At 42.7% G+C, this 72089-nt stretch overlaps 1 long non-coding RNA gene across 1 annotated transcript; it reads right to left on the bottom strand.

Annotated features, from left to right (window-relative positions):
• Nucleotides 1-50514: 50514 nt before the first annotated feature.
• On the bottom strand, nucleotides 50515-69161 carry LOC141048666 (uncharacterized). Its single transcript, XR_012220105.1, has 3 exons — nucleotides 68931-69161; nucleotides 51503-51586; nucleotides 50515-50709 (listed from the first exon to the last, which is right to left on the bottom strand). It is a non-coding gene; the product is annotated as an uncharacterized lncRNA (long non-coding RNA).
• Nucleotides 69162-72089: the final 2928 nt, after the last annotated feature.

Below are 72089 nucleotides of genomic sequence, written 5' to 3'. Positions count from 1 at the left end.
CCTCCAGGAGCCATCCTCCTTCTTAAGGAGCCCCCCACATCCTCCAGGAGCCCACCTCCTCCTCCAGGAGCCCACCTCCACGAGCCATCCTCCTCCTTCAGGAGCCCCCCACCTCCTCCAGGAGCTCACCTCCTCCAGTAGCCCACCTCCTCCTCCTCCATGAGCACACCTCCTCCTCCAGAAGCTCTCCTCCTCCAGGAGCCCCCAGTTTCCATCAGGACGGTTGTGTGGAATGTTAGTACTGAAGAATCAGAGCCATTATCTCCAATCCTCACACTTTTTAAGACCTCGGCTTGCTCTTAGTGATCGGGAGCATTCCTGTTTAACTTCAGAGGATAAAAATTTGCACTGCAATAATATTACTCATAACAGAGTACTAGTTACAATGTATCAGTCTGCGAGCTGTTCCATGAATTTAGCGGTTTATTCCCCCAAAAAACAAGGCAAACTCCTATCCATAAATTAGGACATAGCGTTCTAATCTCTAGGATTTGACTGTTGGGACCCCCAGCAGTCCTAGATCTGAGCTTTGGAATCCAGGGAATATGACCCTACAGGCCTGTCTTGACTAGAGCATAGGTATACGAGACTTCTGGAAGTATCAGGGCGCAGCGCTCAGCTGTTTTATAAGTCCCATTCGCAGTGGATGGAGCAGAGGTTGAGCACCTCTGCTGCACTCCAGATGTCTTCATTATATAGTGACTGTTTAGATAATACTGGAAATGCTGGGTAAAGGGAATCTGTTACGAAATTTTTGCTACCTAATCTGAGAGCAGCATAATGTAGGGGCAGAGGCCCTGATTCCATCAATGTGTCATTTACTGGGATGCCTGCCATAGCATTCATAAAATCACTGTTTTATTAGCAGGAGATTATCACTAGAGGACTAAAGCTGCTGCCATGTAGATAAACCACGCCCCCATCACTGATTGGCTGCTTCCTGTGTAGGCAGCAAGGTACCAATCAGTGGTGTGGGCGGGGTTATACACAGCTCAACATTCAGAGAACTGCTAGATCTGCAGCAGTAATAATTGTTTTTAATCAATCATGGAGAGACCAGTAAGGTAAGTGATACATCACTGGAATCAGGGGCTCTGCCCCGACTTTATGCTGCACTTAGATGGGGGAGCAAAAATCTGCTGACAGATTCCGTTTAACAACATAACCCAGGAGAATATTATAGAATGTGAATGTATTATTTTGATTTAATGTGTCACGATGCATCAGTTATGCATTTGACATTCATGCCTTCCCAGTGCAGGCGGGTATATATTTGTATGTAGCAGGCACATATTGCTGCTGACACATCCACCACAGAATTGTAGCTGACAACCTCTGCACAATATGTTCCAATTTAACAGTTAAAAGCCATTATTGTGGTGCCCTCCATTCGGCGAGCAGCTGCGAATCCACAGCAAATTTATTTTCCATATAGAAAATTGGGGAAATGTGATTCAGAATGAGTTTAGGCAAATTCTCCAGGATCAGTGACCACAGTAACCTCGTGGGGGGGTGGAGAGAAAAAGCTCAGAACTGCCTGGTAATAATGGTCGCCCTTTCCCAGCGGGAATCAATAGTTAGATGATAAGGGTGAGCAGTGAGACCTGGTATAAGGGGGAGGTAAGTGGTTCATGTAAGAAGGGGTTATCTGGCCACTTACAAAAGTTACTGCCAGTCCAAAAATTATCCCTTAGCACCTCATCCCCCATAACAGGGCACATTCAGCTCAGATAAGCATGCATGCTACTCCACTAAGGAGATAAGGGGCTGCCAGGTGAGAAAAAGGGAACAAGGATCAGTCAGCCCTGTGATATTAAAAAGGATTTCAGTAAATTATCCTTACTCCTTGTATAATGAAAATGTTTGCAAGTTGTAACATTACTTTCCAGATCTCTGCTTGCAGTCAGTAAATGAGGGTATAATTTACACCTAAGGGCTGGAAGGCTGCCCTGACTTAATTCCAGATTTTAAGGCTCATTCAGACATCCGTGCAAAGCATGGATTGGCTGCAGGTCTCCCGACCAAAGCGTGACAGCCTCATAGAAATACATGAAGCTGTCACTCTGCGATCAGGAGACGTGCGGCCAGTCTGTGCATTGCGGTCTGAGATCGGACAATTTGCACGGACGTCTGCATGAGCCCTTACATTTCTCACGGCTGAGGGTTCGTAACAATGTATTCCAATCTAGACAATCCTCTGTGAGCTAAACAGATCAGTAGCATAAACCTCTCTCCTCTGCTGAAAATGGGTTACAATGTTGCATGCATGTAGAGGCCAGGCTGTTTAGCTCACAGAGGATTGTCTAGATTGGAATCACATGTAACAAGCCCTCAACTGTAAGAGGCATTAATAGGAGCCTGTCACCAGGTATTCGTTGCCCCATCTAAGAGCAGAATGTTGGAGCAGAGACCCTGATTCCAGCGTCACCTACTGGCCAGCTTGCTACAGTTTTATTAATATCACTGTTTTCTCTTCTGAATATCTAGCAGAGCTCAGATACTGAGCTCTTTATAACCCCACCCACACCCCTGATTGGCAGCTTTCCATGTGCACTGTGCATAGGCAGAAAGCTGGCAATCAGTGGTAGGGGTGGGGTTATGAAGATCTCATGAATATAGAGGATTATATGGCATCAGTTTTACTAGTCCTCTAGTGTTAATCTCCTGCTAATAAAGCTGTGATTTTATCAAAACCTCAGCAGGCAGACAAGTAAGTGACACATCACTGGAATCAGGTTCTCTGTCCCTATATTATGTTTCTCTCAGATATAGTACTAAAAATCTGGTGACAGATTCCCTTTCAATTGTAAGCCATCCCTTATCTATAAAAACAGAATAATTTACTGATCACTGGGGTCCATTCGATATGACACCCTGTAATCCCAAGAATGGGGGGGGGCAAAAACCATAAGAACAGGGCTATGTGGAGCCCCTTAATTGCAGTGGAAGTTTGGATACTTGATCTCCATTCCATTCAATGTCTATGCAAAAGCTGAATACATCCGAACCCCCCGAAAAATGTTCCTGCTCAGTGACGGCAAGCACAGATCTGAAAAGTTGTGAAATTGCGTTACAAAGTGCTGTATATGAGATACGTACACATTTATCCTAATGGACAGAAAAATGGAAAACGAGATGCGAGATGCATACAAATGTATTTTTGTATGTTACGAGGCTGAGATTATATGAGCACATTCACTCATCACTAACGTCTAATCCGTGCTCGCTCGGGTGTTATCCGAGCAACTGGGTGCGCTGGTATATTATGTACGATTGCATGATTTGCGGCTCTTAGACAGCCTGAACACATGTGGGGGTTGCCTATTTGTTTGGAAATACCCACATGTGTTCAGGCTGTCTAGCAGCCGCAAATCATGCAACCGCAGGGACTCGAACATAATATATGAGACTGAAATCATGAGGAAAGAGCAGTGATTTGGATCTCAAGTAAAGAGATGTCCAGGAATTGTCGAATCAGCAATTGTGAGAGACATAAGTTATTACATGTCTTGAATTGATAGAACCAGCAGTGATGAGGGACAGATGTCATGAGATGCCTAGAACATGAGGAGCCAGCAGTGATCTCAGACCTGGGTAATGACATGGCTGAAACATGAGGAACCAGCAATGATGTACTGAATTTATGATATGCCGAAAACATAAGGAACCAGCAATGAGTAATGAGATGGCAAGGATATGTGACTTCAGCAATTATGAGAGACATAATTATCAATGTCTAGAACTGGTGGAACCAACTCTGATGAGGGACAGAAGTCATGAGATGCCTAGAACCAAAGGAATCAGAAAAAATAAGGGACAGAAGTCGAAAGATCCTTAGAACATCAATAGCCTTTAGTAATGATGGACAGAAGTAATGAAATGTGTAGAACATGAGGAACCAGCAGTGATGTGAGACGTGGATCATGAGTTTCCCTTGACCTGAGGAACCAGCAGTGATGTGAGACGTGGGTCATGAAATGCCTTGGAGCTGAGGAACCAGCAGTGATGTGAGACGTGGGTCATGAGGTGCCTTGAACCTGAGGAACCAGCAGTGATGTGAGTCATGTGTAATGAGATGCCTTGGACCTGAGGAACCAGCAGTGATGTGAGAGGTGGGTCATGAGATGCCTAAAACATGAGGAACCAGCAGTGATGTGAGACGTGGATCATGAGTTTCCCTTGACCTGAGGAACCAGCAGTGATGTGAGACGTGGGTCATGAAATGCCTTGGAGCTGAGGAACCAGCAGTGATGTGAGACGTGGATCATGAGGTGCCTTGGACCTGAGGAAGCAGCAGTGATGTGAGTCATGTGTAATGAGATGCTTTGGACCCAAGGAACCAGCAGTGATGTGAGAGGTGGGTCATGAGATGCCTAAAACATGAGGAACCAGCAGTGATGTGAGACTTGGGTAATGAGATGCCCTGCCCCTGAGGAACCAGCAGTAATAGGAGACGTGAGTCATGAGATGTTGGCATATGCAGCAGAAATCAACTTATTGTTTATGTAAAGGAGGACTTTACACTAGCCTGACAGCGGATGGCGATAGTGTGACGTTAAATGTTTGCTGTATTGTGGGGAGGGAAGCTCTCTTGTTGATGTTACTTTTACTTTCGCTTTTGACTGTATTATGCCAGCAGCACGGGCTGTGTGCTTCTGAATTCTTATCTCATGTTTACCCAAAAGAAGTAAATGCTGTTTACTCAAGATAACTTGCTCAGTGAAGTGCTCCTGTGTACAGGTGGATTCTCAAAAGATAACCTGTAGCAGAGTGTATGGGCCCAGAACAGGTGATAGTCCCAGACACCCAGGACAGAGACACCCAGAAGATAACTCCAAGCAATTAATCCAGACACTGGAGAAGCAGATAAGCTCTGTTAACAGAAGGAGATAAAACCCAGTGAAGGGAAACTGAAAAAAAAAAAATCGAGATACAGAGGAACAAAGGAATTTATGTTCTAGGAACTGGATGACCGCACACTGGAGATAATTACAGAGAATCACCACACACAGGATATACAGGAACTCTAAAGATGAAAGAAGAATATCTTCATAAAACAAGTAAAATTATACAAAAATGATGTGCAGCACTGAGCTGAAACAGTAGCTAAGCTGAACAGTGAAAATGATCAGTTATGGAAATTCAAAGTAGAGATGTTTTTATCTAAGATGATTTATGGGAAGTAATTACTACAGATAGACCTGATGAAGATAATCAGACATGGGATAGAAAGAATAGAGAAGCTAGAGCCACCATGAGCTTATTAGTGGATGTTGCTCAATTAATATTAATACACATAAGGCCTCTTTCACACATCCGTCACCATCAGTCAAAATCCGCCGTTTTGCAAAAAAAACGGATCCGCCATTTTTCTTGGCGGATCCGTTTTTCTTCCCATTGACTTGCATTATCGGCGGATCTTGATGGATGGTCATCCGTAGGATCCGTTTTTTAACGGATCCATCAAAATTTTGGCGTCCGCTGACATGACTGGACGGACACTAAAACGTTTTTTTTGCTGGCCAGATCCACATTTGCCCGGAAGAGAAGAAAAGAACAGACAAATGATTCTTCTACTGAAAAAGACAGTGGAAACGCTCTTAAAGCTACAGAATTTAAAAAACCTATAATAAAGAGACAAGAGAATGTTTCAGATGTAAGAAAAAAGGTCATTTAAAGAAAGACTGTACCATATGGAAAGCAGAACAACAAAAATTACAACATAGAGAGCATACACAGAAAGTGAAAAACGCAATTTCCGATTCATGTGAGAATCATTGGAATGGCACATTTAAAGTAACAGTCAAGAAATCATCACTAGGTTGGTTTATTGATTCAGGAGCAACGAGTCATATGACAAGTGACAAGAATTTCTTCACTGATCTTGATTTAGATAAGAAAGATGCCATTTATCTTGCAGATGGAAGCAAAATAACCGCAGAAGGTATAGGACAAGGTATGCTAAACTGTTCAAACAAGTTCGGACAAGATTCGAAGATTCTTGTACAGAATGTGTTGTATGTTCCAAAATTCAAAGGCGGATTGTTATCTGTGAAGTGTTTAACAGCTAAAGGACTCACTGTAAAATTCAGACAATGAGTGTGCAAATATAGCAAGAAACAAGGTGATAACCAATGTCAAGGCAGATGAACAATTATATCATCTTGACACACCAAAGGAACAGATGTAAGTATGTGCACATGATCACAAGAACTGTATTCACGTGTGGCATAGACGTCTAGGACACAGACACCCTGACAGTATAAGGGAACTACAAAGAAAAGAATTGACAAAAGATCTAAAGATATCAGATTGCTCAATTACCGTAAGATGTGAATTTTGTATAAAATCTAAAGCCACAAGAATATTCCAAAAGAAAGTGATATGAAAAGCAAAAGACCACTTGATTTGGTGCATACTGACGGATGTGGACCCATGCAAGTGACTACATCAGGAGGAAATAGATACATGATGACTTTCTTAGATGACTACGCAAGATACATGTCAAAAACACCACACTGAACGTGTTCACTGAGCCAGTGCGCCTGTCCTGAGTAAAGCGAACTGTGCTCAAAGATACCTGTGGAGCGGGCAGCAGCCGAGTAGGTGTGTACTTCAGAACAGCAGGACCTGAAGCACGTGACTGCTGGGGGCATGGCCTAAACTCCAGAGAGCTAGGAGCTGCAAGAGAACTCCTAGCAGGGTAACTGCGAGACAAAGTTACCAGGGGGCATAGACAGGGAGGATAGTCAGGATGTAGCCAATGAGTCATACACAGAGATAGCTGCAAGGTACAAGAGGGTCCAGCAGAGAGTAGTCAGATCACAGGCAATGAGTCATACACAGGGAGGGTAGCGCAGTACAGAATCAACAGGCAAACTCAACAACGGGAAACAGAACCGGGCAGAACCATATAAACAAGCTATAACAACGAACAGGCACAGGCACACAGAGGTCAGCACACTCAGCCAAAGGCAAAAGTATAACTGACAGGGATTGGAGCTTCCCAGGGGTTTAAGAAGCTCTCCCAGAACCATAGAGAGGCCAAAATCATTAACCCCAGGTGTGCAGGTCAAAGCCAGCACTGAGCTCCAGACATTAACCCCTGACGTGCAGCTCAAAAACCTACACTGGGATCATGACAATACACAGTCACATACTTAATTAAGAACAAAAGTGAAGTTTTTGATAAACTTGTAGTCTATGTAACAAGGTGGAGTAACAAATTTCAAAGGAAGCCAATTGTCATCAGAAGTGATAATGGAGGTGAATTTACAGGTCACAAAATAGAAAACTACTTAAGACAGAATGGTATAGAACACCAGAAAACTATTCCGTACACACCTGAACAAAATGGAGTAGCAGAAAGGAAAAACATAACTCTGACAGAAATGATGAGATGTATGCTGACAGATTCCAAACTACCAGAGAAATATTGGGGTGAGGCAGCACTGACCGCTCCATATCTACAGAACAGACTTTTTTCCAGAAAACTGAAGAAAACTCCATATGAACTGTGGCAAGGTATGAAACCAAGTGTCAATCATTTAAAAGTTTTTGGATGTAAAGTTTTTATATTCATTCCAACAGAAAAACATTCCAAACTTCAAAACAGATCCATGGAGGGAAAATTGCAAGGAATACAGAAACCTAGATCCCAAAACAGACAGAGTCACGGTGAGTAACCGTGTGACATTCATTGAGGATCTAAATGAAGACACTATGATTTCAATTGAAACAAAAAATGAGAAAAACAGCAGTGACATAGCTGAAGAAGTATCTGATGAGAAAGTAGTTGAAATTGATGAAGAACAGAATACTGAAAATGAAGAAATACAAGTACAACCAAGACGTTCAATGAGAGAGAACAAAGGTAAACCACCAAAACGTCTCTCATGCAAGACAAGCACAAGTAAAATTTATGAACCTACCTCTTGGGAAGACATATCTAAACTCCCTAAAGAAGAAGCTAATAAATTGATAGAAGCAACAGAAACAGAAATTAAATCCATGCATTACTCAAATACATGGACACTCACAGATTTACCAGAAGGAAGAAAAGCCATAGGATGTAAATGGATTTTTAAAGTAAAATACCAAATAATAATAATAAATTTTATTTCTATAGCGCCGACATATTCAGCAACACGTTACATTTCAGAGGGGACTTGTACAGACAATAGACATTGCAGCATAACAATAATCACATATATCATAACAGATACCAAGAGGAATGAGGGCCCTGCTCGCAAGCTTACAATCTATGAGGAAAAAAAGGGAGACACAAAAGGTGGGTGGTAACAGTTGCCTTGATTGTATGGACTAGCCATAATGTTAAGTGTGTAACAGTACAGACGCAGAGGGCTAATGGATGCATAAAGCATGTGGGAACATGATGCGGGGAACCTGGTTATGGTAAAAACTTTTGGCTGTGCCACATAGGGATAGATTAGGTTAATGTGTTGAGGCTGTAGGCCAGTCTGAATAAATGAGTTTTCAGGGCACACTTAAAATTGTGGGGATTGGGGACTAATCGTATTGACCTGGGAAGTGCATTCCAAAGAATTGGTGCAGCACATGTATTGTCTTGGAGACGGGAGTGGGAGGTTATGATTATTGAGGATGAGGATTATTGAGGTGTGCCATACCAAACAGATGGAACATCTGAAAGATACCGAGCAAGACTCGTAGCTAAAGGGTATTCTCAAAAATATGGAGAAGACTATGATGCGACATTTGCTCCAGTTGTCAAACATACTACAATAAGAACTTTACTTACAGTTGCAGCAATGAAACAGATGGAAGTGATACATCTGGATGTAAAGACAGCTTTTTTTTAATGGAGATTTAACAGAAGACATTTACATGGAACAACCTCCAGGATTCAAAAAATGAAAGAAGCCCAAACAAAGTTTGCAAACTACAGAAAAGCATAAAGAGTGGAATGACAAAATCACAGAAGTGCTTACAAATGAAAAATTTAAAAGAAGCAAAGCTGATCCATGCTTGTACACTAAAAGGCTGATGAATAGATGGACTTATGTGCGCATATATGTAGACGACATTTTGATTTGTTCTGAACAAGAAAGGGATAAAGAGAACATTCTAAAAGTCCTGAAGCAACATTTTGAAATCAAAGATTTGGGAAATGTGAAGTATAATTTCTTGAAGGATTATCCTACTGAAGAAATGACAGCAGACATCTTCACAAAGGCGTTGAATGCTGATAAGCACCAGAGACTAATAAAAAAGTTGGGTTTGACTGAATAAGTCCTTACTGTTGAGAAAGGGTGTTGGCATATGCAACAGAAATGGACTTATTGTTTAAGTAAAGGAGGACTTTACACTAGCCTGACAGCAGATGGCAATAGTGCGAAGTTAAATGTTTGTTGTATTGTGGGGAGGGAAGCTCTCTTGTTGATGTTACTTTTACTTTCGCTTTTGACTGTATTATACCAGCAGCACGGGCTGTGTGCTTCTGAATTCTTATTGTTTACCCAAAAGAAGTAAATGCTGTTTACTCAAGATAACTTGCTCAGTGAAGTGCTCCTGTGTACTGGTGGATTCTCAAAAGATACACTCTGCTACATGAGATGCCTGAGACCTGAGTACCCAGCAGTGATCTGAGACGTGGGTCATGAGATGCTTGGACCTGAGGAACCATCAGTGATATAATATGTGGGTCATGAGATGCCTAGAACATGAGGACCCAGCAGTGATGTGAGACGTGGGTCATGAGATGACTAAGACCTGAGGAACCAGCAGTGTTGTGAGACTTGGGCAGTGATGAGGCACAGAAACTATGAAATGCTTAGAAACCCTGAGGAAATGCAGTGATTAGGGACAGTAGAACTAAAATGTCAATACCCTGCGGAGCCTGCAGTGATAAGGGAGAGAGGCCGTGAATGATATTGCCATTCTCGGCTACCAGCTTTATTCTCCATGTCACTTTGCATTCGGCTGCAGATCTACTTTGCATTTCATTGTGATTCACTCGTTGCCTCCTCTATTAATTCCAGACCTCCAGGTCGTTGGAGTGAGGAAGGAACAAAAATTGCAATTATCATCGTTTGCGTTTCATAATTGCAGATAAATAGGCGAGGTGTACAGATTAATAAATAGGTCCTGCAGCCCCTTACCATTATCGCACCTCTACTGAAATGACATTGATCACAGGACTGATAAGTGCAGGAAAGCGGCACCAAGAATGGAAAGATGCAAAATCACCCAAGTAGTGGGGAGACCTGAGAGGGGATGATAGAAATTGTCTATTGGGAAGTCTCATACTAATAAAGTCCAGGGAAAGAGAGAGTCGCAGCAAAGTCCTATTTCTCTGGTGTATCCTCTGTAAGGCTGGTTTCACATTTGCGTTTTTTAGCGCTGGAAAAAAACGCATATGTGCGCATGCGTTTTTTCCCCTATATTTAACATGGGTGCGCATACCTGCGCGCTTGTAAGCGCATGTATGCGATTTTCATGCGCTGCGTTTTTTTGGGGTGTGCGTTTGTATTTTCCAGACGCAGCATGTTGCATTTTTTGGCCCTGCAAAAAAGCGCATGCGCACATATGCGCACGTTTTGCTCTAAAAATGGCCATTATAGCCTATGGATGCGCATATGTGCGCACTGGCATGCTCATGTATGTGTTTTTTTGCATATGCGTTTTTTTTTTTTTTTAACCATGGAATTTAGGGGTTTGGGTTAGAGTTAGGGTTAGTTAAGGGGGTTTAGGGTTAGGGTTAGGGTCAGGGTCAGGGTCAGGGTTGGGGTTTGGGTCAGGGTTAAGTATGGTTTGGTTAAAGGTTAGGGTCAGGGTTAGGGTCAGGATTAGGGTTAAGTATGGTTTTGTTAAGGGTTAGGGTCAGGGTTAGGGTCAGGGTTAGGGTTAAGTATGGTTTTGTTAAGGATTAGGGTCAGGGTTAGGGTCAGGATTAGGGTTAAGTATGGTTTTGTTAAGGGTTAGGGTCAGGGTTAGGGTCAGGATTAGGGTTAAGTATGGTTTTGTTAAGGGTTAGGGTCAGGGTTAGGGTTAGGGTTAGGGTCAGGGTTAGGGTTAGGGTTAGGGTCAGGGTTAGGGTTAGGGTTAGGGTTAGGGTCAGGGTTAGGGTTAGGGTCAGGGTTAGGGTTAGGGTTAGGGTCAGGGTTAGGGTTAGGGTTAGTTAGGGTTTAGGGTTTGGGTTAGGGTTAAGTATGATTTGGTTAAGGGTTAGGGTCAGGGTTAGGGTTAGGGTCAGGGTTAGGGTTAGGGTTAGGGTCAGGGTTAGGGTTAGTAAAGTCATGGTTTGGGTAGTGTGAGGGGCCACCTAAAAATGTTGGAAAAAAACGCAAACGCGGTAAAAACGCACTAAAAACGCATACAAACGCATAAAAACGCTGTGTTTTTTTCATGCATGCTCATAAAAATGCTTGAAAAAAACGCAGCAGTTGTATGCTTTTGTATGCGTTTTTTCAATGCGTTTTTTTGCGGGAAAAACGCGCTGCAAAAAAAAGCAAGTGTGAAACTAGCCTAAGTCAGAACAAAACATGCCACAGAATTATGAATGCAGCTCCGAATGTGCTCCGAGTATTAGATGATGGCGCACTTATAAAGCTTTTCAACATTACATATAGATTTAACCTTTGAAATAGGACTTCATGCACCTACCCTTATCTTTCATCTATCTCTTCTCTGGTGCTCTATTTGCACTGGATTTATGGAGGTAATTTCTGACAAAGACACAAGGAACGATGCAGCAGAGATGTGACCTTCGCAATGGAAATGACTGCACATAACCATTCTTAATATCAGACAAAAAATAGCCAAAAAACAGACACAAAGAAAAATAACGTCTTTAGTAAAAGTTACAGACAGGGAGGACGTCCAGCTGCCAGTCAGACAGAAACGTGGACTGAACCACACATTTAATGCCTCGTACGTGTCCCCGAGGCTCAGGATTGTATGAAGCTTCTCTCCATCATCATCATAATAAGTGTCTGCCATGTCCAACCTCCCACTGGGACAAGTAAGCTTTATCCTGCGCCTTGCTACAAATGAAATATAGAAAGCGCTCTGCTGCAGGAGAAGAGGTGATTGCACTCAGCAGGACTCAGCCTTCTGTATGGATCCTGATGGGCTTCTGATGTTGGAAATCTTTCATAGACAAATCCTTAACCCGACGTTACTTCCATTACTGAAAGAAAGTCACCTTGATTACAACGACACTGACGCAGCTGACATGTCACCAGGTGCCAAAAAGTCACTGCATCCCCCTATGTACAATTATATAACTACTATAATACTGCCCCATGTACAAGAATATAACTACTATAATACTGCCCCTATGTACAAGAATATAACTACTATAATACTGCCCCATGTACAAGAATATAACTACTATAATACTGCCCCTATGTACAATGTACAAGAATATAACTACTATAATACTGCTCCTATATGCAAGAATATAACTACTATAATACTGCTCCTATATGCAAGAATATAACTACTATAATACTGCCCCTATATACAAGAATATAACTACTGTAATACTGCTCCTATATGCAAGAATATAACTACTATAATACTGCCCCTATATACAAGAATATAACTACTATAATACTGCTCCTATGTACAAGAATATAACTACTATAATACTGCCCCCTATGTACAAGAATATAACTACTATAATACTGCCCCTATGTACAAGAATATAACTACTATCACACTGCCCCTATGTACAAGAATATAAATACTATAATACTGCTCCTATGTACAGGAATATAACTACTATAATACTGCTCCTATGTACTAGAATATAACTACTATAATACTGCTCCTATGTACTAGAATATAACTACTATAATACTGCTCCTATGTACTAGAATATAACTACTATAATACTGATCCTATGTACAAGAATATAACTACTATAATACTGCCCCTATGTACAAGAATATAACTACTATAATACTGCTCCTATGTACAGAAATATAACTACTATAATACTGCTCCTATATACAAGAATATAACTACTATAATACTATAATACTGCCTCCTATGTACAAGAATATAACTACTATAATGCTGCCCCCTATGTACAAGAATATAACTACTATAATACCGCCCCTATGTACAAGAATATAACTACTATAATACTGCTCCTATGTACAAGAATATAACTACTATAATGCTGCCCCATGTACAAGAATATAACTACTATAATACTGCCCCTATGTACAAGAATATAACTACTATAATACTGCCCCTATGTACAAGAATATAACTACTATAATACTGCTCCTATGTACAAGAATATAACTACTATAATACTGCTCCTATGTACAAGAATATAACTACTATAATGCTGCCCCTATGTACAAGAATATAACTACTATAATACTGCCCCAAGTACAAGAATATAACTACTATAATACTGCCTCCTAGCTGTGAGGTTGTGTGTCAGTGGTTCTCCTGATGTCTGGAGCAAGCCCAGGGAGTGGCCACCCTGGGCGGGGAAGCTCCCCTGACAAGGCCCAGGCTTCCCGGCCTACACTGGGACTAGCCTCTCAGGCTTCTACTAATGGGAATGTTAATCCCAAAGCCACTATGAGTCCAGTGAATGCAGCGAGTCAAAGCTGCAGCAGTTCTATGAAGAAAGAAACAGTTGTGAGTAAAGTTTTGGGAGGAAAACTTTCTCCAGTTCCAGCAAAGAAGCCAGAAGGAAAAGTGTTGGTGAGTGATGGAAACCAGCTGAATGTGAAGTCTTGTAGCTCCCCAGTCAGTAAGCAGCTCCTGCCAGGTGCACAGGTGAGATCGGCCCCAGCTGTACAGATCACCTCTGCTGCTTCCAGGCAGAGACGGACGTCTTTGGAAAGGCAGACAATGCAGGAGAACCTACAGCAGCATGGCAGTATGGCGCGGTCAGGACGCACACGGTCACAGTCAGGTGGCAGCGATAAACCTGCTGCGGAGCCTGCATCCAGCCAAGGGGCCACAAAACCATCTGTGGTGGACCCGCACAAGACAGGATTCAAAACCCCTGTACCCGTGGTCAATACTAATCCTGTGGGGCCGGCGCGTGCACCCGAGCTGCAGCTAGCGGATGAGATACCAGGACTTGTCCGAAAACTGGGTGAGTTACAGCAGCAAAAAAAAGCGCTGCAAATGGAGGTAGACTTCATCTATAGTCTAAAGACCACTAATCCTGCCAGTAATGACGCCTATGACCTGAGACTGAACACACTGGGTGTACAGCTGGCGAGTGTTGTGCAGGACACTGAATCTGTGCTGGAGAGCATGGGGCCCCTGGCAGAGACCTACAGGAACCGCGAGCGGTTCGCCTCCTATAAGCAGGCCTGTGCTGTAGAGGCCAGGACCCCTGATGTTCAGGACGGGACCCCCCAGCAGCGGACTCGGCCAGTGTTACAGGCTGCCCGCTTCTGCTTCCAGGAGGGAAAACAGCAGCAGCAGGCAGCTCAGTGTGAACAGGAGCATACACTGCAGACTCCAGCAGAGGCACCACAGGTCCCAGAGTGCCCCACACAGGAGCAGGACAGTATTTCTGAGACTGTTTGTGCTGATGAGACAGCCGAGTGTGAACAGGAGCATACACTGCAGACTCCAGCAGAGGCACCACAGGTCCCAGAATGCCCCACACAGGAGCAGGACAGTGTTTGTGAGACTGTTTGTGCTGATGAGGCCGAGGCTGAGGCTGAAGCACAGACTGTGGCTGGTGATGCTGTGCCCATGGGGTCGGGGGTTGGAGGGGTTTCATATTCTGTATTGGACGTCGCACTGTCTGATGATAGTGATGCTGCTCATGATAATGTGCATGATATGTGTGATTATCCCCCTTTGCCATCCAGTCCACAAGGTGTGACAGCCCCCCCTGCTGCAGGCCCTCTCCCTGTCAGTCAGCCCAGTGTGACCCGGCAGGTGCCCCCCAGGAATGCCTGGAGCCGCGGCGCCCCATCCTTCACTTCCAGCGCCAGGTACACCGGCCAGACATTCAAGCGCATTAATGTGGTGCGGTTTAAATACATAGGTGCCAAGGAGGATCTGCCACAACGCAGGTATGTGGTGAGAGAGCTGCTCTGCGGCCAGATGGGGTTTGTGGCAAATGAGATACTGGCAGTGTCTAATCTTCAGGACAGGCAGGGCTACGAGGTCAGCTTCAAGCTCATGTCTGACCTGGACAGATTCTGGGCCAATTACCCCAAGTTCAGAGATGCTGAGGGCTGGAATAAGTTTGTGTTGGTTCCTATCTCCAGGCCAGACACTGTCACAGTGAATATCACCTTCTGGAATGAGGCCGTTCCTCCACAGGACATCGAGGTGTGGCTCCGGAGACACTGTGACCTCGTCTCTGGACTCACCAAGGTCAGAGATGAGGATGGTATCTGGACAATGGGGTGGCGGGTCTTGGTAAAATTGCGGCAATGTAATAACATCACTGCCCACTTACCCAACTCCTTCTTCATTGGGAGGGAGAAGGGAAGGTGTTATTATCCCGGGCAACCCAGAAAGTGCTTCAAATGTGGTGGGAAAGGTCATCTGGCTAACGCCTGTACTGTGGTGAAGTGCAGTCTGTGTGGGGCAATCGGCCATGTCGCTGCAGACTGCCGGGACGTCAGGTGCAACCTCTGTGGTAAGATGGGCCACCCTCACAGGGACTGTCCAGACGCCTGGCACAACATCTGCAGAGTCTTCCCTGATGAGTTAGTGATGGCAGGGGCAGAGGCTCAGGAGGATGAGGATGTGGTGGCAGGGACACATGAGGAGGAGTGTTTAATGTCAGGAGAGATGTTGACCAGCTCAGATGCCCACCAGGAGTCCACTCAGGCAGCACCAGAGAAGCAGGGTGCAGAGGGGAACATGGAGGTCGTCCATCAGGTCCAGCAGCCTCAGATAGCCCCCCCTTCAGCATCGCTGTCTGTATCTGATGACTGGAACATTAATAATAATAAAAGGAAGAAAAAGAACACATCCTCCCGTAAACCTGAGGCAGAATATGACACTGGTCAGAGTGCTAGTAAGAAGGTTCAGAATTCTGCAGGAGTGATGGTCGTGTCCAACAAGTATGGAGTTTTATCTGACTCCAATGGTGACGATTATGAGGAAGAGTTGAGGAAAGTTGATGCTGAGTGTGACAGGGACATAGAGGACCATCCCCCACCAAAGCGGAAGCCCTTATCTGTAGACCCTCAGGTAGAGTCTGACATGGACACCAGTGGTGGACAGAACATCTCTGACTCATGATGATGGCTATTACTCTGCTCTTTCTATATTGTGTTGTGATGGCGGGGTTCTCATTGACAGTGACCTCGAGCAATGTGAATAGCATTAAGCTGAGGAGAACTAGACACACGGTGTATGAACATCTCAAATATCTGGACACAGATGTCATCTTCCTGCAGGAGACACGACTGACATCTCTGGGGCTTATGAGAGAGGCTGAGAGGGAATGGCGGTCCGGTCCTTCTTTCTGGTCACTGGCTGTGGAGCCTTACGCCGGGGTCGCTGTCCTGTTTAACACCAATGATGTGACTGTGCATAGGATGACGGAGGTGGTCATGGGAAGATGTCTGGTCCTGGAAGTCACTGTCCATGGGAGGCGACTCCGGCTTATTAACATCTATGGGCCACAGACAGTGACGGACAGGATCCAGCTGTTTAATGACGTCAAGCCTTACCTCTTCACTTCTCTTCCAGTGGTGATGGCGGGGGACTTTAATGCCATAATGACATCAGGTGACAGCTCCTCGGGCAGGGCAGTGACCAGGGACGGTAAGGTCCTACATAACGTTATAATGCAGGCAGGACTGACCGACGTTTTCACACAGGGTGGGCGACAGCCAAAATTCACGTATTCATGTTCCAACAGGAGCAGTAGGATAGATTTTGCTTTTGTCAGTCCTACTGAGGCTGTCGGCGCCCTGAGTGAGAAGGTCGTCCCTTACTCTGATCACCTCGCCTTGTGCTTCTCTTTGGGTTCCTCTAACCGTCCGGACATTGGTAGAGGGTTGTGGAAGCTCAATTCCAGTCTCCTGGATGATGCCTATGTTCAGAGCCGTGTTCACTCCCTTATCCAGCTTCATCTAGACAGGGTTGACTTCTATGACAACATGACCGACTGGTGGGAGGACGTCAAGGAGGATATCAGATCCCTCTTAAAGAGACTGTCAGTTAATAAAGGGAGGAATAAGTACAGCCAGTACCTAAAGCTGCGCAAAGAATTGGAGTCACTGTATTCGGCGGGCGGGGATGACAAAGTGAAGATCGACCGGCTGAAATCTGAGATAAAGCAGTATCAGTATAGCAGGTATACCTCCCTGGTTCTTGAACGGGATTATGGGTCCTTAGGGGCCCCTGATCCCTTTGAGAATTGCAGGGAGAGGGTGGCCAAAAAAATGGTCACGGGTCTCATTGACTCCCAGGGTGTATTGCAGGATTCACGGGAGGGTATCCTGGAGGTGGTGAGATCTTACTATGCTGACTTGTTTCAGAGGAAAGTTTTGGATAAAGATAAGATGGCTCAATTCTTGGAGGCAACTCCAGCGCCTGATACTAATGATCTGGACTTTTCTCCTTTGACAGCAGAATTAACGGTGGAAGAAGTTAAGGAGGCTATTGATAAGTTACATCTGAAGAAGGCACCAGGTCCAGATGGTATAACAGCAGAATTTTATAAGAAATTCAGAGACCTCCTGGCTCCAATTCTCGTGGATGTGTATAGAAATTGTCTAGAAAATCACCTGATGCCTCCATCCATGAGAGTGTCCTCGTTAATTCTGCTGTCTAAAGGTAAAGAGCCGAGTGACATCAAGAACTGGAGGCCGATTGCCCTCTTGAATGTGGACAGGAAGATTCTAGCAAAGATCCTATTTTCTAGATTAGTCTGTTTGTCCCCGGCACTGTTGGCAGGCTCTCAGTTTGGCACAGTAAAAGGGCGGAACATCTCTGGAGCAGTCATCTCGATACGAGAGATGTTTGAGAGATGTAAAGCTCTGCGGTGTGGGAGATATGTTGTTAGTCTGGACCAGGCTAAAGCCTTTGACAGGGTTGATCATGACTATCTGTGGGCCACTTTGTCAAAGTACGGTATTCCGGGACAATTTGTGGATTGGGTGAAGACGTTGTACAGAGAGGCGGTGAGCTTTCCTCTGATTAATGGTTGGCAGGGTGACACTTTTGGAGTTGGGGCGGGGGTGAGACAGGGTTGCCCAATGAGTCCGCTCCTGTATGTTTTTGCCCTAGACCCGTTTCTGAGGTCACTGCAGGAGTGCGATTTTCAGGGGGTGCCGGTCCCCCACTGCCCGCCTCTGAATGTTGTTGCCTATGCGGACGATGTGACGCTGGTGATCTCCAATCCTCGTGAGGTGCAGATGTTATCTGCGTCCATCAGAAGCTACTCAGAGGCCTCCGGGTCTCTGGTCAACCTTGAAAAGAGTCAAGCTCTGTGGACATTAGATACTGAGCCCAGCTTTGATCTGCCGCAGTTTTCCAAAGCCTCCACCCATATTAAGATCCTAGGGGTTAAATTTGGGAGGGATGATAATGCCACGCTAAATTGGGAGGAGAAATTGGAAACCGGAAATGCAAAGGTTCAGCGATGGAAGAACTGGAGGCTGACCTACAGAGAAAGGGTCACAATGTTGAAGACTTACCTGGTCCCCGTTTTCTTGTATGTCTCTGTCATTTTCCCTTTACCAGAATCTTTCTCAGCGAGGCTCTTCAGCCTGTTCTTCCAGCTCTTGTGGGGGAATAGGATGAACCTGATAAAGAGGGGAATAACATACCTACGGCGGAGAGAGGGTGGGCTGGATATGTTGAATCCAAGGGTTTTCTTTGACTCCTTGTTTCTAAAGGTGAATTTTGGGAACATGGACTCAAACAGTAGCTCCCTGTGGGTAAATAGTATCAGGTACTGGATATTGCCTTTTGCAGAATCTTGGGTGCGAGGCGGCAGTCTCAAGAGGAGGAGATGGACAGGTGACCACCTCCCCCAGTATCTGGACTATGGTCTGAAGTGTGTTAGGAGGTGGGGACTGGAGAGGTCTTACATTGAGAGCAGTACGAGAAGAGACCTGTATGCTCGTGTATGTAGGACTTTCTTCTACTCTCCACTGGCCCTGAGAGATTGTGTCACCACCACCCTGCAGGAAAGCCTTAGGTTCCTAAACGGGAAACGGCTTCCTCCTAAACTGTTTGATGTCACTTGGCTTTCACTGCATAGTCGGCTCTTTGTCAGAGGGAACCTGAAACATCTGTGTGTCTCTGATCGGAATTGTCCCCTTGGTTGTCAGCAGGAGGAAACTATGGAGCACTTTATATGTGATTGCTGGGGAGGGAGGAAGATCTGGGAGGAAGTGTCAGATAATCTAAAAATCCCCAGACTGCGGACCCTAAAGTATCCTGACATAATCTATGGTGTCCCCTCCACTGTTAGTAACATCAACAGAGAGACAATGTACATTATAATCAGTGTCATCAAATACTATCACTGGCACATGAGAACCCGGGTGTCACTGCACAATGAGCCGTTCGATCACACCGCTGCCGCCAATCAGGTTATGTCAGAACTCCGGTGGATAAAATCACTAGAAGTTGGAAGGAGTCCAAGAAACATAACGTTATGGAGAAACGTAAAATTCAGTTAGAAAATATGATAATGTTTTTTTTTTTGTGTGTGTTTTTTTTTTTTTTTTTTTTTTGTTTTTTTTTCCCTCTAACTTTCTTTTTCCATCCCCAGGTGTGGACACTTTAATTTATTGATGAATATGATCTGATTATTAGTGCTGTGTATATATTACCTAAGTGGTTTGTGTTTTGTAATACTGGATGATTTTTGTTTTATTATAATTGTATTTATGTTTGGGTTTTATAATAAAAATTGCCCCAAGTACAAGAATATAACTACTATAATACTGCCCCTATGTACAAGAATATAACTACTATAATACTGCTCCCTATGTACAAGAATATAACTACTATAACACTGCCCCATGTACAAGAATATAACTACTATAATACTGCTCCTATATGCAAGAATATAACTACTATAATACTGCTCCTATATGCAAGAATATAACTACTATAATACTGCTCCTATGTACAAGAATATAACTGTGAAGAACGGTCCCACCGCTGCCACCAATATGTGTTGAACGCAAGCAGGAGACATGCCGTTGCCACCAAATTGTGATGAACGGCGCGGCCAGTGCCACCAAAACGTCATGATCCCACCACCGACACGGGTTTGTCAGCGGATGGAGGGACGTGACGCACTGCCGGCACACGGCTATCACAGGCACAGTAGGGGCTTATCTTAGTTATCTCACCACCGGCACCACGTGACAAAAATACAGAAAGCTAATCTTGCTCTAACAATTTACCGCAGGGGGGTATTTTGGATGCCCCACCACTGCTAACAACCTTCCAAGAACTGCGGGGATTTATGTATATCCCACTTTCTCAGTTCCTCTTTGGAACTCACAGCTCTCCGGTGCCCCCTTACCCTCAGGTCAGTCAGGGAACTGCACCTAGGATAATTAGTCGCCGGACGGGCTGCTTGTTTTACACGGGCCACTAGACTACTACAGTAAGGGAATTATCAATGCTGTGGCCGCAACCCCTCATTCAGCATGTAAGACCCTTCGTACTGCCAGCTAGCCTAGCCAGCCGTGCACACCACGCTGCCACCAGCCACGCTTTACTTAATCAAAGAGTTAATTAAGAGGGTCCGTGACAAACCCCAAATTAGTAGCGATTATCTAAAAAAGGCACATAGTTCGTTTCTTAGAGCATGGAGACAAACTCATAGATTTTTTATCATTTATTCCCAAAATGTGGGCAGTAATTACATAGACAAAAGTTGCTATAAAGTTGAGACATTACATATGTACAAATACAAATATAAAACAAAGTGGATGAAAGAACAGAAAGTAACACTCACATGTGCGTAGTTGGTATTAGACAGACCATGTGGCTGGGGGGAGGGGCGCTTAACCAAACGTCCCCACTCATTGGCACATCTCTCTGGCAGGAGGACTCCAGCTGAACTGACTGGAATTTGGTAGGGAATAACTATAGCCTAGGGTCTGTGACCTCACGAAATGGGCAGTCTGGAGAGTTCCAACCTCCCTCTCTCCAAGTTAGGATTTGGCTACAAAACTTAGAATAACTATATCTAAACGAGAAAAGCCCATACCAACACACATAGGACATCATTGTTTGTGATTTACGGAATAGAATCCGAAGACACCAAGCATGCCATACTTAGGACACTCCGTTTGGGAGCAATCCATATCTCAGATTCTGGCGGTGATAGAACTTTGCAAGAGCCACCGTAGGGAAGCCGGGTCTGCGCAGATCACAGAAATGTCCGTTTCGTTTTTCTGTCGCGATCGGAGCCCATGCTAGCCTAATTTAATATCTCATTAATATCTCTATATTTATTTCAGACACATGTCCCAGAAAATAAAGGACTTACTTTAGGTGTGCAGGGAGGGGGGTTGAGAAGAATTCTACATTGAGGCTTCAGGTTTCACAGAGCTGCACGCAGGAAGACACAGGTGTGTGAAGTTGTGGGGGAAGAGGGGGATTGCAGCTACACGACAGGCTCGCCTCCTCAGTGTGTAGCAATGGGAGATTTCTAGAAGGTTCTAGAAATATCATACTTTAACATACAGATCTTACAGACATTTTACATTACAATAACTACTATAAAACTGCTCTTATATGCAAGAATATAACTACTATAATACTGCTCCTATATGCAAGAATATAACAATAATACTGCTCCTATGTACAAGAATATTACGATAATACTGCCACTAAGTACAAGAATATTCCTACTATGATACTGCTCCTATGTACAAGAATATAACTACTATAATACTGCTCCTATATGCAAGAATATAACTACTATAATACTGCTCCTATGTACAAGAATATTACGATAATACTGCCACTAAGTACAAGAATATTCCTACTATGATACTGCTCCTATGTACAAGAATATAACTACTATAATACTGCCCCTTTTTTTACAAGAATATAACTACTATAATACTGCCCCCTATGTACAAGAATATAACTACTATAATACTGCTCCCTATGTACAAGAATATAACTACTATAATACTGCCCCTCTGTACAAGAATATAACTACTATAATACTGTCCCCTATGTACAAGAATATAACTACTATAATACTGCCCCTATGTACAAGAATATAACTACTATAATACTGCTCCTATATGCAAGAATGTAACTACTATAATACTGCTCCTATGTACAAGAATATAACTACTAGAATACTGCCCCTATGTACAAGAATATTCCTACTATGATAATGCTCCTATGTACAAGAATATAACTACTATAATACTGTCCCCTATGTACAAGAATATAACTATTATAATACTGCTCCTATATGCAAGAATATAGCTACTATAATACTGCTCCTATGTACAAGAATATAACTACTATAATACTGCCCCTATGTACAAGAATATTCCTACTATAATACTGCTCCTATGTACAAGAATATAACTACTATATTACTGCTCCTATATGCAAGAATATAACTACTATAATACTACTCCTATGTACAAGAATATAGCTACTATAATACAGCTCCTATTTGCAAGAATATAACTACTATAATACTGCTCCTATATGCAAGAATATAACTACTATAATACTGCTCTTATGTACAAGAATATAACTACTATAATACTGCCCCTATGTACAAGAATATAACTACTATAATACTGCCCCTATGTACAAGAATATTCCTACTATAACACTGCTCCTATGTACAAGAATATAACTACTATAATACTGCCCCTATGTACAAGAATATTCCTACTATAACACTGCTCCTATGTACAAGAATATTCCTATTATAACACTGCTCCTATGTACAAGAATATAACTACTATAATACTGCTCCTATGTACAAGAATATTCCTACTATAACACTGCTCCTATGTACAAGAATATAACTACTATAATACTGCTCCTATAAGCAAGAATATAACTACTATAATACTGCTCCTATGTACAAGAATATTACGATAATACTGCCACTAAGTACAAGAATATTCCTACTATGATACTGCTCCTATGTACAAGAATATAACTACTATAATACTGCCCCTTTTTTTACAAGAATATAACTACTATAATACTGCCCCCTATGTACAAGAATATAACTACTATAATGCTGCCCCTCTGTACAAGAATATAACTACTATAATACTGTCCCCTATGTACAAGAATATAACTACTATAATACTGCCCCTATGTACAAGAATATAACTACTATAATACTGCTCCTATATGCAAGAATGTAACTACTATAATACTGCTCCTATGTACAAGAATATAACTACTAGAATACTGCCCCTATGTACAAGAATATTCCTACTATGATAATGCTCCTATGTACAAGAATATAACTACTATAATACTGCTCCTATGTACAAGAATATAACTATTATAATACTGCTCCTATATGCAAGAATATAGCTACTATAATACTGCTCCTATGTACAAGAATATAACTACTATAATACTGCCCCTATGTACAAGAATATTCCTACTATAATACTGCTCCTATGTACAAGAATATAACTACTATATTACTGCTCCTATATGCAAGAATATAACTACTATAATACTACTCCTATGTACAAGAATATAGCTACTATAATATAGCTCCTATTTGCAAGAATATAACTACTGTAATACTGCTCCTATATGCAAGAATATAACTACTATAATACTGCTCTTATGTACAAGAATATAACTACTATAATACTGCCCCTATGTACAAGAATATAACTACTATAATACTGCCCCTATGTACAAGAATATTCCTACTATAACACTGCTCCTATGTACAAGAATATAACTACTATAATACTGCTCCTATGTACAAGAATATAACTACTATAATACTGCCCCTATGTACAAGAATATTCCTACTATAACACTTCTCCTATGTACAAGAATATTCCTACTATAACACTGCTCCTATGTACAAGAATATAACTACTATAATACTGCTCCTATGTACAAGAATATAACTACTATAATACTGCCCCTATGTACAAGAATATAACTACTATAATACTGCCCCTATGTACAAGAATATTCCTACTATAACACTGCTCCTATGTACAAGAATATAACTACTATAATACTGCCCCTATGTACAAGAATATTCCTACTATAACACTGCTCCTATGTACAAGAATATTCCTATTATAACACTGCTCCTATGTACAAGAATATAACTACTATAATACTGCTCCTATGTACAAGAATATTCCTACTATAACACTGCTCCTATGTACAAGAATATAACTACTATAATACTGCTCCTATAAGCAAGAATATAACTACTATAATACTGCTCCTATGTACAAGAATATTACGATAATACTGCCACTAAGTACAAGAATATTCCTACTATGATACTGCTCCTATGTACAAGAATATAACTACTATAATACTGCCCCTTTTTTTACAAGAATATAACTACTATAATACTGCCCCCTATGTACAAGAATATAACTACTATAATGCTGCCCCTCTGTACAAGAATATAACTACTATAATACTGTCCCCTATGTACAAGAATATAACTACTATAATACTGCCCCTATGTACAAGAATATAACTACTATAATACTGCTCCTATATGCAAGAATGTAACTACTATAATACTGCTCCTATGTACAAGAATATAACTACTAGAATACTGCCCCTATGTACAAGAATATTCCTACTATGATAATGCTCCTATGTACAAGAATATAACTACTATAATACTGCTCCTATGTACAAGAATATAACTATTATAATACTGCTCCTATGTACAAGAATATAACTACTATAATACTGCCCCTATGTACAAGAATATTCCTACTATAATACTGCTCCTATGTACAAGAATATAACTACTATATTACTGCTCCTATATGCAAGAATATAACTACTATAATACTACTCCTATGTACAAGAATATAGCTACTATAATATAGCTCCTATTTGCAAGAATATAACTACTATAATACTGCTCCTATATGCAAGAATATAACTACTATAATACTGCTCTTATGTACAAGAATATAACTACTATAATACTGCCCCTATGTACAAGAATATAACTACTATAATACTGCCCCTATGTACAAGAATATTCCTACTATAACACTGCTCCTATGTACAAGAATATAACTACTATAATACTGCTCCTATGTACAAGAATATAACTACTATAATACTGCCCCTATGTACAAGAATATTCCTACTATAACACTTCTCCTATGTACAAGAATATTCCTACTATAACACTGCTCCTATGTACAAGAATATAACTACTATAATACTGCTCCTATGTACAAGAATATAACTACTATAATACTGCCCCTATGTACAAGAATATTCCTACTATAACACTGCCCCTATGTACAAGAATATTCCTACTATAACACTGCTCCTATGTACAAGAATATAACTACTATAATACTGCTCCTATGTACAAGAATATAACTACTATAATACTGTCCCCTATGTACAAGAATATAACTACTATAACACTGCCCCTATGTACAAGAATATTCCTACTATAACACTGCTCCTATGTACAAGAATATAACTACTATAATACTGCTCCTATGTACAAGAATATAACTACTATAATACTGTCCCCTATGTACAAGAATATAACTACTATAACACTGCCCCTATGTACAAGAATATTCCTACTATAACACTGCTCCTATGTACAAGAATATAACTACTATAATACTGCTCCCTATGTACAAGAATATAACTACTATAATACTGTCCCCTATGTACAAGAATATAACTACTATAATACTGCCCCCTATGTACAAGAATCTAATATTGTCCTGTGTGATACTGTCTGCTGAGTGGTGTATCTAATCCTGTCCTGTGTGATACTGTCTGCTGAGCTGTGTATCTAATCCTATCCTGTGTGATACTGTCTGCTGAGCGGTGTATCTAATCCTATCCTGTGTGATACTGTCTGCTGAGCGGTGTATCTAATCCCATCCTGTGTGATACTGTCTGCTGAGCTGTGTATCTAATCCCATCCTGTGTAATACAGCTTTCTGAGCCATTATATGTAATGTTATATGTGACACTCTTTGCTGAGCTGCTGTATCTAATCCTACGTGTGATCCATGTTCCCGAGCCGCGGTACCATACTGGGGGTTATTGTCCTGTACTTCACGCTGCCGGAGACCTGCGCCTTTCTCTGTGCTGCGGTTTGCTGGGTGAAGGCTCCGGGGAGCGGCGTCCCTGCTCTCTGAGACGTTCATGGTATACAACGCGAGTAATTAGAAAATTCGCTTCCAGTCATTTGTTCCTACAAATCTCTGCAGGATTTAGAGGGTTTTGTATTACATTTGCGCTCGGCGGCTGCATACAAACCCTGAGGACTGCGAGAACAGACACAAAGAGAAACCCCTAAACATTTCATTACAGCTGGGGGAGAGGGTAGTTCTTAACCCTTTCCAGACTCACAGGGGGGTAATAAGATGAGAGAGGCCGATAATTTTTACTGCCGGTTCTCGATTACTAATATCACTACTTATAACTCCCCTTTTGGACACATTTGAATTTTTCCATCTGGGGGATTCTCAGGGAGTCTGTAGGATACAATAAGTTTCCCCAACAATAACCCCTACTTTTTTTTGATGATTTTTGCAGTATATTTTTATTTTTTTGCCATGAAAAATAGATGCTGATGACAGATCTTATTCTACCTTTATCAATTAAAAGTACGAAGTTCCACAAGTTTAATGATACAAATTTTTAAATCTCTCATTATTGTGAATATTTCTGTTGCTGTCAGTGAAGAAAGATCCTCTTAAAATAAGCGCTCCCCCATCAAAGTTTTTATACTCTAAATATATTGTGATACAACACTGTGTACTTACAATTGCTCATTTTGCCTTTCTGCAGATAATTCTTCTCTTTTTCATTAGGTCTATGACATCATGTGATTAAAAAAGCTCTTAGCTGAATCCTTCTAAGCTCTATGTAGAAACAGGAGGTCAATTTTCCCTGTATGAGTCATGAGTCACTGCAAAAGTCCTTCACAGGCGCGAGGAGGGAGCAGCTCGGTCAGGAGGTGAAGAGGAGAATGATAAATGCAGGGACAAGAGACTTCCTGTTCGATCATAGGGCAAAGAGAAGAATTAGCTGGGTAGAAAGGCAAAATGAGCAATTGTAACTACACAGAGCTATATAATATTATGACTGCAATATTCTAAGAGGATAAAAACTTTGATGGAACATAGTAACATAGTTATTAAGGTTGAAGGGAGACTTTAAGTCCATCTAGTTCAACCCATATCCTATCCTAACTTGCCCTAACATGTTGATCCAGAGGAAGGCAAAAAAAAACCCATGTGGCAAACAGTAAGGAAGGAGGAGGAGGAGGAGTGCTTTTTTAACATCTCACAACTAGAAAACAGTTTAGACCTAGTCAGTGCTGCTCCGACAGTTCATAGGCTTGTAAAAACCTAAAATACATTGCAAAAGTTTTATCCAAGTGTGAAAAATGTTGCAAGCAAAGAAGCTTTCAAAAATAGAAATGTATACCGTAGTTTATTTTCCTCAATTAGCCAAATGCAAGGTAAATGAACAAAAAAACCTAAATCCCATCAATATGTATTGACCTGCCTTTGCCTTCATCACTTCTCATTACTTGTATACAGTTTTTTAAGAAACTTGGCAGTGAGATTGTTCTCAACAAATTGGAGAAACGACCGCATATCTTCTGTGTAAGAGGCTTGTGCTGATCCTTCATGTGATCCAAGACACAGGATGATGATGAGATCAGGGATCTGTCGGCCCAGATCATGACTTCCAGGACTTTTCGTTCTTATTGACATTGACTCGATGTTTGGGGTCTTTTTCCTGCTGCAGAATAAATTTGGAGCCAATCAGATGCCTCCCTGATGGTATTATATGATGGATAAGTATAAGTATCTGCCTGTGTGGAGACACAAGGAGCCAGCGGTCGCCCAGGTCCACTAGCCGAAACTGCTTGGACCAGGGATCGTCCCACCGATCACCCGCTATCCCCTTAATGTGGGCGTAACCCTACTCAGACAACACACAGTGAGGGTGTAGGGGATTGGGATAGAACATCCCTTTATTGCCTCCTCCCCTGTAAGAGCTTTAATGTAAATATACTGTTATTCTTCGGTACTGCTACACAGCTGTGTATTACTGACTGTCTTATTGGTATTGCCACATGATGTGTTACCATACTGTACATACTGTAAGATATTATGCTTTATTATGTCTTTTGTATCGCATTGTATTTCTGTACAGATTAGGGTAAGATAGTTCTTCCTTTGGGAATATTAGAGGAGGGCACTTATAGTATAAAGTTCATAGATATGGGTAAGTGTAATATTGGAACGGGCCACTAGATGGGGCATACTAGTGGGCCTTATATAGCTGTTAGGAAGTTCACATAGGGATTAACTGTAGGAGGAGCTGCTATGCGTGAAGCTAGTGTAGGTTGTAGGACTTAGTCAGAAGGGCGAGCACGCCTGACAGGTCCACAAGGGCTGTAAGCCCAGGACAACATAGCAGCTACGTAATGTTGTTTAAGTGAAGAAGCATGGGCACAGTCAGACGGGTGTTGGATAAGACTGGAGCACCCGGGGAAGTTACAGTTCACGTCAGCAGCAGGAATGGAGAAGGAAACATGGTCCAAAAGTCATGCAGGGCACAGAAAGTTCATCATGTGGCACATCCTCAATAGGGCTGAAGCTGGCAAGTCTGGGGCGAAACGGATGAGCGGGATCCCCTATGTCCTGAGGTCCTACAGTAGTGAAGCTGCGGTATCGCCAAGGGTGCTACTACTCCGTAATGTACGTGAGGGCGAAGAGAGTAAGAAAGGGAAAGAGCAGGAGGAATGCTGTGTGGACTGTGATGTAACTGATGTGTTGAAGAAGAAAGCAAAAGCGTTGATTTTGCATCAGAATCAGTATCTATGTCCGTTATTTCATCTTCATGCACTGAAATCAAGTGTGCAGGAGCTGGGTCGCACCACAGTGGAGTCCCTGACCGTTGGCCAGCAACAAGAACAGGTACACCGGTAGATGCTGATGGTATTTCTGTGGGAGGTCAGGACACCAGAGCCCCGGTGTCCTCAGCTGCGACTACCATCCTGCCCTCCTCTTACAAAGGTAAAACAGTAGGGCAATGCTTTATTGAACCACAAAACAGGCAGATAACACGTAGAACAGACCCAGCAAAATACCTCAAGATGGTCACATTACAAAGTCCTACCGTCTGATGACTCGCTGGGATAAAGGCAGCTGTTAATTCAGATCTTCCAAGATTGACTACCCCACCTGTGGCATGCACACAGAGAGGAGGTAACGACAAGCGTAGGGAGATGACAATCCATTGAGGTACAAGGCCAGTTGACCTGAGGGTCACAACCTGGCTTCTCCAAACATCTCCTTGGAGCCAGGTGACTGGAGATGAACTAATAAGCATGGGGAAGTTTCTGCCACGGTACGATAGTGCCCTGTAGTAGGCGACACCATCGGACGCTAGTGGACTGATGTGCACTGTGGCCTATAGCTTAGCCACTGACTGGCACTGACTCTAACACTGATACCCTAACCACATGCATAATAACCAAGGGAGGGTAATTTTAATGAGTCATTCACCAGGTACATGCATCCGTCATCATCCACACATATAGCAACTAGAGTCTATACTAGCGCATGGCCGAGTGGCCATGCGAGTCTTTTATAGCCGAGACCTTCTGGAACCTTCCAGATCCCCCTGATGGACCAATCAGAACCGGAGAAGGACCTGAGCATGTGACTCCCGATCCCCAATGGGGAACCATCCCCTGAGCATGCTCAGTGGAGCAACGGAAGGACTTAGATTCTGGAGTCCTTTGCTGCTGGCCAGGCTGCATTGACATACCTGCACCAGAGATGGCAGCAGCAACCCATCCCACACTGCTGGTCTGGGCAGAGCGTCAGGACCGACGAGTCTACTGAGCAGGCTCCACTGCGGCCGAAGGAGAATGGGAGACTGCCGAATGCAAGGCTCTGGATTCCTGCCATGCAGTGGCAGGAACCCGATGCTTAACATGAGTTCACCTCAGGTCAGTCGGGGACTCCGCACAGCCTCACTGACTGTCACTGAGGCTGCGCGGAGTCCCCAGCTGACCGGAGGTGAACTGACAGCATTGGAAAAAATTCAGAAACTTTCCCACGCTTATTCATCCCCGGTCAGCTGGGGCGCCTGCGCAGACATGATTTCATTCATTCGGCAGTGGTTTACATCGGGGCCGGTAGCATTAGCACCGGTCCCTGTTGTAAAGTAGTTAACCCCTTGTGATGGATTGCAGCGGGGGAGCTGACTGAACGGCAGAGAGGTATGGATATTGTTGTTTTTTTATTTTTTTTTTACAGGACAACAAGGGATTCTGTTGGATTGGCAGAATAATAAATTTGGTCAAAACTTTGATTATTACATTAAAAGAATTTTTAATTAATGTGTGTGTGTGTGTGTGTGTGTGTGTCTTTTTTAACCCTTTACTACTATAGGGTTAATAATGGATAGGTGTCTTATTGACAACTCTCTATTATTAACCCGGCTTAATGTCACCTTTCAATAGCAAGGTGACAATAATCCATTATTATTAACCCATGAGCCACCGCTAAAGGCAATGGGAATAGAGAGGTTAAGTGCCAGAAAAAGCGCATCTTATAGATGTGCCTTTTCTGGGGTGGCTGGGGGCAGATTTTTTTTTTAGCCAGGGGGGCCAAAAACAATGGTCCCTCTCTAGGCTATTAATAACTGCCCTTACTCATTAGCTTTCCCTCTCTGGCGGAGAAATTACCACAGGACCCCACACAATTTTTTTCAACGAATTTACCCTTTAATTTAACACCTACATGTCCCAAATCTTACACACATACCCTAATCTAAGTATTAGTCAAAGACATAATACTAAAAAACTAAATAAAATGGTTTACTGTATATAAACCATGTGTCATTTCATGTCGGTTTTGTATTGATTTTACAGAAGCTGGCAATTGATTTAGCGGCTATTATGCTATGTAGAATTCTATGAAATATATATATATATATATATTTATATGTGTCTCAATGACGTGTGTGTGTGTGTGTATATATATATATATATATATATATATATATATATATATATATATGTGTATGTATTCTATGTGTCTATATTTATTCTTTCATTTGTGTTTTAACCTGTCATTGGGCTCCATTATATGTCCATTTTGCAAGCCGGCGAGAAAATCTCGTCATACGGATGCCATACAGATGTCACACGGATGCTTAGATGCGAGAAAATCGCATCCTCGCATGGCAATTGGATGACATACGGATCACTGTTCATGAAACATTTGTGCAATTCTGGTCCGTGAAAAATGGACCGTATTTTTATATGTTGTGTGTGACTCCGGCCTCATTGTCTATTACAGACTACCATGTCATAGTGACATTAAGTATCAAATAGACAATAATTAAGTCCGTATCTATGTGGTTAGTGCAGTCCACTGTTGTTTGATACCACTGAGCCACATAGTCCCAGGACGATACCTGCTTATATCTAATGTTTTCATTGATGGAGTAAACAGTCATTTTCTGCTCCATTCTATATATATTATTCACTGCAATTTTTAAATATTGACTTTAAGGCTGTGTGCCCACGTTGCGTTTTAAGCGTTTCTGCAGCGTTTGTGCCGGCTCAGACGCTGCAGAAACGCTTAAAAGAAGCTTCAAATTAATTTGCATGCGTTTTTGGCTTTTTGTGCCAATGCATACGTTTTTAAACGCTCAGGAATCGCTTAGCGGCTAAAAACACAGCATGCTCATTAATTTCCGCATTGCTGAGCGTTTTTAGCCTTCCTCAATGTTCCCAGAAAACGCGCGTCAAAAAACGCATCAAAAACGCGTGGAAAAAAGATACGCATTTTCTGGGAAGGGGATCAGTTTCCTGAGCGTTTAAAAACGCTAACGTGGGCACATAGCCTAAACCTGATTTTTTTCCTTCCTGTCATGTTTTATGTCTTATTACTATATGTTTTGATTTTTATACCAATATTCGTCTTTTTACAATGTTACCTATTTGTTCTCTCCCAGACGGGCAGTTCTCCTTTTTTAAGTGTTGGTGTTTTTTTCCTTCATTTAACCCCCTTTTCCCATCATACTTATTGTGCTATGTAGTTTGCTTTTGAAAAAGAGCTCAGTGCAAGCACGAAACACATAAAAAGTACGAAATTACTATTCCGCTCTGGAACTGCTTCCTCCATACAGCAGTGCGGTCTACTCTGAAACGTCAAATCGCCTTTTCCTATTATTCCTTGGTAATAAGGCGTATGAGCAGGGTTGTCCTTAGCAAACAACCTCTTAGGAGCAGTGTAAATGTTGTGTTTTTCTTCTACTTTTGTGCAGAAAATCCGCTGCATTTAACAGCTCACGCAAAGTGGATGTGATTTCATGAAAACTCCTGCCCACTGTGTGTATAAAGGCGTTGTGTTGTGCTGTGCATTTTTAGGGGTGCGTGTTTTTCCCCCTTATAGGCTTCTATGAGGAACCTCAAAAAAATAAATGATAAAAAATATATCTCAGTTTTTAAGTACCGAATCCTAGTGTTTCTGCAGTAACAACCTCATTAAAAAAGGGAAAATGAAGCAAACATACAATACTCAGAGCAGGTTGGTATTGTACATTTTGCAGAAAAAAAATATAGAAAAAAAATGCATCAGGGGAAAAATAACCTCGCTTTAAAGAGGTTGTCAAAATAGTGTCCCAATCTCTGTTTCTTACCAGTAAAATAATAACACCTACTCACTTCCGGTGCCGGCGTCGTTCCAGCTGTGTCGGCACTGGCTCTCCTGGGGCTCGCATGACCTTATGTCATGCGATCCCTGTAGCCAATCAACGCTGGCTTTAATCTGCTTTTCCAAGGACGTAATTGACATCAGTAGGAAGTGAGAAGGCAGCAGTAGCATTCACTTCCCCCAGATGTCTAATTTGTCGTAATAAGGGAGAGTGAAGCCAGCACTGACCACAGGGATCGCATGACATAATAGTGTCACGTGAGCCCCGGGAAAGCTGGTGCCAACACTGCTGGAACGGCGCAGGCATCGGAGGTGAGTATGTGTTTTAGTATTTTACTGGGAGGAAGCATAAAGATTGAGAAAGGGGTAGTCTGAGTAGTGGACAATCCCTTTAAAGTTTTTACAGGTGTCACCGTCTAACTTTCCCAAACTCCTACATTGTAAAACTGTATAGATCTTGTATAACTGGGTATATCATGTGTTCTAGGCACCAAAGTAATGGTTGAAAGCAATTCTAGTCTGAAGATGGTTCAAGGGTTGAGAGGTACAAGATATATTTCCTCTTATTTGAGGTGGGGATCTCTTTCCTCCCCCATAACCCACAGAACATATTTCCTGAGCGTGGCACAGAAGCTTCGAGCTGATGATGAATTGTCTGATCCATCACGGGAAGAAAGGAATTTTCCCCAGAACAATGCACAGTGCTTTGGATTTGGGGGTGAGATGTTCGCAGTTCGGTCATGACTTATTCATGAGATGTGTGATAATATCACCGTCACAATCATTCTCTGCCGTTCTCAGCTTCATCAATAATTCATGACATCGGGGAGAGCGGACACGGGTCCTCCACCCGCGTCACATGGTTAATTTTTTTGCACTTAAGGATCATTATTCGTACCTGGGGCTTTGACGCCATTATGTGCCATTCAGGTTCTACTATGAAGGGCATTGCATTTACTGAGCACTACATGCGCCATATATACGTTTTAACACTGAACGGTGGCCATTATGATTTCGATATCGCCATTCCCGGAGCTCGGCGCCGCGGAGTGTGGTGCTGGATCAGGGCACGTGTTGATAGAGGATATTATTCAGGTTACAATGCCAGCTGCTATTTTTGTGGGATTTGTGCTCCTGACGCAGTAATCTTCCTCCAGGCTGCGCCATCTGCGTTCCCGGAGTTGGCCTCTGTCTGGTCTCTAATACTCCACTTATTAGAATTTCATGTAGGAGAGATAATCCCGCTCACAGTCATCATGGTGGAAGCTTACATCTGTGTCTCCCACTTGGGAGAAGTCTGGTTCTCCAGCATCCGCTGTCAAGAAGTCAGAAACAATTGCAATTTCTGGATCCTCCATCTGACGGCGGATAATGTCATTTCTAGTATCGCATGCCAATCAGAGTCCACGGGGATTTCTTTCTATTTTCTGTAAGAAGAAACATCTCAGGTGACTTTAGAAAACTCATGCACGCCGGCGAAGTTTTGCAATAAACATAATTTAATTCTTTTAGAGGAAGGATCATAGAGGAAATTGGAACGAGATACAATGTGATGCAACAAGAGATACAGCTGTGCCAGTGAAGAACACAAGCTGGATGAAAAAGTGCAGCTGCCAGCTGGCATCATGGGGTGCAGATGACTATGGAAGAACCTGACCGGAGAAGAAAAGGACCTGTATTCGTGGGGGGAATTAATGCCTGAGATTAAGTTAAGAGCAGTCGTCCATGTGGTGACTTCTTAGGTTCCGACTACCTGCAAAGTGAAGATGTCCGGGGCTGGGGTATAAACTCGCTAAGTATTTCATCTACATAGCTTCTCATGGATGGGTGTCACAGTCAAGACCCTCTCCTGCTCTGCCCTTGTTCAGACTTGTTTGCCTAACAAACAGGTAATTCCTGCATGTGTTGTCAAACGGCCGGAGACATGCAGCCGCGGGGACTTGAACATATTTTTCGAGCACGCCGAAAACACTGGGTTAGCACCCGAGCATGCTCAGATAACACCTTATCCCAGAACGTGCGCTCATCTCTACTTAAGTTATTTACATGTATTATTTTTCTTTACTTATTTAATTGCTGTAGGGTGTATGCTCATTTTGTTTTTGTCTTTTTATTTATTTATTTTTTCTTGGGTTTTGTGTATAAACTATTGGATCACAATTAATGAAGAGCTAGTAACAGAAGTAATATCTGCAGGGATTATATCTCCACTGAACTAGCAGGAATTTTATATCTACTAGACCCCCAGGGATTATATCTTTACTGGATCCTTAAAGATTACACCAGACCACCAGGGATTTCTATATTAAGAAAAAAAAAAGGAATAGGATCAATGTTGTCGTGGTCTAAGGCACATTAGATGGCTGTCGTCCGAACGGCGCTTCAACCAATCATTCAGCCGATTGCGATCCCAGCCGACTCTCCCATTATCAGTAGCGCTGGCTCGGCCGTGTGCTCCTACATTCTTTATGAGAAAGGCGCACTTTCTTTTAAAAGTCTATTTTACGTGTTTGATTTTTTTATATTCATCATTGTTTCCAGGTTTGTTTTTTTTTACTAATTCATCAATTGTAACTTTTTAAAAAGTTGTGAAATTTTTGTACACATATACTCCAGCTACCAATCCCCGTCCGCGGAGAGATTTTATGTACACCTCTGCTTTTACCACAAATTTTGCAGTATTTTAGCGGAAACATGCCAATTCTCGCACTAAAAAGTTGTAAAACCGTTTAAAAGAAAAACTCCGTCTTCTGCTTTTATGGATTATTTCATTAATATTTGGATATTTTTGCCCGAAACTCATGAACCATGTGCATAATTTTAAAGAATTTGTTGCAAAAAAAAAAGTTAACTAATATCTTAAGACAAAAAAAAAAAGAAAAGAAGAATGAAAATTATTAATCCGGCCCAAAGTCTGCACAATGTGGAGGGGTACATTGAAAAATACAGATGAATTGTCATTTTGTTGTGGAGTCTCCTTTAAAGTGAAACTGTCATTTAATAATGAAGAAAAAAATTAAATATTACACAAGTGTTATAAAAATCTGCATTTTTAGTTTCCTCCTGGACTCAACTTTCATTCTCAAAATTCTCAATTCGAGGGTAAAATCTGTCCTCGGTGAATACAGATTTTTCCATTACCGAGCTAGAAGATGACAGTTGGTGCTCATAAAGTTCTGTGGAGAATTGTAATTGTCATTTCAGGAGAACTTGCAGCAGAATGCCTGTGTGTTCTTTTAACTCCTCCCCTCTGCATAGAACTTTATAAGCACCAACTGTCATCTCCTATCTCAGTAATGAGAAAATCTGTCTGTACGGAATACAGATTTTACTCAGGAGATGAGAATATAATGTCAGTCCTAGCCTAGAAAGAAGCAGATTTCTCTGATAAGATATATTACAAAGTTTATTATTTTCATGTGTACTATTGATTTATCAAATAAAAATTAAAACAACAGTTGCCATTACGTTTTGCACATCACCTAGTTTGAAAAATCCATATTTTTTCTGTCACTTTTTGTGCAGCAATATAACGACCCATATCTCATTACCACTAGTTCCGGCTTCTGCTTTTATGGATTATTTAATTATCATTTGGATATTTTTGATGGATGAAAGCAACACCGATGCCTATTTTGATCGCGCCTTGTCGCCATGGTAACCTTATTAACGTTAACAAATGCAACAATAATGAACCATGTCAAATATATAATTGCCTCGTTGACACCTCACGGGCTGTAGAGTCGCAGACATGACAGATCTGTCCAGGGTCAATTGGCTCCAAACAAACTCTAGAGAGTTCTCAAAAAATGCAGACGACTCCAGAACTGGATACATAACCCCCGTCACTGATGTTTTGTATGCCATTACTGATGAACCGTGCGCTGCAGGAGGATGCAAAAGATTTGGCGCATGGAGGGAAGAATACCACCGTAATACGGTATCTGATGACATCTGGGATAGCGCACCGGCTCCGAGACTTCTATAGGGGCTGTATTATGGTGGTAATACTGGTGTGTGAGCCAGAAGTAATACTTCGATTATCGTCCCAGGATGAGACCGTTACCCTCCTCCTCGCTGATGAATTATCCCACTTTATAAAGCCAACATGCTGGAGGCGCGGGGATGTGCATCATTATTACCGAGCCAGAAAATAAAACCATTTTATTAAATGCTCGCAGGTCTGACAGATGGCATCTACTCACTAAGACTGTAGAGAAATAGGGGCAGGTGTAGGGCGCCAGCCGAAACAACTGCCCTCCACTTCAACTTAGAGGAGAAGGGCGCAAAACTAGGCAGAAATGAAGGCAAATACCAGAGACCAGATACAGACTGGGGCTGAATTCCCTGGCATTTGAAATCACACAGGCCCGTGCTGTCCCCGTCCCCAAGCACCAGATGAGATATATTACTAATATTACCCTTGATGGAGGAAAGCAAGTTTTACTACAAGACCAGAACTTCTAATGATACCTGTGGCCTGCTGGGGTAAGTGAAGGAGTCAGCTACTATGTGCTCCGTCACAATTCTTAACAGTATGGGTGTCTTGAGAACACATTCTGTTAACAATGTAGCAGCCAAGCGGCCCATGACCAGACATGATGGTCCCCCATATAGTATGATGATCCCCCATATAGTATGATGATCCCTCTATATAGTATGATGTTCCCCCACAGTCCCAATATAGTATGATGGTCCCCCATATAGTATGAGGATCCCCCTTTATAGTATGATTGTCCCCCACAGCCCCAATATAGTATGATGGTCCCCCATATAGTATGAGGATCCCCCTTTATAGTATGAGTCCCCCAGAGCACCAATATAGTATGATGGTCCCCCATATAGTATGAGGATCCCCCTTTATAGTATGATTGTCCCCCACAGCCCCAATATAGTATGATGATCCCCCTATTTAGTATGATTGTCCCTCACAGCCCCAATATAGTATGATGGTCCCCTATAAACTGTAGTATGATGATCCCTCAATATAGTATGATTTTCCCCCACAGTCCCCATATAGTATGATGGTCCCCCATATAGTATGAGGATCCCCCTTTATAGTATGATTGTCCCCCACAGCCCCAATATAGTATGATGGTCCCCCATATAGTATGAGGATCCCCCTTTATAGTACGAGTCCCCCAGAGCCCCAATATAGTATGATGGTCCCCCATATAGTATGATGATCCCCCTATTTAGTATGATTGTCCCTCACAGCCCCAATATAGTATGATGGTCCCCTATATACTGTAGTATGATGATCCCTCAATATAGTATGATTTTCCCCCACAGTCCCCATATAGTATGATGGTCCCCCATATAGTATGAGGATCCCCCTTTATAGTATGATTGTCCCCCACAGCCCCAATATAGTATGATGGTCCCCCATATAGTATGAGGATCCCCCTTTATAGTACGAGTCCCCCAGAGCCCCAATATAGTATGATGGTCCCCCATATAGTATGATGATCCCCCTATTTAGTATGATTGTCCCTCACAGCCCCAATATAGTATGATGGTCCCCTATATACTGTAGTATGATGATCCCTCAATATAGTATGATTTTCCCCCACAGTCCCCATATAGTATGATGGTCCCCCATATAGTATGAGGATCCCCTTTATAGTATGATTGTCCCCCACAGCCCCAATATAGTATGATGGTCCCCCATATAGTATGATGATCCCCCTATTTAGTATGATTGTCCCTCACAGCCCCAATATAGTATGATGTCCCCCATATAGTATGATGATCCCCCTATATAGTATGATTGTCCCCCACAGCCCCAACATAGTATGATGGTCCCCCATATAGTATGAGGATCCCTCTTTATAGTATGATTGTCCCCCACAGCCCCAATATAGTATGATGGTCCCCCATATAGTATGAGGATCCCCCTTTATAGTATGAGTCCCCCAGAGCCCCAATATAGTATGATGGTCCCCCATATAGTATGATGATCCCCATATAGTATGATGATCCCTCTATATAGTATGATGTTCCCCCACAGCCCCAATATAGTATGATGGTCCCCCATATAGTATGAGGATCCCCCTTTATAGTATGATTGTCCCCCACAGCCCCAATATAGTATGATGATCCCCCTATTTAGTATGATTGTCCCTCACAGCCCCAATATAGTATGATGGTCCCCTATAAACTGTAGTATGATGATCCCTCAATATAGTATGATTTTCCCCCACAGTCCCCATATAGTATGATGGTCCCCCATATAGTATGAGGATCCCCCTTTATAGTATGATTGTCCCCCACAACCCCAATATAGTATGATGGTCCCCCATATAGTATGAGGATCCCCCCTTTATAGTATGATTGTCCCCCAGAGCCCCAATATAGTATGATGGTCCCCCATATAGTATGAGGATCCCCCTTTATAGTATGAGTCCCCCAGAGCCCCAATATAGTATGATGGTCCCCCATATAGTATGAGGATCCCCCTTTATAGTATGATTGTCCCCCACAGCCCCAATATAGTATGATGATCCCCCTATTTAGTATGATTGTCCCTCACAGCCCCAATATAGTATGATGGTCCCCTATAAACTGTAGTATGATGATCCCTCAATATAGTATGATTTTCCCCCACAGTCCCCATATAGTATGATGGTCCCCCATATAGTATGAGGATCCCCCTTTATAGTATGATTGTCCCCCACAGCCCCAATATAGTATGATGGTCCCCCATATAGTATGAGGATCCCCCTTTATAGTACGAGTCCCCCAGAGCCCCAATATAGTATGATGGTCCCCCATATAGTATGATGATCCCCCTATTTAGTATGATTGTCCCCCACAGCCCCAATATAGTATGATGGTCCCCCATATAGTATGAGGATCCCCCTTTATAGTACGAGTCCCCCAGAGCACCAATATAGTATGATGGTCCCCCATATAGTATGAGGATCCCCCTTTATAGTATTATTGTCCCCCACAGCCCCAATATAGTATGATGATCCCCCTATTTAGTATGATTGTCCCTCACAGCCCCAATATAGTATGATGGTCCCCTATAAACTGTAGTATGATGATCCCTCAATATAGTATGATTTTCCCCCACAGTCCCCATATAGTATGATGGTCCCCCATATAGTATGAGGATCCCCCTTTATAGTATGATTGTCCCCCACAGCCCCAATATAGTATGATGGTCCCCCATATAGTATGAGGATCCCCCTTTATAGTACGAGTCCCCCAGAGCCCCAATATAGTATGATGGTCCCCCATATAGTATGATGATCCCCCTATTTAGTATGATTGTCCCTCACAGCCCCAATATAGTATGATGGTCCCCTATATACTGTAGTATGATGATCCCTCAATATAGTATGATTTTCCCCCACAGTCCCCATATAGTATGATGGTCCCCCATATAGTATGAGGATCCCCCTTTATAGTATGATTGTCCCCCACAGCCCCAATATAGTATGATGGTCCCCCATATAGTATGAGGATCCCCCTTTATAGTACGAGTCCCCCAGAGCCCCAATATAGTATGATGGTCCCCCATATAGTATGATGATCCCCCTATTTAGTATGATTGTCCCTCACAGCCCCAATATAGTATGATGGTCCCCTATATACTGTAGTATGATGATCCCTCAATATAGTATGATTTTCCCCCACAGTCCCTATATAGTATGATGGTCCCCCATATAGTATGAGGATCCCCTTTATAGTATGATTGTCCCCCACAGCCCCAATATAGTATGATGGTCCCCCATATAGTATGATGATCCCCCTATTTAGTATGATTGTCCCTCACAGCCCCAATATAGTATGATGTCCCCCATATAGTATGATGATCCCCCTATATAGTATGATTGTCCCCCACAGCCCCAACATAGTATGATGGTCCCCCATATAGTATGAGGATCCCTCTTTATAGTATGATTGTCCCCCACAGCCCCAATATAGTATGATGGTCCCCCATATAGTATGAGGATCCCCCTTTATAGTATGAGTCCCCCAGAGCCCCAATATAGTATGATGGTCCCCCATATAGTATGATGATCCCCATATAGTATGATGATCCCTCTATATAGTATGATGTTCCCCCACAGCCCCAATATAGTATGATGGTCCCCCATATAGTATGAGGATCCCCCTTTATAGTATGATTGTCCCCCACAGCCCCAATATAGTATGATGATCCCCCTATTTAGTATGATTGTCCCTCACAGCCCCAATATAGTATGATGGTCCCCTATAAACTGTAGTATGATGATCCCTCAATATAGTATGATTTTCCCCCACAGTCCCCATATAGTATGATGGTCCCCCATATAGTATGAGGATCCCCCTTTATAGTATGATTGTCCCCCACAACCCCAATATAGTATGATGGTCCCCCATATAGTATGAGGATCCCCCTTTATAGTATGATTGTCCCCCAGAGCCCCAATATAGTATGATGGTCCCCCATATAGTATGAGGATCCCCCTTTATAGTATGAGTCCCCCAGAGCCCCAATATAGTATGATGGTCCCCCATATAGTATGAGGATCCCCCTTTATAGTATGATTGTCCCCCACAGCCCCAATATAGTATGATGATCCCCCTATTTAGTATGATTGTCCCTCACAGCCCCAATATAGTATGATGGTCCCCTATAAACTGTAGTATGATGATCCCTCAATATAGTATGATTTTCCCCCACAGTCCCCATATAGTATGATGGTCCCCCATATAGTATGAGGATCCCCCTTTATAGTATGATTGTCCCCCACAGCCCCAATATAGTATGATGGTCCCCCATATAGTATGAGGATCCCCCTTTATAGTACGAGTCCCCCAGAGCCCCAATATAGTATGATGGTCCCCCATATAGTATGATGATCCCCCTATTTAGTATGATTGTCCCTCACAGCCCCAATATAGTATGATGGTCCCCTATATACTGTAGTATGATGATCCCTCAATATAGTATGATTTTCCCCCACAGTCCCCATATAGTATGATGGTCCCCCATATAGTATGAGGATCCCCCTTTATAGTATGATTGTCCCCCACAGCCCCAATATAGTATGATGGTCCCCCATATAGTATGAGGATCCCCCTTTATAGTACGAGTCCCCCAGAGCCCCAATATAGTATGATGGTCCCCCATATAGTATGATGATCCCCCTATTTAGTATGATTGTCCCTCACAGCCCCAATATAGTATGATGGTCCCCTATATACTGTAGTATGATGATCCCTCAATATAGTATGATTTTCCCCCACAGTCCCCATATAGTATGATGGTCCCCCATATAGTATGAGGATCCCCTTTATAGTATGATTGTCCCCCACAGCCCCAATATAGTATGATGGTCCCCCATATAGTATGATGATCCCCCTATTTAGTATGATTGTCCCCCACAGCCCCAATATAGTATGATGTCCCCCATATAGTATGATGATCCCCCTATATAGTATGATTGTCCCCCACAGCCCCAACATAGTATGATGGTCCCCCATATAGTATGAGGATCCCTCTTTATAGTATGATTGTCCCCCACAGCCCCAATATAGTATGATGGTCCCCCATATAGTATGAGGATCCCCCTTTATAGTATGAGTCCCCCAGAGCCCCAATATAGTATGATGGTCCCCCATATAGTATGATGATCCCCATATAGTATGATGATCCCTCTATATAGTATGATGTTCCCCCACAGCCCCAATATAGTATGATGGTCCCCCATATAGTATGAGGATCCCCCTTTATAGTATGATTGTCCCCCACAGCCCCAATATAGTATGATGATCCCCCTATTTAGTATGATTGTCCCTCACAGCCCCAATATAGTATGATGGTCCCCTATAAACTGTAGTATGATGATCCCTCAATATAGTATGATTTTCCCCCACAGTCCCCATATAGTATGATGGTCCCCCATATAGTATGAGGATCCCCCCTTTATAGTATGATTGTCCCCCAGAGCCCCAATATAGTATGATGGTCCCCCATATAGTATGAGGATCCCCCTTTATAGTATGATTGTCCCCCACAGCCCCAATATAGTATGATGGTCCCCCATATAGTATGAGGATCCCCCTTTATAGTACAAGTCCCCCAGAGCCCCAATATAGTATGATGGTCCCCCATATAGTATGATGATCCCCCTATTTAGTATGATTGTCCCTCACAGCCCCAATATAGTATGATGGTCCCCTATATACTGTAGTATGATGATCCCTCAATATAGTATGATTTTCCCCCACAGTCCCCATATAGTATGATGGTCCCCCATATAGTATGAGGATCCCCCTTTATAGTATGATTGTCCCCCACAGCCCCAATATAGTATGATGGTCCCCCATATAGTATGAGGATCCCCCTTTATAGTACGAGTCCCCCAGAGCCCCAATATAGTATGATGGTCCCCCATATAGTATGATGATCCCCCTATTTAGTATGATTGTCCCTCACAGCCCCAATATAGTATGATGGTCCCCTATATACTGTAGTATGATGATCCCTCAATATAGTATGATTTTCCCCCACAGTCCCCATATAGTATGATGGTCCCCCATATAGTATGAGGATCCCCTTTATAGTATGATTGTCCCCCACAGCCCCAATATAGTATGAGTATAGTATGGGCAGCACGGTGGCTCAGTGGTTAGCGCTGCAGCCTTGCAGCGCTGGGGTCCTGGGTTCGAATCCCACCAAGGACAACATCTGCAAGGAGTTTGTATGTTCTCCCCGTGTTTGCGTGGGTTTCCTCCGGGTACTCCGGTTTCCTCCCACACTCCAAAGACATACTGATAGGGAATTTAGATTGTGAGCCCCCATTGGGGACAGTGATGAAAATGTGTGCAAACTGTAAAGCGCTGCGGAATATGTTAGCGCTATATAAAAATAAAGATTATTATAAAGATTATTATGATGGTCCCCCATATAGTATGATGATCCCCCTATTTAGTATGATTGTCCCCCACAACCCCAATATAGTATGATGTCCCCCATATAGTATGATGATCCCCCTATATAGTATGATTGTCCCCCACAGCCCCAATATAGTATGATGGTCCCCCATATAGTATGAGGATCCCCCTTTATAGTATGATTGTCCCCCACAGCCCCAATATAATATGATGGTCCCCCATATAGTATGATGATCCCCCTATTTAGTATGATTGTCCCTCACAGCCCCAATATAGTATGATGGTCCCCTATAAACTGTAGTATGATGATCCCTCAATATAGTATGATTTTCCCCCACAGTCCCCATATAGTATGATGGTCCCCCATATAGTATGAGGATCCCCCTTTATAGTATGATTGTCCCCCACAGCCCCAATATAGTATGATGGTCCCCTATATACTGTAGTATGATGAGCCCTCTATATAGTATGATTTTCCCCCACAGTCCTCATATAGTATGATGGTCCCCTACAGCCCCAATTCAGTATGATGGCCCTCCAAAAAGTATGATGGTCCCCCACAGGTGCCTATATTGTATGATGGTTCTCTCACAGCACCAATACGGTATTATGGGCACCACAGCTCTTAAAAAAAACGGTTATACTCATCTAATCCAGCCTCCTCATCCACCGCAGCTGCTACCACGTCATCTATCTTGTCTTTCAGTGAAAGCAGGTGGTGCGATGCAGTGATGTCATCACTCTGTGCAACGTCATCTGCATGGTGTAGGCTTCCAGCATGCCAGAAATACCCTGTGTCCTGCCGGAGTAAGTGCTCCACCACAACTTTTAACAGTATCGGCGTCCTAAGGTCACCGATACTATGTCATCACTCTGTGCAACGTCATCTGCATGGTGTAGGCTTCCAGCATGCCAGAAATACCCTGTGTCCTGCCGGAGTAAGTGCTCCACCACAGCTTTTAACAGTATCGGCGTCCTAAGGTCACCGATACTGTTAACAGAGTTGCACTTGATGCAGCCCACAGTCAGACTGACCCATCTGGCCTTTGAATGAATTGCCAGATGGTCAGTCCAGCTCTGCTCTCGACCCTCTTTCAGAGCTGAATGTGGCTCTTGAGGTAGGAAAGGTTGGGGACAACTGCATTAGACAGTGGCACCAAATTCTCAAACAGAGACTAGACCTCAAAACCTTTAAACTCCAGGAATTATGGCACCAAACTATCAAACACCAGGGACTGGGCCACCAACCATCAAACACCAGGAACTGGGCCACCAACTATCAAACATCAGGGACTGTGCCACCAACCATCAAACATCAGGGACTGTGCCACCAACCATCAAACACCAGGGACCGGATTAAGGAAAAACCAAAACATTAAATCCCAGGAACTTTGCCATCAAATGCCAGCCACTGAGGCAAAAAAACAATAAGCATCAGAGATTGAAGCAACAAGCCACTGGTCACCAGGGACAAGGGCACTACATCACCAAAGACCAGGGACTTAGTGCCGAACCACAAGACTTCAATGGAATAGGGCACCAGGGACTGGGAATCTAAGTGACTGGGGATCTAATCTACAGGAGAACACCAGGAACTGGGGATGAAATGGACATTAGTGATGAAGTCACAGACTCGCCAGACATAAATGAAGGGGCTCAAAACCTATGGGCTCCAAGGACCGAGAAACTAAAGGGGGCTTTACACATAGCGATATCGCTAGCAATATCGCTAAAGCGTCACCGATTTTGTGACGCAGCAGCGATATTGCTAGCGATATCGCCATGTGTGATACTTACCTCCGACCGGCTCCCCCACTGTCTGTCGTTGATCGCGCAGCTCCATTTCTCGACGGGCACTTCCTGCTGGCGCCGACGAGCGACGCATGGACGCGGGCGGGAGGACGTCAGGATCGCTGCGTCTGAAAGGTAAGTAACGACCCCCGACCCCTGCTATGTCGCTGGTGAGATCTGCCTGTGTGGCAGCTCACTAGCGACCATTTAGCGATGCACCAGCGATCCTGACCGCGTCATATCATTGTCGGGATCGCTGGTGCATCGCTAAATGAAAAGAGGCCTTTAGCCACCAGACATTGGAGACATGGGACGTGGTTTATGATTCTAAACTGTTGGATCCCGTCCTGACAAGATTATACAGCAGGGACTTCACTACCTAGACTTTGTCCTTGAAGCGGGAAAGCACAGGAGTGTATACATTGGGTGGCAGCATGTTCCTTCTCATATATAGAATAATAACACATATATTCAGAGATAATGTTCCTGACTGCTGTAGCCCCCCAACTCCCCACCTCTTATAATTGCCATGTTCTGTTTCTTCACCCTGGGGAGGTTATCATATATGATTTTTAACACTATGCGGTAATGGGGTGCTGCAGAATCGCTCAGTGCCATATATTATCATTCACGCTGTAAGCATCTGCTCACAAGCTGCCATTGTTCATTTACCATAAATAATCTATAATCTCGCAAAGTGATCTCAAATCCCCCGATGCTGAACCCACAGGGAGACGTCAGAGCTCAGAACTGCAGGCGCTCATTACTGTCATTCTCTATCCACAAGGGGTTCAGCAGCTGCTGTGCAGACGGGAGAACGGCGCAGAAAACAGAGTGCAGGACACAGGCACGCCGGCCCGGAGATCTGCAGGGCACAGCCACGCCAGCCCGGAGCTCTGCAGGGCACAGGCACGCCGGCCCGGAGCTCTGCAGGACACAGGCACGCCGGCCCGGAGATCTGCAGGACACAGGCACGCCGGCCCGGAGATCTGCAGGTCACAGGCACGCCGGCCCGGAGATCTGCAGGTCACAGGCACGCCGGCCCGGAGATCTGCAGGGCACAGGCACGCCGGCCCGGAGCTCTGCAGGGCACAGGCACGCCGGCCCGGAGCTCTGCAGGGCACAGGCACGCCGACCCGGAGCTCTGCAGGGCACAGGCACGCCGGCCCGGAGCTCTGCAGGGCACAGGCACGCCGGCCCGGAGCTCTGCAGGGCACAGGCATGCCGGCCCGGAGATCTGCAGGGCACAGGCACGCCGGCCCGGAGATCTGCAGGGCACAGGCACGCCGGCCCGGAGATCTGCAGGGCACAGGCACGCCGGCCCGGAGATCTGCAGGACACAGGCACGCCGGCCCGGAGCTCTGCAGGACACAGGCACGCCGGCCCGGAGATCTGCAGGACACAGGCACGCCGGCCCGGAGATCTGTAGGTCACAGGCACGCCGGCCCGGAGATCTGCAGGGCACAGGCACGCCGGCCCGGAGCTCTGCAGGGCACAGGCACGCCGGCCCGGAGCTCTGCAGGGCACAGGCACGCCGACCCGGAGCTCTGCAGGGCACAGGCACGCCGGCCCGGAGCTCTGCAGGGCACAGGCACGCCGGCCCGGAGCTCTGCAGGGCACAGGCACGCCGGCCCGGAGATCTGCAGGACACAGGCACGCCGGCCCAGAGCTCTGCAGGACACAGGCGCGCCGGCCCAGAGCTCTGCGGGACACAGGCGCGCCGGCCCGGAGATCTGCAGGTCACAGGTGTGCCGGCCCAGAGCTCTGCAGGACACAGGCACGCCGGCCCGGAGCTCTGCAGGACACAGGCGCGCCGGCCCGGAGATCTGCAGGACACAGGCGCGCTGGCCCGGAAATCTGCAGGACACAGGCGCACCGCCCGGAGATCTGCAGGACACAGGCGCACCGCCCGGACATCTGCAGGACACAGGCGCACCGCCCGGACATCTGCAGGACACAGGCGCACCGCCCGGACATCTGCAGGACACAGGCGCACCGCCCGGACATCTGCAGGACACAGGCGCACCGCCCGGACATCTGCAGGACACAGGCGCACCGCCCGGACATCTGCAGGACACAGGCGCACCGCCCGGACATCTGCAGGACACAGGCGCACCGCCCGGACATCTGCAGGACACAGGCGCACCGCCCGGACATCTGTAGGACACAGGCGCACCGCCCGGACATCTGCAGGACATTGCCCCTTTTCCTTTTATTTTATGGACAAATGCATAGTGATATATGCTGCAGATTATTACACCAGTGATATTTTAAAGGTCTGCAGAAAATTGCTCTGCCCATTTACTCCCTGACTGCTCTGCCCTCAGATCTGGATGTTGCTGTACTGCACTAAGGCCTGTTTCACATGTCCAATATTGACATGTACAGACCCGCAATGTCCAGAACAGCTGATATCTGGTCCTTAGTACTTTTATGTACGAGGTTCTTGGACTTGGGTCTGGAAAGCTGCTGCCAACCTGGAAATGGCGGTCTGTCCTACCACTGTAAAATATCAGATATGTGATATCGGCCTAAGGGTATGTGCACACGGTGCGGATTCTGCTGCGGTTCCGCAGCGTTTCTGCACCTGCGGGTCCGCAGCAGATTCTGCTGTGTTGTACAGTACCTTTAATTCCTATGGAAATAAAAAAAAAGCTGTGCACATGCTGCGTTTTTTTCCGCACGGTTTTGCTGCAGTTTACAAACCGCAGCATGTCAATTGTTTGGTGCAGAAACGCTGCGGTTTTACACCTCATCCATTATGAGGTGTAAAACCGCAGGCAAAACCGCAGATAAACTGCAGGACTTTTGTCCTGCGGATTTACCTGCGGTTTTCTCTACAAAATCCGCACACCCAAAAAACCTTGTGTGCACATAGCCTATGGGTTGAGTATTTGCAGCAGAAATTTTGGCACCAAAAACATTTAAGATTACTCACCGTCGGACATATCATTGGTGCAAACTAACTGTGCATCCACGCAGGGGTCCAAGATGTAAAGGGAGCCATCTTCTACCAGGTGGAATTGTGTATTATGACCAGCTATTGGACTGCAAATGGCCCATATATTGTTCCGGCACAGGGGCCTCGTCTGTCTGGGTCCGCCAGTGAGTTTACTGTCCCAGCAAAATCTCATGCACATTCTGCAGCATGTCAATAATTTCAGTATTTTTGCAGCATTTTTCCCCCATTCAAATGAATAGGGAAAATCTCATTAAAAAAGTGTCAAAACCTTGCATACCTTAGGCAATGCTTTTCCTCATGCAGATATGTTTTTGGTGCCAAAATTTCTTCTGCAAACACGCAATGTATGCATATGCCTTTAGGCCTCATTCACACTTCAATTTTTCATGTATGAGTTCTATCCTTTTTTTTTCACGATAGCACTCGTACCTATGATAGTCTATGGGGCCGTTCACATGCCAAATCTTCCCTCGGATCAATTGACCCGTGCAAAATCGCGTAGACATGTCCAGTATTGATCCGAGTATTGGATCAAAATCAGCAATGGAAGTCTATGGGTCTGTGAAAAAATCTGACAGCATTTGGAGGTCATCGGTGTGCTGTTCGTTTTTCACCGACTGATACATAGAGGAAGGTGGAGACACTTTTTTTTTTATTTTTCATCAATTAAAAAACTGATGAAACTCTGAAAAAACTCTGATGAAATTCCAATGACACTGATGAAACTCCGTCCATTTTTCTAGACGAGACATCTGAATAAGCCCTTAGGTAGACCGGACCCAACTCTGGTTAGATTCTGTGCAGGACTTTTCTTTCGGAGAGGAGACACTAATCCAATCACGCTTTGTCAGGTGCTGCCATGAAGAACTGTCCGCAGTGCACCTTGCGCATATGAGGAGACTTTATTGAAGCAAGGACAACGCCTTGCTTATCGCCTTCATTGTCTCCCATAATTTACACGCTACAACTCTCACATCCATATATTCCCTTTAGAAAGGAAACATTGAAAGAAAAGAGATCGGAATAGTCCTAAGGGGCGTATTAGAATAAAGGGGTGGTCATCTTTTAACTTTAAGGCTAGGTTCACACTAGGCGTTTTTTGCTGCGTTTTTTGCGTGCAAATTTTCAGCTACATTTTACAGTACTAGCAAAGCCTAGGAGATTTCAGCATTTTTCACACATTGGCTTGAATGGGTGATGGAAAAAAAAACACTGAAAAAATGCATTAAAAACACCGATATCATGTTTTGCAGCATTTTTTTGTGCCAAATCCTGATTTTATAGAATAGGACTTTTTTTTTCAACACTAAACTTTATTAGCATGCACAAGAGACAAATCTAGCATGCTAAAACCACAGCAAAAAAGCACAAAAAAAAAACATTAAAAAAACTCAGCAAAAAAAACAAGGAAAACGTGCTGAAAAAAAAAAACCACCTAGTGTAAACTTACCCTTAGACTCTGTTCACAAACAAGGAATTATTTGAGCCAAGCGTCCCCAAAAACCTCCTGGAAAAAAAAAAGCACTTAAAAAAAGGGGCGGAAAACCTCTTTATAGGTATGAGAAATCCAGGTACTGTTCCTATGAGAAGTTTTTGAGGCTGCAGCCAATCACCAACCTCAGCGGCTCACGCCGACTACATTGGCGCAGTCAACGAGCCTATGGAGTAATAAAGATTTAAAAAAAAACAGGACAACCACCCCCCCAATAATTGAATAATGATGGAGGAAGAGGATAACTTTTCCTTTTGCTTTAGTATCAGTATCACTCAGTAGAGCAGCAGCCTGGGATATAGCAGGTAGAGATCTTGATGGCGGTTGAAATTTCGGGTCCCGTCTCCGTAATTGCCGTTGATTGCGCTGATGGATTATGAAGATCCTCTAACTCGTTTTCAGTTTCCTTCTTGCTGATTGATTACATTGATTGCATCTTAAAAAGGGAGTGATGAATCCTTTACCAAGAACGTGATCAAAGATGGCCGAATCCTCGCTGCGGTGTGTCATTCAAGGACACATCATAACACACAGCTGCGACCTCTTTACATCATTAAAAGTTGGTGACATCATTTACGTGCCTGTCTCATGAAAATAAAGAACTAAGTATTTTTTTTTTTTTAATAATTGTGTCCATAATAAAAAGTTATGAAACTTTGCAAATCACTTTGTCTTCATTCCTGCAAAAAGAAAAAAAAAAAAAATTTACACTCAAGTGACTTCCTCTCCACTACTATTCCTCAGTTTATTTTCCTGTATTGATATTAGAACATGCTCATTTGGAGTACAGATGATGGCAGTGAAAGGTCTTTTACAAAGCGATTTTGCAAAGTTTTCAAAACTTTCCACGCTGCACAAAATTATTTTAAAAAATAAAAATAAAATGAAAGTTTAGTTACTCTATTATACTTTAATAATGAAAAGTTCTGAATACTGAAATTTCCTAATAAACTTCAGCCCCTGAAAAGAAAAGTTCCCTAGAGTATAATGCATCACATTTATTAAAAAGCGTACTAGAGTTCCGGACTGGAATACATTTTGTAATTGAATAAATTTGCATAAATTAAGATGAATTTGCCATCTGTGTGCTGCCACACGCTCTCCTAAGTTTAAAAAAAAAAATGGTGAAGCTAGCCGGAACTGGCATAAAAATGCAAAAAAGTCACAATTTCTTTGGCGCAAATATGAGTTACGCAAAAAAATTTTTAACATTTGAAAAAGTTTTACACTAGAGTTCTATGGAAAACTTATAAGTCATCCCCCTTTGTGTTACAATTCCTCACTACTTTCAAGATCTCTTTCTCGGCCCGGACCCCAGAGTTTATAAGATCTATAACTGAGGGTTGATTTCAATTTTATCTGAAGCAAGAAAATCGTCTTTGTGCTAAACAGTCTGCACTTAACACAAAATGTAGAAACAAAAATGGAAAACTTCTAAGAGCAGAGGTAGAATAAAAAAAAAAATGAACTCACTTATCGCTGCTCTGGCTCGCCAACACTGCGCCTGTTCTTTGTTGACCGGCTGCAGCGGTGACATCATGACTGCTGCAGCCAAACCTTCAAGAGAGTAGAGTTACAATATGAAGCCATGTTCACGCTTTCATTATTAGGCCGGGGTCACACTGGAAACTCGCACGAGTCTCGCGTCTTAATACCTGGCACTGCCTCGGACACTCGGGACTGGAGCGGTCAGCTACATAGAAATATATGCAGCAGCACACTCCGGTCCTGAGTGCCGGGTGTTGAGACGTGAGACTCGTGCGAGTTTCTCGCAAGTGTGACCTCGGCCTTAGGTCAGTATTCCCTAGTAAATTATACAATATGGAACATATAATACATCTTAGGGCTCATACACACTTGCGAGAGACTCGCAAGAAAGCCTGGCACTTCCGCCGGCACTCGGACCGGAGCGTGCGGCTGCATAGAAATACATGTAGCCGCACGCTCCGGTCTGAGTGCCGGTGGCAGTGCCGGGTTTTCATGCGAGAGACTCGCGCGAGAATAGAGAGTATGAGCCCTTAGAGTTCCATTTGAATAACAGAGAAGTCTATTAGGGATACTAGTGCTCCTCAGATACTCTGACCCGTTCCTGTGGGAGCTGAAACAATGGCCCTAGATGGGATCACCTGGTTTTCCTACAAGGCTGCAAGCCCTCCTAACAAAGTTTACCAAAGCACATTGAGCTTATTTCGCTTCAACTGGCCCTCACCCTACTTGTCCTAGCCCAGGCCGGCCTCTGTACCGTACATCAGTGCCAAAAGCAACGGTCTGGCTCACTCGTGTTTTCCTTCCACCACCACAGGCGTCCTCACCCAGTCGTTTTCTCACGGATCGTCGGTGCTTGACTGACAGCGGATGTTTCCCGGGTCAGGGGAAAAGAAGGCTTGAGTTTGACTCTTGACTGGCGTTACCTAGGCTCTTGAGCAACACAGGGCTGAGATTCGGGTCTTGACTGGCACAAACTGGGCTCTAGGTCTTGACCTGCGTAGTCGGGGCTCTGGCTCTCACTTGGTGCCGTCTGGGTCCTGTCTGACAGCGGCCAGCACAGTGCTGGCACACACTTCACGCTGAATCATGTCACTTTGACTGCAGCTTCTTCTTCTTCGTCTCTTTCATGGAGCCAAAACATTTATAGGACATTTATATTCAGAAACTTCGTCATCAATGGCACCTGACTGGGTGCCGCATTTGAATTTGTCCCTCCTGCAACTCTTCCTGTTCTGGTTAGTTCCGCATGGTCCCACCTGGACAGTAGGTGGCAGCCTTCTCACACTAATGATACACTGCCTCAGCGTTCTTCAGGAGTATTGTCACCTTCTCTTACAGTAGCAGTTATTCAAAATTTCCAAGACTAAATACAGTTTCCTCTATAAAAAAATTACAGTATCAGGTGCTAACGGTGGCTCCAAAAGGAATCCAGTTGTTTTTGTGTGCACCCTGTAGCAATATGTTATATGTTGATGTGGCCTCTAGGGGTCTCACTACTTTGATGTGTGTAATATAGGGAATTTGAACACCAGACGTCTTCTCCCAGATATCCTCAGAGTAATGGGAAAGCAGAGTCAGCAGTAAAAACAGCCAAAAGGCTCGTGCAGAAAGCAAGACAAGCAGGTACTGATGTATATCTGTCTATACTGGATCATAGAAACACACCCACCCAACGCCTAGACAGCAGTCCGGCACAGAGGCTCATGAGTAGGCGTACAAAGACACTCTTACCAATGCTGGTCATCTGTTCAAGCCAAAGTTGCTGGGAAACATCAAAGCTAGGCAAGTTTTCTATTACAATAAATCTGCAAAGGATCTGCCTGAGCTCCAGAGAAATGACAACATTCTGCTGCAGCCAAGCAGCTCGTTTGACAAACACTGGCAAAAGGCAAAAGTTGTCCAGAAACTAGGACCTCGGTCCTACGAAATTCTAACAGAGGAAGGAAGAAGACTAAGGAGAAATCGGAGATATCTGAGGAAATCACAAGAAAGAGATAATTCATTTTCATGGCCTTTTGAGCAGTATCCTGACACCCAAGACAACGAGGCAGCAAGTACAAGTCAGGTACCAACCAGGGCCAGCCCGAGAGATTACGGAGCCCTAGGCGAAACCATTTTGCTGCGCCCCTACTATTCTTGGCAGTAGATGAAAACTTGGGATATAAATTTAGGAGCAAAATAAACCACAACAACAATGATTAATTAACTCTCTCCTAACTCTTTAATCTTCTGAGAAGTTGTATAGGACAAATATATACAAAGTAATCAATAACACAAAACAAAAACGACCATAGGTAATTAAAATTTTTGTTTCCTTGCCTTTTTTTTTTTAAGAGGATGACACTAAGTCACCGAGATTAATTTGTTTAGCAACTTCAGATTCTATCGAAATCGTTGCCAACCCAACCAACCTCTCTTGCGTCATATTTGCCCTTAAATATGTACACTTTTCTTTCCATCCGTAAAACTTTTTGCCTTTTGAAGAGATTTTTTATAATTTTTTCTATTTTTCTCTGGCGCCCCCTTTGGGTCGGCGCCCTAGGCGGCCGCCTAGTTCGCCTATACGTTCGGGCCGGCCCTGGTACCAACAGTGACAGCTGAGCATCAGGGTGAGGATTCTGGCCAGAGACAGACAATATCAGAAGGCATATTACCAGGATCAGATGAACTACCAGATGTAGGCAGTGGCACATCTTATGTTACTAGAGCTGGCAGAATTATCAGAGCGCCGGCGCACCTCAAGGATTATATCTAACTGGACTTATTATGTTATAGCTCTAACTTGGTCATGGTATACATTGTTTATTAATTTTATTGTTCTTTCAGTTAAAAGAGAAAGGATGTAGCAATATGTTATATGTTGATGTGGCCTCTAGGGATCTCACTACTTTGATGTGTGTAATATAGAGTGTAAGAACTTGTTGGTTAGTTGTTGTTAGCAGACATCTTGTAATGGAGGAATGTATCACAAGTCTCATGTAATAAACAAGCCTGGAGATATCCAAGGAGTGTGATCCTTGACCAGAAATACATAACAGAACACACCCATGGACTTGAATGGGGGAATCTCCTCTGAGACAAGGAAATAACTAGTGTGTGCTGCCATTTTTTTCATGTGCATATTCTGTCCGTGAAAAAAAATCAAATCACTCATCTACTCTACCCCATTGTAAAAATATTCCTGTTCACTGACCACAAAAAGATATTGTGAAAAAGCCAGCAAAGTATATTACAAAGTTAGAACCAGCCGGATCCATCCAACAGCGAGAGTTTCCGTTCAGGCTGATAATATATTTCTCAGATAGACCTAAGTCCCCGGACCGCCTCTGGCTGAGACTTGTAGTCCTTCTCCCTGAGCAGGATGATGCCCTGCTGTAGTGTATGATATCCCATTGCACACCAGCGCTTGTTACGCCTCCTCAGCCTCGTGACTTGTAACATTCATATCTCATTAGTATAATTTGTAAACTTTTTCTCTGCTCATAACTACATTATAATTTAGCAAATTGGCCGCTGACACCAAGCAAAGTTCTTCATCAGAAATGGTCGACTCTAGCATCATTATCGTCCATTACACGCGCTCACAGGGACGGACGACGATTAAATGAAAAGAGCATTAAAGTCAGATTATTATCACTTCTGCCAAAAGGGAAAGTTAGAAATTGACCAATTACAGCTGTTATAGAAGGTAAAAATCCACATGAGGGGTTTATTAAGTGATGGAGTTGTTTAAGGCACTCACATTCATGCATTGTAATACTATAATAATGCGATCCATTTAGGAAAAGTATCTAAAAGAAAAAAAACTTTGTGGAGTAAAGCAGGTTATCAGAGCTCAGGTTCTGCTTCTAAAGCTGCTCTGGTAAAATAAAAAAAATAAAAAAACAAGCCGTGATTCCAAAAATAAGTCGTATTTCTCACTCCAGGAATGGCGAAGAATGGGAAAAACAATTAGAGACAGAAGTGAATTATCTGAAGTGGCACCAAATTTATCAGACATCATAGAAGACGCTGATACATTTGGCCAAAATAAAGGCAATGCAGCCACCAGCAAAACTAAGAAAATCTCTCCCTCCCATGATAGATTCCACAACAGAAAAAAATATTAGATGCAAATTGAATGTTTCTTATTATGTTTTGGGGTCTCTCCACGTGTGCTGCGAGGGACTGCAGAGCAAATATGGCATTAATATGTGGTCTCCCTTGGCTGTGTGTCCCCCTAGTTGGGCTCAGTCCGTCTCAGCCTTTATCTACATGTACAGTACGTCACGGTAGGATTTTTACTATTGGAGTTAGGACAGTCCCAATTTCGGTCGCTGTGACGAGGCAGGATGGATTTCATTTTTTTTCTTTTTAAATCAAAAAACATGTTAATTAAGTACCATATAATATTTTCATGCACTATTTATTTATTTTCTGCAGTGTATTTAATCATTATGTTTCTGTCTTTGGTTTTGACTCTAAAAATATACATATATATATATACTTTTTTATTAGTTTTTTTATATTTTTCACACTATCCGCTCCAAAATACTCTTTAAAAACTGTAAAAAAAAAAGCTTGCAAATCGCTTCCTTATTATTTTTATTGGAAATCTACTTTTCTGTTCATATGTGTTTTTTTTGACAATTTTTTTCCTAAAGTGGTTTTTATAAATTACCAATGGGAAAAACGAGTGCATGTCGCTCCTTTGGAAAATGCTCCAAACTAAGCATTGTCAAATCAGAAGGATTTAAAAAAAAAAAAAAAAGTCTTCCAAAAACTCCTCTAGAAATGGAACGCTTCCAGAAAAATGCATAAAAAAATATCCATAAAACATATCCAAGCACTGCCAGGTCTCAATCCTGCTGTGTAAATCAAGCTCTATACTGGTCATAATGGTAAAGAAACCAAAAAAACTATAAGGAACCTGATATAAAAAGAAAAAAAATCAGAATAAAGAAACTTAAGTTCAGCACAAACAGTTAACAGGCTGTTCATAATAAGGTACTTGTCACATTTGTGAGGCGAGAGATTGTGTGATGGAGGGTCCTTCATTTAATCTGCGCTGATGATTAAGTAAGTAGCTGTGCGTTTGCTGCAGTCACAATCACTTATAAGATGGACAATATCAGATTATTAGATCTCACCATCGTCCATCATCACATACAGATCTACAGTCTAAGAAGAAGCACCTGAGAAATGCTCCGTGTCCCATAGAAAGCGTTCTGATCCCATACTGTCACCATCATCACTCAGACCACGGACAGTGAAGGAGAGAAACCGAGAGAAGATAAAGAGAGGAACTGTATGAGAATATAACTACTATAATACTGCCCCTATGTACAAGAATATAACTACTATAATACTGCCCCTATGTACAAGAATATAATTACTATAATACTGCCCCTATATACAAGAATATAACTACTATAATAATACTACCCCTATGTACAAAAATATAACTACTATAATACTGCTCCTATGTACAAGAATATAACTACTATAATACTGCCCCTATGTACAAGAATATAACTACTATAATGCTGCCCCTAAGTACAAGAATATAACTACTATAATACTGCCCCTATATACAAGAATATAACTACTATAATACTGTCCCCTATATACAAGAATATAACTGCTATAATACTGCTCCTATGTACAAGAATATAACTACTATAATACTGCTCCTATATACAAGAATATAACTACTATAATACTGCTCCTAGGTACAGAAATATAACTACTATAATACTGCCCCTATGGACAAGAATATAACTACTATAATACTGCCTCCTATGTACAAGAATATAACTACTATAATACAGCTCCTATATACAAGAATATAACTACTATAATACTGTCCCCTATGTACAAGAATATAACTACTATAATACTGCTCCTATATACAAGAATATAACTACTATAATACTGCCCCAAAGTACAAGAATATAACTACTATAATACTGCTCCTATGTACAAGAATATAACTACAATAATACTGTCCCCTATGTACAAGAATATAACTACTATAATACTGCTCCTATATACAAGAATATAACTACTATAATACTGTCCCCTATGTACAAGAATATAACTACTATAATACTGCTCCTATATACAAGAATATAACTACTATAATACTGCCCCAAAGTACAAGAATATAACTACTATAATACTGCTCCTATATACAAGAATATAACTACTATAATACTGTCCCCTATGTACAAGAATATAACTACTATAATACTGCTCCTATATACAAGAATATAACTACTATAATACTGCCCCTAAGTACAAGAATATAACTACTATAATACTGCTCCTATGTACAAGAATATAACTTCTATAATACTGCCCCCTATGTACAAGAATATAACTTCTATAATACTGCCCCCTATGTACAAGAATATAACTACTATAATACTGCCTCCTATGTACAAGAATATAACTACTATAATACTGCCCCTATGTACAAGAATATAACTATTATAATACTGCTCCTATATACAAGAATATAACTACCATAATGCTGCCCCTAAGTACAAGAATATAACTACTATAATACTGCCCCTATGTACAAGAATATAACTACTATAATACTGCCTCCTATGTACAAGAATATAACTACTATAATACTGCTCCTATATACAAGAATATAACTACTATAACACTGCTCCTATGTACAAGAATATAACTACTATAATGCTGCCCCTAAGTACAAGAATATAACTACTATAATACTGCTCCTATGTACAAGAATATAGCTTCTATAATACTGCCCCTATGTACAAGAATATAACTACTATAATATTGCCCTATGTACAAGAATATAACTACTATAATACTGCCCCTATGTACAAGAATATAACTACTATAATACTGCCCTATGTACAAGAATATAACTACTATAATACTGCTCCTATGTACAAGAATATAACTACTATAATACTGCCCCTATGTACAAGAATATAACTACTATAATACTGCCCCCTATGTACAAGAATATAACTACTATAATACTGCCCTATGTACAAGAATATAACTTCTATAATACTGCCCCCTATGTACAAGAATATAACTACTATAATACTGCCCTATGTACAAGAATATAGCTACTATAATACTGCCCCTATGTACAAGAATATAACTACTATAATACTGCCCTATGTACAAGAATATAACTACTATAATGCTGCCCCTATGTACAAGAATATAACGGCTATAATACTGCCCCCTATGTACAAGAATATAACTACTATAATACTGCCCTATGCACAAGAATATAACTACTATATACTGCCCCTATGTACAAGAATATAACTACTATAATACTGCCCCTATATACAAGAATATAACTACTATAATGCTGCCCCTATGTACAAGAATATAACTACTATAATACTGCCCCTCTGTACAAGAATATAACTACTATAATACTGCTCCTATGTACAAGAATATAACTACTATAATACTGCCCCTATGTACAAGAATATAACTACTATAATACTGCCTCCTAGCTGTGAGGTTGTGTGTCAGTGGTTCTCCTGATGTCTGGAGCAAGCCCAGGGAGGGGCCACCCTGGGCGGGGAAGCTCCCCTGGCAAGGCCCAGGCTTCCCGGCCTACACTGGGACTAGCCTCCCAGGCTTCTACTAATGGGAATGTTAATCCCAAAGCCACTGTGAGACCAGTGAATGCAGCGAGTCAAAGCTGCAGCAGTTTGGTGAAGGAGGAGAAAGCTTTTACTACAGTTTTGGGAGGAAAACCTCCAGTTCCAGCAAAGAAGCCAGAAGGAAAAGTGTCTGTGAGTGATGGAATCCAGCTGAATGTGAAGTCTTGTAGCTCCCCAGTCGGTAAGCAGCTCCTGCCAGGTGCACAGGTGAGATCGGCCCCAGCTGTGCAGATCACCTCTCCTGCTTCCAGGCAGAGACGGACGTCTTTGGAAAGGCAGACAATGCAGGAGAACCTACAGCAGCATGGCAGTATGGCGCGGTCAGGACGCACACGGTCACAGTCAGGTGGCAGCGATAAACCTGCTGCGGAGCCTGCATCCAGCCAAGGGGCTACAAAACCATCCGTGGTGGACCCGCACAAGACTGTCTTCAAAACCCCTGTAGCCGTGGTCAAGACTAAACCTGTGGGGCGTGCACCCGAGCTGCAGCTAGCGGACGAGATACCGGGACTTGTCCGAAAACTGGGTGAGTTACAGCAGCAAAAAAAAGCGCTGCAAATGGAGGTAGACTTCATCTATAGCCTAAAGACCACTAATCCTGCCAGTAATGACGCGTATGACCTGAGACTGAACACACTGGGTGTACAGCTGGCGAGTGTTGTGCAGGACACTGACTCTGTGCTGGAGAGCATGGGGCCCCTGGCAGAGACCTACAGGAACCGCGAGCGGTTCGCCTCCTACAAGCAGGACTGTGCTGTAGAGGCCAGGACCCCTGATGTTCAGGACGGGACCCCCCAGCAGCGGACACGGCCAGTGTTACAGGCTGCCCGCTTCTGTTCCAGGAGGGAAAACAGCTGCAGCAGCCGGCAGCTCAGTGTGAACAAGAGCACACACTGCAGACTCCAGCAGAGGCACCACAGGTCCCAGAGTGCCCCACACAGGAGCAGGACAGTGTATGTGAGACTGTTTGTGCTGATGAGGCTGAGGCAGCCGAGTGTGAACAGGAGCATACACTGCAGACTCCAGCAGAGGCACCACAGGTCCCAGAGTGCCCCACACAGGAGCAGGACAGTATATGTCAGACAGTTTGTGCTGATGAGGCCGAGGCTGAGGCTGAAGCACAGACTGTGACTGGTGATGCTGTGCCCATGGGGTCGGGGGTTGGAGGGGTTTCACTTTCTGTAATGGACGTCGCACTGTCTGATAATGATGCTGCTCATGATAATGTGCATGATATGTGTGATTATCCCCCTTTGCCATCTAGTCCACAAGGTGTGACAGCCCCCCCTGCTGCAGGCCCTCTCCCTGTCAGTCAGCCCAGTGTGACCCGGCAGGTGCCCCCCAGGAATGCCTGGAGCCGCGGCGCCCCATCCTTCACTTCCAGCGCCAGGTATACCGGCCAGACATTCAAACGCATTAATGTGGTGCGGTTTAAATACATACAGTCATATGTAAAAGTTTGGGCACCCCTATTAATGTTAACCTTTTTTCTTTATAACAATTTTGGTTTTTGCAACAGGTATTTCAGTTTCATATATCTAATAACTGATGGACTCAGTTATATTTCTGGATTCAAATGAGGTTTATTGTACTAACAGAAAATGTGCAATCTGCATTTAAACAAAATTTGACCGATGCAAAAGTATGGGCACCCTTATCATTTTCTTGATTTCAACACTCCTAACTACTTTTTACTGACTTCCTGAAGCACAAAATTGGTTTTGTAACCTCATTGAGCTTTGAACTTCATAGCCAGGTGTATCAAATCATGAGAAAAGGTATTTAAGGTGGCCACTTGCAAGTAGTTCTCCTATTTGATTCTCCTATGAAGAGTGGCATCATGGGCTCCTCAAAACAACTCTCAAATGATCTGAAAACAAAGATTATTCAACATAGCTTTTCAGGGGAAGGATTCAAAAAGTTGTCTCAGAGATTTAACCTGTCAGTTTCCAATGGGAGGATCATAGTAAGGAAATGGAAGAACACAGGTACAGTTCTTGTTAAGCCCAGAAGTGGCAGGCCAAGAAAAATATCAGAAAGGCAGAGAAGAAGAATGGTGAGAACAGTCAAGGACAATCCACAGACCACCTCCAAAGACCTGCAGCATCATCTTGCTGCAGATGGTGTCACTGTGCATCGGTCAACAATACAGCGCACTTTGCACAAGGAGAAGCTGTATGGGAGAGTGATGCGAAAGAAGCCGTTTCTGCAAGCACGCCACAAACAGAGTCGCCTGAGGTATGCAAAAGCACATTTGGACAAGCCAGTTACATTTTGGAAGAAGGTCCTGTGGACTGATGAAACAAAGATTGAGTTGTTTGGTCATACAAAAAGGCGTTATGCATGCGCTGTATTGTTGACCGATGCACAGTGACACCATCTGCAGCAAGATGATGCTGCAGGTCTTTGGAGGTGGTCTGTGGATTGTCCTTGACTGTTCTCACCATTCTTCTTCTCTGCCTTTCTGATATTTTTCTTGGCCTGCCACTTCTGGGCTTAACAAGAACTGTACCTGTGTTCTTCCATTTCCTTACTATGTTCCTCACAGTGGAAACTGACAGGATAAATCTCTGAGACAACTTTTTGTATCCTTCCCCTGAAAAGCTATGTTGAATAATCTTTGTTTTCAGATTATTTGAGAGTTGTTTTGAGGAGCCCATGATGCCACTCTTCATAGGAGAATCAAATAGGAGAACTACTTGCAAGTGGCCACTTTAAATACCTTTTCTCATGATTTGATACACCTGGCTATGAAGTTCAAAGCTCAATGAGGTCACAAAACCAATTTAGTGCTTCAGGAAGTCAGTAAAAAGTAGTTAGGAGTGTTCAAATCAAGAAAACGATAAGGGTGCCCATACTTTTGCACCGGTCAAATTTTGTTTAAACGCAGATTGCACATTTTCTGTTAGTACAATAAACCTCATTTGAATCCAGAAATATAACTGAGTCCATCAGTTATTAGATATATGAAACTGAAATAGCTGTTGCAAAAACCAAAATTGTTATAAAGAAAAAAGGTTAACATTAATAGGGGTGCCCAAACTTTTACATATGACTGTAGGTGCCAAGGAGGATCTGCCACAACGCAGGTATGTGGTGAGAGAGCTGCTCTGCGGCCAGATGGGGTTTGTGGCAAATGGCTCAGGAGGATGAGGATGTGGTGGCAGGGACGCATGAGGAGTATTTAATGTCAGGAGAGATGTTGACCAACTCAGATGCCCACCAGGAGTCCACTCAGGCAGCACCAGAGAAGCAGGGAGCAGAGGGGAACATGGAGGTCGTCCATCAGGTCCAGCAGCCTCAGATAGCCCCCCCTTCAGTATCACTGTCTGTATCTGATGACTGGAGCATTAATTATAATAAAAGGAAGAAAAAGAACACATCCTCCCGTAAACCTGAGGCAGAATATGACACTGGTCAGACTGCTAGTAAGAAGGTTCAGAATTCTGCAGGAGTGATGGTCGTGTCCAACAAGTATGGAGTTTTATCTGACTCCAATGGTGACGATTATGAGGAAGAGTTGAGGAAAGTTGATGCTGAGTGTGACAGGGACATAGAGGACCATCCCACGCCAAAGCGGAAGCCCTTATCTGTGGACCCTCAGGTAGAGTCTGACATGGACACCAGTGGTGGACAGAACATCTCTGACTCATGATGATGGCTGTTACTCTGCTCCTTCTATATTGTGCTGTGATGGCGGGGTTCTCATTGACAGTGACCTCGAGCAATGTGAATAGCATTAAGCTGAGGAGAACTAGACACGCGGTGTATGAACATCTCAAATATCTGGACACAGATGTCATCTTCCTGCAGGAGACACGACTGACATCTCTGGGGCTTATGAGAGAGGCTGAGAGGGAATGGCGGTCCGGTCCTTCTTTCTGGTCACTGGCTGTGGAGCCTTATGCCGGGGTCGCTGTCCTGTTTAACACCAATGATGTGACTGTGCATAGGATGACGGAGGTGGTCATGGGAAGATGTCTGGTCCTAGAAGTCACTATCCATGGGAGGCGACTCCGGCTTATTAACATCTATGGACCACAGACAGTGACTGACAGGATCCAGCTGTTTAATGACGTCAAGCCTTACCTCTTCACTTCTCTTCCAGTGGTGATGGCGGGGGACTTTAATGCCATAATGACATCAGGTGACAGCTCCTCAGGCAGGGCAGTGACCAGGGACGGTAAGGTCCTACATAGCGTCATAATGCAGGCAGGACTGACTGACGTTTTCACACAGGGTGGGCGACAGCCAAAATTCACATATTCATGTTCCAACAGGAGCAGTAGAATAGATTTTGCTTTTGTCAGTCCTACTGAGGCTGTCGGCGCCCTGAGTGAGAAGGTCGTCCCTTACTCTGATCACCTTGCCTTGTGCTTCTCTTTGGGTTCCTCTAACCATCCGGACATTGGTAGGGGGTTGTGGAAGCTCAATTCCAGTCTCCTGGATGATGCCTATGTTCAGAGCCGTGTTCACTCCCTTATCCAGCTTCATCTAGACAGGGTTGACTTCTATGACAACATGACCGACTGGTGGGAGGACGTCAAGGAGGATATCAGATCCCTCTTAAAGAGACTGTCAGTTAATAAAGGGAGGAATAAGTACAGCCAGTACCTGAAGCTGCGCAAAGAATTGGAGTCACTGTATTCGGCGGGCAGGGATGACAAAGTGAAGATCGACCGGCTGAAATCTGAGATAAAGGAGTATCAGTATAGCAGGTATACCTCCCTGGTTCTTGAACAGGATTATGGGTCCTTAGGGGCCCCTGATCCCTTTGAGAATTGCAGGGAGAGTGTGGCCAAAATAATGGTCACGGGTCTCACCGACTCCCAGGGTGTATTGCAGGATTCACGGGAGGGTATCCTGGAGGTGGTGAGATCTAACTATGCTGACTTGTTTCAGAGGAAAGTTTTGGATAAAGATAAGATGACTCAATTCTTGGAGGCAACTCCAGTGCCTGATACTAATGATCTGGACTTCTCTCCTTTGACAGCAGAAATAACGGTGGAGGAAGTTAAGGAGGCCATTGATAAGTTGCATCTGAAGAAGGCACCAGGTCCAGATGGTATAACGGCAGAATTTTATAAGAAATTCAGAGACCTCCTGGCTCCAATTCTCGTGGATGTGTATAGGAATTGTCTAGAAAATCACCTGATGCCTCCATCCATGAGAGTGTCCTCGTTAATTCTGCTGTCTAAAGGTAAAGAGCCAAGCGACACCAAGAACTGGAGGCCGATTGCTCTCTTGAATGTGGACAGGAAGATTCTAGCAAAGATCCTATTTTCTAGATTAGTCTGTTTGTCCCCGGCACTGTTGGCAGGCTCTCAGTTTGGCACAGTAAAAGGGCGGAACATCTCTGGAGCAGTCATCTCGATACGAGAGATGTTTGAGAGTTGTAAAGCTCTGCGGTGTGGGAGATATGTTGTTAGTCTGGACCAGGCTAAAGCCTTTGACAGGGTTGATCACGACTATCTGTGGGCCACTTTGTCAAAGTACGGTATTCCGGGACAATTTGTGGATTGGCTGAAGACGTTGTACAGAGAGGCGGTGAGCTTTCCTCTGATTAATGGTTGGCAGGGTGACACTTTTGGAGTTGGGGCGGGGGTGAGACAGGGCTGCCCAATGAGTCCGCTCCTGTATGTTTTTGCCCTAGACCCGTTTCTGAGGTCACTGCAGGAGTGCGATTTTCAGGGGGTGCCGGTCCCCCACTGCCCGCCTCTGAATGTTGTTGCCTATGCGGACGATATGACGCTAGTGATCTCCAATCCTCGTGAGGTGCAGATGTTATCTGCGTCCATCAGAAGCTACTCAGAGGCCTCTGGGTCTCTTGTCAACCTTGAAAAGAGTCGAGCTCTGTGGACATTAGATACTGAGCCCAGCTTTGATCTGCCGCAGTTTTCCAAAGCCTCCACCCATATTAAGATCCTAGGGGTTAAATTTGGGAGGGATGATAAAGCCACGCTAAATTGGGAGGAGAAATTGGAAACCGGAAATGCAAAGGTTCAGCGATGGAAGAACTGGAGGCTGACCTACAGAGAAAGGGTCACAATGTTGAAGACGTACCTGGTCCCCATTTTCTTGTATGTCTCTGTCGCTTTCCCTTTGCCAGAATCTTTCTCAGCGAGGCTCTTCAGCCTGTTCTTCCAGCTCTTGTGGGGGAATAGGTTGAACCTAATAAAGAGGGGAATAACGTACCTACGGCGGAGAGAGGGTGGGCTGGATATGTTGAATCCAAGGGTTTTCTTTGACTCCTTGTTTCTAAAGGTGAATTTTGGGAACATGGATTCAAACAGTAGCTCCCTGTGGGTAAATAGTATCAGGTACTGGATATTGCCTTTTGCAGAATCTTGGGTGCGAGGCGGCAGTCTCAAGAGGAGGAGATGGACAGGTGACCACCTCCCCCAGTATCTGGACTATGGACTGAAGTGTGTTAGGAGGTGGGGACTGGAGAGGTCTTACATTGAGAGCAGTACGAGAAGAGACCTGTATGCTCGTGTATGTAGGACTTTCTTCTTCTCTCCACTGGCCCTGAGAAATTGTGTCACCACCACCCTGCAGGAAAGCCTTAGGTTCCTAAACGGGAAACGGCTACCTCCTAAACTGTTTGATGTCACTTGGCTTTCACTGCATAGTCGGCTCTTTGTCAGAGGGAACCTTAAACATCTGTGTGTCTCTGATCGGAACTGTCCCCTTGGTTGTCAGCAGGAGGAGACTATGGAGCACTTCATATGTGATTGCTGGGGAGGGAGGAAGATCTGGGAGGAAGTGTCAGATAATCTAAAAATCCCCAGACTGCGGACCCTAAAGTATCCCGACATAATCTATGGTGTCCCCTCCACTGTTAGTAACATCAACAGAGAGACGATGTACATTATAATCAGTGTCATCAAATATCACTGGCACATGAGAACCCGGGTGTCACTACACAATGAGCCGTTCGATCACACCGCTGCCGCCAATCAGGTTATGTCAGAACTCCGGTCGATAAAATCACTGGAAGTTGGAAGGAGTCCAGGAAACATAACGTTATGGAGAAACGTAAAATTCAGTTAGGAAATATGATGATTTTTTTTTTTTTTTCTAACTTTCTTTTTGTATCCCCAGGTGTGGACACTTTAATTTATTTATGAATATGATCTGATTATGTAATGCTGTGTATATATTACCTAAGTGGTTTCTGTTTTGTAATACTGGATGATTTTTGTTTTATTATAATTGTATTTATGTTTGGTTTATAATAAAAATTGCCCCTATGTACAAGAATATAACTACTATAATACTGCCCCTATGTACAAGAATATAATTACTATAATACTGCCCCTATATACAAGAATATAACTACTATAATACTGCTCCTATGTACAAGAATATAACTACTATAATACTGCTCCTATGTACAAGAATATAACTACTATAATACTGCCCCTATGTACAAGAATATAACTACTATAATGCTGCCCCTAAGTACAAGAATATAACTACTATAATACTGCCCCTATATACAAGAATATAACTGCTATAATACTGTCCCCTATATACAAGAATATAACTGCTATAATACTGCTCCTATGTACAAGAATATAACTACTATAATACTGCTCCTATATACAAGAATATAACTACTATAATACTGCTCCTAGGTACAGAAATATAACTACTATAATACTGCCCCTATGTACAAGAATATAACTACTATAATACTGCCTCCTATGTACAAGAATATAACTACTATAATACTGCTCCTATATACAAGAATATAACTACTATAATACTGTCCCTATGTACAAGAATATAACTACTATAATACTGTCCCCTATGTACAAGAATATAACTACTATAATACTGCTCCTATATACAAGAATATAACTACTATAATACTGCCCCAAAGTACAAGAATATAACTACTATAATACTGCTCCTATGTACAAGAATATAACTACTATAATACTGCTCCTATGTACTAGAATATAGCTACTATAATACTGCTCCTATGTACAAGAATATAACTACTATAATACTGCTCCTATGTACAAGAATATAACTACTATAATACTGCCCCTATGTACAAGAATATAACTACTATAATGCTGCCCCTAAGTACAAGAATATAACTACTATAATACTGCCCCTATATACAAGAATATAACTGCTATAATACTGTCCCCTATATACAAGAATATAACTGCTATAATACTGCTCCTATGTACAAGAATATAACTACTATAATACTGCTCCTATATACAAGAATATAACTACTATAATACTGCTCCTAGGTACAGAAATATAACTACTATAATACTGCCCCTATGTACAAGAATATAACTACTATAATACTGCCTCCTATGTACAAGAATATAACTACTATAATACTGCTCCTATATACAAGAATATAACTACTATAATACTGTCCCTATGTACAAGAATATAACTACTATAATACTGTCCCCTATGTACAAGAATATAACTACTATAATACTGCTCCTATATACAAGAATATAACTACTATAATACTGCCCCAAAGTACAAGAATATAACTACTATAATACTGCTCCTATGTACAAGAATATAACTACTATAATACTGTCCCCTATGTACAAGAATATAACTACTATAATACTGCTCCTATATACAAGAATATAACTACTATAATACTGCCCCTATGTACAGGAATATAACTACTATAATACTGCCCCAAAGTACAAGAATATAACTACTATAATACTGCTCCTATATACAAGAATATAACTACTATAATACTGCTCCTATATACAAGAATATAACTACTATAATACTGTCCCCTATGTACAAGAATATAACTATTATAATACTGCTCCTATATACAAGAATATAACTACTATAATACTGCTCCTATGTACAAGAATATAACTACTATAATACTGTCCCCTATGTACAAGAATATAACTACTATAATACTGCTCCTATATACAAGAATATAACTACTATAATACTGCCCCTATGTACAGGAATATAACTACTATAATACTGCCCCAAAGTACAAGAATATAACTACTATAATACTGCTCCTATATACAAGAATATAACTACTATAATACTGCTCCTATATACAAGAATATAACTACTATAATACTGTCCCTATGTACAAGAATATAACTACTATAATACTGTCCCCTATGTACAAGAATATAACTACTATAATACTGCTCCTATATACAAGAATATAACTACTATAATACTGCCCCAAAGTACAAGAATATAACTACTATAATACTGCTCCTATGTACAAGAATATAACTACTATAATACTGTCCCCTATGTACAAGAATATAACTACTATAATACTGCTCCTATATACAAGAATATAACTACTATAATACTGCCCCTATGTACAGGAATATAACTACTATAATACTGCCCCAAAGTACAAGAATATAACTACTATAATACTGCTCCTATATACAAGAATATAACTACTATAATACTGCTCCTATATACAAGAATATAACTACTATAATACTGTCCCCTATGTACAAGAATATAACTACTATAATACTGCTCCTATATACAAGAATATAACTACTATAATGCTGCCCCTAAGTACAAGAATATGCACAAAAGGAAATTTTCTGCTCACCCCTCTTCACTCCTTATCACACCTCCGACGCACGGAAACACCCTGACCCGGGTGTATAGTGCATGCACAACATAGAAAAAGATTTTCCAGCGTCTCCAGGAGATAAAATAACAATTGCTTTATTGAAAATATAAAATCTTCTTACCATCAAGTAAAAACAACATAAAGAGGCATATGGAGGGGAGCACTTTCCTACGCGTTTCACCCTGAAAGGGCTTAATCATGGAATGCGTAAAGAAGGTCTCCAAACAGATATTTAAGTGCAAAACATGTCAAAGAAACAGGTGATTCAATTAGGTGAAAAACACACCCATTACATTTAACATAGACAAAACCAAATTTGAAAAAAGTGTACAATGCATGGAAACCAACACATACGAAGCGTAATAAACAGATCAAGGAAAAAAAAAAAAAAAAAAAAAATATTTTATAAATAAATTTTTCTTACTTGATGTATCACATATAAAGCAGTTAAAAAACCATATAGGTATTTAAAGGAAGCCATAATGTACTCTGATAGCGTTATAACAAGGATCTTATAATTTGCGGACAATTTGTACCTTTTTCGTGCTCCCTCTACAATTTGGACTTTCCAATTTTGTGGCGATTATAACCCACGTTACTTCCACTCCACATGGATCCACCTCTGCACAGGAGAACTAAGTTCAACTCCATCTTCAACATTCATGGTGATGTTACCACGATTGAGGCTGCCGCCAAGGATAATGAGGAGCTCCTGCTGTTACACAGATCATTGGAAAAAGGTAAATCTAAAGAAGCCAGACTTTGGTGGGATTCTACTTCATTGCGCTCTTACATCAACAGAAATATGATACCTCGTGGATTAAGGATCATTAAATCTCCTACCTTTTCCTCTTTTCCTGAGACTTTTTTGAATGACTGGAACACCATTCTTTCCAAATGTTCACTGCAGCTTATGGAGCTTATTGTAAAATATGAGGAACAAGAGCTGGAGATTTGCAAAAACAGCATTATTACAACAGAGACTGCTTTGGATAAATTTAAGGACTTTCCTGAACTAAGTTAAAAGAAAATTTGGATAAACATCTTACCACCTTAGATGATAAAATTGCGGAACGAAAACAACGCAAACTAGACAGAGACATTAATGATTATCAAACAAAAAAAGTTTATACTTGGAGAAATTCATCTCACCAAAATTACATCTTGAGAAAACAAGATAATAAAAAAATTTTTCCAAAAAAATTCCAAACGCCATGTCAGCTTTGGCGATACTAGCATCTCTTCAGCTACCACCAGTTATTCAATAGAAAATTCTTCAGATTCCTCATTTGATGAAATTAATCCTTCTGCTCCTATCAATAAAAAATACAAGAGAAAAAATGCTGCTTCAAAAAATGCATCAGGAGAGGAGGCAGGAAACATCGGAAACACAAGGTATCCGGATCGCAGGAAACGGAGACATTAACCTGTCCGGTTTGGAACTTGTCTGCCCAGATCCTCGCCCAGCATCATTTATCTGTTTTGTCTAAGGGACTGAGTTTTTGCCCTACAAATAAATTCAATGTTTTCAGGACTTTATTGGATGTGAACAAACTAGCTAGAAACCTAACGTTAAAATGTCATTTTTATAATGATAATGATTTACAGGAAAACATGTCTTCATTTCCAAATTCTGCTGAACATGATTCTAACATAATACCAATGTTTCATGAATTGAAAAAACTTTCTGATTTGCGACAATTGGAGTCAGAATGTAGAACTTACGACTCCTCTCCTGATAGTTTTGTAACTTCTAACCCCTTTTTTTACCCTGTTCAATCTAGGCCATCTATCCTAGATATTTTTCAGGAAAAGGTGGAGGCAGATCTTGTTGATTTAGACAGAATTACAAGTATTGATAAAAACAATCTTAATCCTCAAGAAATTCTGGCACTACAAGATCTGCAATCCAACACAGGGTTAATTATCAGGGAAGCAGACAAGGGGGGAGGGGTCGTGGTTCTGGACTCTTCACTTTATTTTAAAATGAATCATGCTATTCTATCTGATAATAACACCTACCTACATCTCCAGGGAGACCCTACTAATTTTTACAAGAGTAAAATCGATAAATTACTTCAAGATGGTTTGGAGGGGGCATTTTTTCTCAAAAAATATACGATTATTTAAAAGTGGATTTTCCTATTATCCCCATTTATCATGCCCTCCCTAAACTTCACAAGGGTATTTTTCCACCACCCTTTAGGCCTATTATATCAGGCATTGGTTCCCTTGGTTCCAGGCTGTGTGCTTGGATAGATCATTTTTTGCAACCTTTAGTCAGGGATGTGCCAGGCTTTCTGAGAGACACCAAGTCTTTAACCCCTTCCTGACATGAGACGTACTATCCCGTCCACGGTACCCGGGCCCGTATGACCGGGGACGGGATAGTACGTCTACCGCGATCAGCGGCGCCCACGTGGTGAGCGCCGCTGATCGCGGCCGGGTGTAAGCTGATTATCACAGCTGACACCCGGCACAATGTGTCAGGGGCGGTCACGGACCGCCCCCGACACATTAACCCCTTGCACACCGCGATCAAACGCGATCGCGGTGTACCGGGAGTTAAAGGGAAGCATCGGCAGGGAGGGGGCTCCCTCCGTGCTTCCCTGAGCCCCCCACGGCAGCGCAATGTGCAGCGCTGCTGCGGGGGACTCCTATCCTCCAGGCCCCCGAATCCAAGATGGCGACGGGGGCCTTCGGGGGCCTGGGGAAGCTGGCTTCCTCAGTGCCTGCAAAGCGCAGGCATGAGGAAGCCTTGTGCACTGCCTGTGACAGATTGCTGATCTGTCACAGTGATCTGTGATGTGACAGATCAGCGATCTGTCACAGGACAGTGATGTCCCACCTGGGACTATGTAATAAAGTAAAAAAAAATTTAAAAAAAAGTGTAAAAATAAATTAAAAAAAATCGCCAAATAAATTAGTAAAAAAAAAAAAAATATTCCCCAATAAATTCATTTTTTTAAAATAATAAAAAAAAAAAACAATAAATGTACACATATTAGGTATCGCCGCGTCCGTAACGACCTGCCCTATAAAACTGTCCCATTAGTTAACCCCTTTAGCGAACCCCTTAAAAAATAAAAATAAAAAACGAAGCAAAAAATAATGATTTATTATCATACCGCCAAACAAAAAGTGCAATAACGCGAGATCAAAAAGACGCATATAAATATCCATGGTACCGCTGAAAACGTCATCTTGTCCCGCAAAAAACAAGCCGCCACACAGCATCATCAGCAAAAAAATAAAAAAGTTATAACTCGCAGAATAAAGC

Source organism: Dendrobates tinctorius, unplaced genomic scaffold (genome assembly GCF_039654945.1).
Source record: "Dendrobates tinctorius isolate UK_male_01 unplaced genomic scaffold, ASM3965494v1 ptg000138l, whole genome shotgun sequence".
NCBI classification, from domain to species: domain Eukaryota; kingdom Metazoa; phylum Chordata; class Amphibia; order Anura; family Dendrobatidae; genus Dendrobates; species Dendrobates tinctorius.
Note: the sequence above shows the minus strand (reverse complement) of the source record. Positions and strands in the feature narration are given on the sequence as shown.